Source organism: Oncorhynchus nerka, linkage group LG4 (genome assembly GCF_034236695.1).
Source record: "Oncorhynchus nerka isolate Pitt River linkage group LG4, Oner_Uvic_2.0, whole genome shotgun sequence".
NCBI classification, from domain to species: Eukaryota; Metazoa; Chordata; class Actinopteri; order Salmoniformes; family Salmonidae; genus Oncorhynchus; species Oncorhynchus nerka.
Genome location: NC_088399.1, coordinates 43,393,922 through 43,464,900, shown reverse-complemented (window position 1 = coordinate 43,464,900; position 70,979 = coordinate 43,393,922). Strand labels below are relative to the sequence as shown.

Sequence of the window (70,979 nt, the reverse complement as noted above, 5' to 3'; positions counted from 1 at the left end):
TCATATGTTTGGGGTCACTTAGAAATGTCCTTGTTTTTGAAAGAAAAGCAAATTGACTATATCGTGCAAAGCTGTGTACGAGATCTGTGTACTACTCCCTTCACAGAACAACGTAAACTGGCTCTAACCAGAATAGAAAGAGGAGTGGGAGGCCCCAGTGCACAACTGAACAATAGGACAAGTACATTAGAGTGTCTAGTTTGAGAAACAGATGCCTCACAAGTCCTCACTGACAGCTTCATTAAATAGTACCTGCAAAACACCAGTCTCAACATCAACAGTGAAGAGGCGACTCCGGGATGCTGGCCTTCTAGGCAGAGTTCCTCTGTCCAGTGCCTGGGTTCTTTTGCCCATCTTAACCTTTTCTTTTTATTGGCCAGTCTGAGATATGGCTTTTTCGATGAAACTCTGCCTAGAAGGCCAGCATCCCGGAGTCGCCTCCTCACTGTTGACGTTGAGACTGGTGTTTTGCGGGTACTATTTAATCAAGCTGCCAGTTGAGGACTTATGATATTTGAGGCATCTGTTTCTCAAACTAGACACACTAATGTACTTGTCCTCTTGCTCAGTTGTGGACCAGGGACTCCCACTCCTCTTTCTATTCTGGTTAGGGCCAGTTTGCGCTGTTCTGTGAAGGGAGTAGTACACAGATCTCATACACAGCCTTATTTTCTCAGAACAAGAATAGACTGACGATTTTCAGAAGAAAGGTCTTTGTTTCTGGCCATTTTGAGCCTGTAATCAAACCCAGAAATGCTGATGCTCCAGATACTCAACTAGTCTAAAGAAGGACCGTTTTATTACTTCTTGAATCAGGACAGTTTTCAGCTGTGCTAACATAATTGCAAAAGGGTTTTCTAATGATCAATTAGCCTTTCAAAATGCTAAACTTGGATTAGTTAACACAACGTGCCATTGGAACACAGGAGTGATGGTTGCTGATAATGGGCATCTGTACACCTACGTAGATATTCCATTAAAAATCAGCCAATCCCAGCTACAATAGAAATGTACAACATTAACAATGTCTTCACTATTTCTGATCAATTTGATGCTATTTTAATGGACAAAAAAAAGCTTTTCTTACAAAAACAAGGACATTTCTAAGTGACCCCAAACTTTTGAACGATAGTGTAAGTATTCAGAACCTTTATCCAGTACTTTGTTTAAGCACCTTTGGCAGCGATTACAGCCTTTGTGGTATGATGCTATACGCTTGGCACACCTGTACTTGGGGAGTTTCTCCCATTCTTCTCTGCAGATCCTCTCAAGCTCCGTCAGTTTGGATGGGGAGCGTAGCTGCACAGCTATTTTCAGGTCTCTCCAGACATGTTCGTTCGGGTTCAAGTTTTAGAGAATTGTAATCATTGAATATTGTAAGAGCCTTCATTGTCTGCTTATATGCCTCTATCTATCCTACGGTTCTGACTTGGTGTACAGGGAGAACACTAACAATGGCCAATGTTCTGAATTTTGTTGCTGTACATTTCAAAAGTGGTGGACAACTAGTTATGGCTACCTCCAACCTAGCTCGCTCATTGAGGTCTTAAAATTACGTATTTGCCTCTTTTCCGCTTGTTGTCCCCTTATGCCATAGTTTGTACATCTCAATTGTCAGTAGAAAACACATTTGTTTATGCAAGTCAGCCATGATTCTTTTTGAAAGGCAGTAAATGAGGCTGAATGAACTGTTTTGCTTCCACACAAGGCTCCGCTGATTGCCAGGTGTGGCAGTGGTAAGGTGTTGGGACTGATGTTGGTACTCCGCAGTTGGGGAAAGCTTTATGTAGGCCCTAACAGTTTGTGGGCACCGTTTGTCAGTGGTGGATAAAGTACCCAATTGTCATAGAGTAAAGGTTTTGATACCTTAATAGAAAGTTACAAGTAAAAGTCACCCAGCAAAATACTACTTGAGTAAAAGTCTAAAAGTATTTGATTTTAAATATACTTAAGTATCAAAAGTAAATGCAATTGCTAAAATATACTTAAGTATCAAAAGTAGAAGTTAAATTATAAATCATTTCAAATTCCTTATATTTTCTGTTTGCCCCAAGATTTACATGCTAAAATTGCCAACTCTTATAAGACCCTTTATAAAAGACAGCAAATTGTTCTTAGTGACCAAGAAAGATTTCTTACCCCTCACTCAGTTCATTTTTGTTTTTAGTGTGTTTGATATAGTAGTGAACTCTACAGTAAACAGTCTAATCTGTTAATGTATGGCTTGGTGAATGGTGTCTAAGGGTCTTGCTGAATATAGTTCAGCCGGCAGACCTTTGTACAGGTTGCTATGCGTTGAACAGGCTTCATCGGTCACTTCTATAGACATCTGTTTGAGTATCATAGTTCATAGTGACGAGGTCATGGGATTGATAAGTCAAACAAACCTTTGGTTAGCTCTCCTATCATTTCACTGAATTGCCATCAAAAGGCTTGTTTCATATCACCCACAGTAGTAATACCACCTCTGTGCTGGAGGTTTCAACGAGGAGTTTAAATAAACAAAACATGTAATATTCTTGCAAAACATATTTAATTCTGACATACAAAAATCCATCCTTCATACTTGTTCCTTTAAAAACATATCCAATGACTCTTATTTACATAGAGCAGCATAGTGAACACGGTAAAACATTTTAAATCATCAACAGGAGCAGACAGAAATGTGTATTTCTAAGGTTCCAGTCCCAAGTAAATTCCTGCCATTCCTACCCCTTTTAAAATCGAAGGATTTGAACTCAATACACCCACATACCAGAATGAGCTCAGTACAAACATGGTGCAGATCCTGAAGGGACTTAAAAATACCGGTCTATTCTGAAGTCATATCACTTAACATAAATCAACTTAAAGAACTCAGTACAAGAGATGTGATGTGAAAGTACAGACATTTTGATTCCAAATCTATTTGTTAAAAATCATTGAAAGTTTCATCGTAAACATTGCTCTTCCAATTATTTTGACCTGCATCACACATAACAGTGTACATAGTTTTACCAGTTAGTGTAATGGCTTATCCCAACACATACAGTGGGGTCCAGAATTACTAGATCCCTTGACAAAGAGGGGCAAAATACACTGTATAAAATAAATACTGAGCTATATTGCATTAAATGTATATTTTACACTAATACAATTGCTCAGAGAGAGATATATATATATATATATATAATAGTTGTTAAACAATCTCAAAAAGATAAGGGACAAATGATTGGATCCTCTGTTTTCAATAGTCCAGCATCCCTGTGTTTGTCCATCCCTTTTTAAGGATAACGACACAATTCACAGTAGGGCTGAGGTATTTTCTGCATGCGCATTGTTCTTTCGAAGGTTAAACCCACCATTGGTGTGCGGGCCAAAGACTACTATTTTCATGTCTTATGACAATAGCACTGGTTCCTATCCAAGTGCCATTGCCATTTAGCAAACTTCAGGCGGTGCTATGGTCATACGACATGAAAATAGAGCTCTTTGACCACGCACACCAATGGTGGGTTTAGCCTTCAAAAGAACAACGCATATGCAGAAAATACCTAATCCCTACTGTAAAATATAGTGGTGCATCTTTGATGTTATGGGGCTAAAACATTTTTGAAAAAGGCTCAATTGTCGTTATCCTCGCAAAGGAAGGGTGATGGCATATTGAAAACATGGGATCCCTAAATTTTGACCTCATCTTTGAGATTTTTTTTTATTACTTGTTAAACAAAATCTTTGTCTGAGCAATTGTATTAGTACAAAATATAATTTATACATTTTTTGAGCATAGAATAGAGACCAGTTTGAATTTTTCATTTTTTTACTAATCTTTATCAAGGGATCCAATAATTCCAGAACCCACTGTAGATTAAGTACAAAAGCTAGATATTAATTATGTTCTTCTCTTGGTTCAGTCAACATCTACACTGAGATATGCCTGTTAATTAAACCTGCTTTGCAATCAGTAAATGTCACATCTGAATATTCTAGTTCTGATAATCCACAGAGTATACAACCCCCATCCCAAAACGTATTTCCTTTTCCTATTGCTTTTGTTCCCCCGAGCATGGCGAGACTGGCCTGGCATGAAGAAACAGCCCTTTCTCTGAACAAAAAACATTTTACTCTAAGGATGACGGCTTTTCAGTAGTACGGTCTAATATCCTCATATCCTGCATAACTTGGCCACTCTGGGAACATCCCATGGGAGCATCTAGGACTTCCATAGAAGTCGAATTGAATTCCAAGATCAAACGAGTGTCTCTGCTGGTTATTGCTGAAGCTGCCCTGGCCGTCCATCTTCAGAGCAGACCAGATGATCCTGTAGTTTCGGCCCTGGTTACCGTCCCAGTATGTCTGGCCGTTGACTTTGTAGCAGATGGCAAACTCTATGTGCTTGTGTGGCCTCAGCTCAGCTGGAAGGGAAATCACGAAGGCGAAGGTGTCATAGTTCGAGCCTGTGTAGGTGTCCTTCAAGTACTGGCACTCCAAGTCTGTGTAGCTTTTCCAAGTGTCAAAGGTTACACGCACCTTGACAGACTTCTCAAAGGACAGGTTTTTGACTTTCACGGTTCCAGAAAGTGCCTTCTCATTCAGCATGCAGTGCTCTAGGCAGACAAGCTCAGTCTCCAGACGCTGACGGAACAGCAGGTAATCAGAGGAGGGCTGGGTGAAGCCCATTATCAGTTTGTCCTCCTCATTTGGTAACTTGAGTGAAGAGCTGAACAGCTCTGTGATGTTGAGTGGGATGTTAATAGTGTCAAAATGAGAAAAGAACTTCACCTTGGTGAGGGCCAGGCCCTTGTGGTCGGCGAAGGACACTCGCCTTTTAGGCTTCCCATTCTTCTCATGAAGCAAATCTGGTTCAGTCTGCATAGGAGGGGCAGAGGGTTTGAACCGCATGCAGGGCTTCAGACAGGGTCGTAGTGGTTGTAGTGATTTCGGGGACCTCGTGTAGCAGAAGTCATCGTTTGACAGGTAGAGCGGCATGGCCAATTCAATCGGCATGGTGGACTTGTGAGGAAAGAGGCTGAATAGACTGAGGGGAAAAAAACAAAGATACCAGAACATTGTCATTAGTTCAGTTGCTTCAAACAATGTTTGACAGAATACACATTCTCTTGTGAAATGTATACAGTATCTTTATTGCTGAATTTGCATGTGAAACATTACGCAACCGTAGGCTAAGTGCATGGCCAGAGCAAACATTGCATAAATTTCATCAGCTGATAGATCAACCCCCAAGTTACTCATGTTCAGCCAACCATCACATGCATTTGATTGTCTGCCGTATAATATCACTGTTTAAGTTGTCAAAAGGTCTTCTCTAACCTACTTGCCCAATGTGTATAATCATGGGTATGCCTCAGTATTTGTACAATCCATCATGTAATCATTTGGAAAAGGGAAGGTGATCATGTATAGCCTTTTCCTGAAATGCTGTGGGGTGGGGTGGGGGTTCTTCTGAAATGCTAAATGAGTTTGAGGTCTCCATAATATCCACATTTCTTGTACTTGACCTATTTTATTGGATAGCCTTGTCTTGAGGTGAGGCATAGGCACGCAACTGATATCTGACAGAAATAGAGTTAAGGAAGTATTTAAGTATGATAGTATCCACGAGTTCATCTGACTCTTGGGAAGTAAATAAAGGGCCTCATTGCCAAAGTATCACTTTAAAGCCCATTCTTACTGCACTAAACTTGTCTCACTTTACTAACATGAACTTCAGAACTGAAACACTACAGATCATTACTTACTCAGTGTTACACACATGCTGTCCTTTAATTTCTAATATGCCAAACAAGGGAAATTTAGCAGACAATTTTATCCAGTGCAGTTGTGATTCCCTATATTTGCATACTGGGCCCCCGTGGGAATCGAACCCACAACCCTGGTGTTGCAACGGAGCAACACAGGACCCATAATTGTCTCTCTTTCTGGTTTCAGTTTTTCTGACAGTTCATTGTGAAACAAAAAACACGGTACACTAACTAGCCAATAAACTATACCCAACATTACATGTTAAAGCTTGCGAATAGCCATTGATATGATGGTGCTGCTTAAGGATTTGCCTAATCAGCAAATGTTTTACCATTCATCCACACTACTTGGCGATACTTTATTAAATCTCGATTCAGAAGCCCGCATTGTTTTATAATCTCCTGTTCTAGTTGCAAGTAGAACCCCAATAATGAGGTAATATTCATCAGAAAGATATTAAAAGCATTTTTTGCAGAGAGTGAGGAGACATTTTAGCTAGCAGACATTTCACGTTTCCAAATTCTTTCCATAAACTATCCAGTTTTTTAAAGTGACAATGCCGCGGCCACGCAACCCAAACAAAGATCTACACACATGCAAGACGCATCTCACTTAATACAGAAAGTGGATTTAAGATTTTCCTGGATATTTTCTTTTTTTGGCGTTCCACCTGCAACTGGAAACAGATGTTTATAATACACCGCAGCTTTCTGAATCAAGAACGAAGAAAGTACCGGCAAGTAAAGGTTAGTTGAATGTTGCATGACTGCATTGTCTATGGGCCATATTCAGAGACCACGTATTCTCGACCTCAGAGGCTGAGGTTTGAGTTCCTTGGCTATGAACTAACTCAATGTTATAGACTACCACTGCGAATTGGATTACAATCCTGCAAAAGTGATAATTGTATTTATCTAACGTTAGTCATGAAACAAGCTTACCTTGTGCAACTGGTTTGTAACATTTGCAATGAATTCAGGAAGGATTGACATGAGCCTTGACATAGCCTACGTCTACTAGTCAGAAATCACCATCTCAGCGGTGAAAGCTCCTCTTCCTTGCCGTTTACATGTAGGCTATATTCAATTTTGCTGCAATGCTACTCTACTATTGCTACAAATCAAAAGTAAATAGCAACTTCAAACTGTATCCAGATTCAGTCATTCCACCGTTTCAAACACCAGACTGGGTTCAAGTGAACACGTAGGCCTACCTGTAGCCAATCACAAGTGGGCCGTGGAGGAGCGCTCGGTGAATCGTCAACTTGGTGAAAGAATATCTAGGGATAGTCGAATGACCGCTCTAACGATGGAAATACATGTCCTCAAAGATAGAAGACAGGCAAGATCAGGCGGGACCATTCTAGCAAATGAGAGGGCAGTTTTGCTCGTCAACAACTGGCACAACAACTGGCACAATAGTATTTTTTTTTTTGTAAATTGCCGGAATGCCACGTGTGTCTTATTAACAACCTAACAATTTGTATTTATTATGGATCCCAGCAGGTACTCTTCCTGGGGTCTAGCAAAATGAAGGCAGTTTATACAATTTAAAAAACATTACAATACATTCACAACACACTGTGTGCCCTCAGGCCCCTACTCCACCAGTACCACATTTATACAGTACTAAATCCATGTGTATGTATAGTGCGTATGTTATCGTGCGTGTATGCATGTGTCTGTGCCAATGTTTGTGTTGCTTCGCAGTCCCCGCTGTCCCATATGGTGTTTTTGTCATCTAATTTTACTGCTGTCATGATTTACTTGATGTGGAATAGAGTTCCATGTAGTCATGTAGTCACTCTTGTGGCATGTCTTGTGAGGTATGCACAGAACTTCTATTCGATCAAATAAGCCTCACGTAGCAAATTAGGAATTACATTTTTTGTTGACTAAATTCGACACTCATTGACTATCATACAAAAATCCTCACTTCTTGGTTTTATTATCGTGGACAGATTTTAAGCTGAGCAAACCCTCTCGCTTCTCATCTTACTTTCTGCATAGGTCCTAAAGCTAAATCAAAGCTGGTGGATCAATGAAGATGTCCCACTCAGGCCGTTTACCATTACTTTTTTGTTGTCACAGTTCCAGTCTGCTTAAGCATTTTAAGGCAAGGCTGCCCAATATTGGACTAAAGTAGCCTAACGTTACTCATCTTAGTCCAAGGATTTGACATGTTCTGTTTAAAGGGTGAATTGGCTCTGGAAGCCAAAACAGCCAAATTCACCATCTAAAGGTTTATCGATGTTCAATTGCGGAATGGTACTAGCAACATAAATCCCTCTACTTTCATATCACATCAATCATTTCACAAATGCAAAATACACACTTACTGTACTGTATACAGTTGCAGCCTACAGTATTTTTCAGGGACAACGGGTTTGTGGCGTCGGTCTTCCGTTTACACACAGGTGTTCGGTGACAAAGATGGCTAACTAGTACAGGTAGTCCATGGTCTTCTGTCTGTTTTCCGTAAACAAGCGCTGTAACATGGAAATATGGCCTTGTGGGAACCCTAGCCCTTTTAAAAGGTGTGTATCAACAACCTTCTGTTTTTTGAAAAGTATTTCTCTCTGATATTAAAGATACGGTCCTGATATTTCCAAAACCATACCACAAGCAATGCGTGTTAATATTCAGACCATGCATCACGGCTCTTAACAAATCTCATCCCCTACAGAAGACACTTTTATTCAATGATTTATGTGTAATGTAATGGGATTAAGTGCTAGGGCAGGGATACCTGGATATACAGTGCATTCGGAAAGTATTCAGACCACTTGTCTTTTTCCACATTTTGTTACATTACAGCCCTATTCTAAAATTGATTAAATTAATGTTTTCCCTCACCAATCTACACACAATACCCCCAAATGACAAAGCAAAAACAGGTTCTTAAACATTTTTGCAAATGTGTTTCAAATAATAAACAGAAATACCTTATTTACATAAGTATTCAGATCCTTTGTTATGACACTGGTAAATGTAGCTCAGGTGCATCCTGTTTCCATTGATCATCTTTGAGATGTTTTACAACTTGCTTGGAGTCCACCTGTGGTAAATTCAATTGATTGGACATGATTTGGACAGGCACAAATATAAGGTCCCACAGTTGACAGTGCATGTCAGAGCAGAAATCAAGCCATGAGGTCTAAGGAATTGTTGCAGCCTTGAAGGTACCCAAGAACACAGTGGCCTCCATCATTCTTAAATGGAAGAAGTTTGGAACCACCAAGAGTTCCCTAGAGCTGGCCGCCCGGCCAAACTGGGCAATCGGGGGAGAAAGGCTTTGGACAGGCAAGTGACCAAGAACCCGATGGCCACTCTGACAGAGCTCCAGAGTTCCCCTGTAGAGATGGGAGAACCTTTCAGAAACACGACCATCTCTCCAGCACTCCACCAATCAGGCCTTTATGGCACTCCTCAGTAAAAGGCACATTACAGCCAACTTGGAGTTTTTCAATAGGCACCTAAAGGACTCTCAGTCAATGGGAAACAATATTCTCTGGTCTGATTAAACCAGGATTGAACTCTTGAGCCTGAATGCCAACCGTCATGTCTGGAGGAAACCTGGCACCGTCCCTACGGTGAAGCATGGTAGTAGCAGCATCCTGCTGTGGGGATCTTGTTCAGCGGCAGGGACTGGAAGACTAGTCAGGATTGAGGGGAAGATGAACGTAGCAAAGTACAGAGTGGTGAAAACCTGCTCCAGAGCGCTCAGGACCTCAGACTGGGGCGACGGTTCACCTTCCAACAGGACAACGACCCCAAGCACACAGTCAAGACAACACAGGAGTGGCTTCGGGACAAGTCTCTGAATGTCCTTGAGTGGCCCAGCCAGAGCCCGGACTTGAACCCGATCGAACATCTCTGGAGAGACCTGAAAATAGCTGTGCAGTGATGCTCCCCATCCAACCTGACAGAGCTTGAGAAGATCTGCAGAGCAGAATGGGAGAAACTCCCCGAATACAGGTGTGCCAAACTTGTAGTGTCATACCCAAGAAAACTCAAGGCTGTAATCGCTGCCAAAGGTGCTTCAACAAGGTACTGAGTAAAGGGTCTGAATACTTATGTCAACATAGTATTTCATTTTTTATATACATTTGCAAAAATGTCTAAAAACCTGTTTTTGCTTTGTTATTATGGGATAATGTGTGTAGATTGATGTGGAAAAAGTGATTTAATCCATTTTAGAATAAGACAATAACGTAACAAAATGTGGAAAAATTCAAAGGATCTGAATACTTTTCAAATGCACTATATATATATATATATATATATATATACACACTACCTGTCAAAAGTTTAGGAACACCTACTCATTCAAAGGTTTTTCTTTATTTCTACACTGTAGAATAACAGTGAAGATATCAAAACTATGAAATAACACATATGGAATAATGTAGTAACCAAAAAAGTGTTAAACCATCAATATATACAGTGGGGAGAACAAGTATTTGATAACCTGCAAAATCGGCAGTGTTTCCTACTTACAAAGCATGTAGAGGTCTGTAATTTTTTATCATAGGTACACTTCAACTGTAAGAGACTGAATCTAAAACAAAAATCCAAAAAATCACATTGTATGATTTTTAAATAATTCATTTGCATTTTATTGCATGACATAAGTATTTTATCACCTACCAACCAGTAAGAATTTCGGCTCTCACAGACCTGTTAGCTTTTCTTTAAGAAGCCCTCCTGTTCTCCACTCATTACCTGTATTAACTGCACCTGTTGGAACTCGTTACCTGTATAAAAGACACCTGTCCACACACTCAATCAAACAGACTCCAACCTCTCCACAATGGCCAAGACCAGAGAGCTGTGTAAGGACATCAGGGTTAAAATTGTAGACCTGCACAAGGCTGGGATGGACTACAGGACAATGGGCAATCAGCTTGGTGAGAAGGCAACAACTGTTGGCACAATTATTAGAAAATGGAATAAGTTCAAGATGACCGGTCAATCATCCTCAGTCTGGGGCTCCATGCAAGATCTCACCTTGTGGGGCATCAATGATCACGAGGAAGGTGAGGGATCAGCCCAGAACTACACGACAGGACCTGGTCAATGACCTGAAGAGAGCTGGGACCACAGTCTCAAAGAAAACCATTAGTAACACACTACGCCGTCATGGATTAAAATCCTACAGCGCACGCAAGGTCCCCCTGCTCAAGCCAGCGCATGTCCAGGTCCGTCTGAAGTTTGCCAATGACCATCTGGATGATCCATAGGAGGAATGGGAGAAGGTCATGTGGTCTGATGAGACAAAAATAGAGCTTTTTGGTCTAAACTCCACTCGCTGTGTTTGGAGGACGAAGAAGGATGAGTACAACCCCAAGAACACCAACTGTGAAGCATGGAGGTGGAAACATCATTCTTTGGCGATGCTTTTCTGCAAAGGGGACAGGACAACTGCACCGTATTGGGGGGAGGATGGATGGGGCTATGTATCGCGAGATCTTGGCCAACAACCTCCTTCCCTCAGTAAGAGCATCGAAGATGGGTCGTGGCTGGGTCTTCCAGCATGACAACGACCGGAAAACACACAGCCAGGGCAACTAAGGACTGGCTCCGTAAGAAGCATCTCAAGGTCCTGGAGTGGCCTAGCCAGTCTCCAGACCTGAACCCAATAGAAAATCTTTGGAGGGAGTTGAAAGTCCGTGTTGCCCAGCAACAGCCCCAAAACATCACTGCTCTAGAGGAGATCTGCATGGAGGAATGGGCCAAAATACCAGCAACAGTGTGTGAAAACCTTGTGAAGACTTACAGAAAACGTTTGACCTCTGTCATTGCCAACAAAGGGTATATAACAAAGTATTCAGATAAACTTTTGTTATTGACCAAATACTTATTTTCCACCATAATTTGCAAATAAATTCATTAAAAATCCTACAATGTGATTTTCTGTATTTTCTTTTTCCTCATTTTGTCTGTCATAGTTGAAGTGTACCTATGATGAAAATTACAGGCCTCTCTCATCTTTTTAAGTGGGAGAACTTGCACAATTGGTGGCTGAGTAAATACTTTTTTGCCCCACTGTACATAGACATGGAATCACTGGCCACTTTAATAATGGAACACTAGTCCCTTTAATGTTTTCATACTGCTTTACTCATCTCATATGTATATACTTTATTCTATACTACTGTATTTTAGTCAATGCCACTCCAACATTGCTCGTCCCAATGTTTATATATATTTCCTAATTCTATTATTTTACTTTTAGATTTGTGTGTATTGTTGTGAATTGTTAGCTGGGGGGCAGGGTAGCCTAGTGGTTAGAGCGGTGGACTAGCAACTAGAAGGTTGCCATTTCAAACCCCCGAGCTGACAAGGTACAAATCTGTCGTTTTGCCTCTGAACAGGCAGTTAACCCACTGTTCCTAGGCCGTCATTGAAGAATTTGTTCTTAACTGACTTGCCTAGTTATTAAATAAAGGTAAAATAAAAAAAAATGTTAGATACTACTGCACTGTTGGAGCTAGGAACACATGCATTTCGCTACACCCACAATAACATATGCTAAATATGTGTATGTGACCAATACAATTTGATTTGATAGAATAAAACGTGTAAGATCTCCTAAACCTGTGTTTACCACAGACCTTATTTTTGGCGTTTATCGAAAAACTCTATTCATTTTCCCCATAGGCTTTGCCCATGGTAGAGTTAGTACCTACAAAAAGGCACCATTACTATTGCTCTCTATGTGGGCAGCTGTCACGTTCTGACCTTTATTTCCTTTGTTTTGTCTTTATTTAGTATGGTCAGAGCGTGAGTTGGGGTGGGCAGTCTATGTGTGTTTTTCTATGTTGGGGCTTTGAGTTCAGCCTAGTATGGTTCTCAATCAGAGGCAGGTGTCGTTAGTTGTCTCTGATTGAGAATCACACTTAGGTAGCCTGGGTTTCACTTTTGAGTTGTGGGTGTTGGTTTTTCGTGTGTGTGTTTGTTGCCACACGGTACTGTTTCGTTCATGTTCACGTTTATTGTTTTGTATTTTCATTGTGTTCAGTTTATATCTTAAAATAAACGTTATGGACACTTACCACACTGCGCACTGGTCCTCCGATCCTTCTCGCTTCTCCTCCTCAGAAGAGGAGGAGGAATGCTGTTACAGAAACACCCACCAACAAAGGACCAAGCAGCGTGGTAAAAGGCAGCAGCAGCAGCGGCAAAGAACGCAGGACTCCTGGACATGGGAGGAGATTCTGGACGGCAAAGGACCCTGGGCACATCCAGGAGAATATCGCCGCCCCAAAGCAGAGCTGGAGGCAGCGAAGGCAGAGAGGCGCTGGTATGAGGAGGCAGCACGGCAGCGCAGCTGGAAGCCCGAGAGGCAACCCCAAAAATGTCTTTGGGGGTGGCACACGAGGAGTGTGGCGAAGCCAGGTAGGAGACCTGTGCCAACTTCCTGTGCTTACCAGAGAGAGAGAAGGACCGGGCAGGCACGTGTTATGGTGGAGCGCACAGTATCCCCAGTGCTTGTGCATAGCCCAGTGCGGTACATTCCAGCTCCTCGTATTGGCCGGGCTAGAGTGAGCCAGGTGCCATGAAGCCGGCTCTACGCATCTGGTATCCAGTGAGTCTCCTTGGGCCGGCATACATGGCACCAGCCTTACGCATGGTGTCCCCGGTTCGCCAGCACAGCCCAGTGCGGGCTATTCCACCTCGCCGCACTGGCCTGGCTACTCGGAGCATTCAACCAGGTAAGGTTGGGCAGGCTCGGTGCTCAAGAGCTCCAGTGCGCCTTCACGGTCCGGTCTACCCAGTGCCGCCTCCACGCACCAGCCCTTTGGTGGCAGCCCCCCGCACCAGGCTGTCTTTCCGTCTTCTGCCTACAGGTGTTCCCGCCTGTCCAGCGCCGTGGGGCCTTCCTCCTCTCCAGCGCCGCCACAGTCTCCCGTCTGTCCCGAGCCGCCACAGTCTCTCGTCTGTCCCGAGCCGCCACAGTCTCCCGTCTGTCCCGAGCCGCCAGAGAGGAGGAGGAAGAGGAGGAGGAATGCCGTTACAGCAACCTTCATGGGTCCAATGTTTTAACCCGCATTGAGCCCACATCATGCCAATATTGGTATGTTTAGTGGGAAAAGATGGGCTAATTTCTGGCAAAGTGAGGGCTGCCCTCACCAGATATGGACTGCATTTACATTTTAGACATTTAGCAGGTGCTCTTATCCAGAGTGACTTACAGTTAGTAGATTCATCTTAAGATAGCTAGGTGGGACAAACGCATATCACAGTCATAGTAAGTACATGTTTTCCTCAAGGTAGCTATCAGCAAGGTCAGAGCTAGCAAGGTGGAAAAGTCAAGAGCGAGTGTTAGTTCACAAAATTATGTTTTTATAGGGGGGTGGGTGCTGTGGGATTATTTAAGACTCTTTGAAGAGGTAGGGTTTCAGATGTTTTCAGAAGATGGGCAGGGACTCTGCTGTCCTAGCTTCAGGGGGAAGCTGGTTCCACCATTGTTGTGCTGCCTTCCCGTAGGGGTGGGAGGGCCAAGAGACCAGAGATGGCAGAATGGAGTGCTTGGGTTGGAGTGCAGATTTTGAGCACATCCTGAAGGTAGGGATGAGCAGTTCCTCCTGCTGCGCCGTAGGCAGGTACCATGGTCTTGTAGTGGATGCGAGCTTCGACTGAAAGACAGTGGAGTGTGCGGAGGAGCGGGGTGACATAGTATGTTGTCGAGCATGATCCTGCAGGAGCGAGTCACTGCTTTGATGTTTGCAGAAAACGACAGAGTTGTGGAGTTGTCAACCATGATGGAGAGGTCTTGGAGTGGGCAGGCCTTCCCCGGGAGGAAGAGCAGCTCTATCTAGTTGAGCTTGAGGTGGTGGGCCGACATTCAAGCTGAGATATCTGCCTGGCACGCAGAGATGTGTGTCACCACCTGGGTGTCAGAAGGGGGGAAGGAGAGAAGTAGTTGAGTGTCATCTGCATAACAATGATAGGAGAGACCATGTGAGGATATGATGGAGCAGAGTGACTTGGTGTATAGAGAGAAGAGGAGAGGGCCTAAAACCGAGCACTGGGGGACACCAGTAGTGAGAGTGTATAGTGCAGACAAGATCCTCTCCCTGTCACCTGGTAGGAGCGGCCTGCCAGGTAGGATGCAATCCAAGAGTGTGCAGAGCCAGAGATGCCCAGCCCTGAGAGAGTGGAGATGAGGATCTGATGGTTCACGGTGTAGAAGGCAGCAGATAGATCTAGGAGGATGAGAACAGAGGAGAGAGAGTCAGCTTTGGCAGTGCGGAAAGCCTCCGTGACACAGAGAAAAGCAGTCTTGGTCGAGTGACAGGTCTTGAAGCCTGACAGGTTAGGGTCAAGAAGATCTGAGAGAGCTTTGTCAGCGACAGCACGCTCAAATGTTTTGGAAAGAAAAGAAAGAAGGGATACCTGTCGGTAGTTTTTGACATCAGAGGAGTCGACTGTTGGTTTCTTGATGAGGGGAGCGACACGGGCAATTTTGATGTCAGAGGGGATGTGGTCAAGGATGAGGGATGTGAGGAACGGTAGAAGGTCTCAAGAGATGGTCTGGAGAAGGGGAGGGGGATCACTCAGCCACAGAGCTGGAGGGGAGAGCCATTTGGTTAGAGGTTAAATGGCTAATGTTGGAGGAAAGGGACACAGAAAAAGAAACAAAGTAGTGATCAGAGACCTGAAGGGAGGTTGTAGTGAGGTTCGTAGACTAACAGCCTCTAGTAAAGATGACGTCAAGCGTATTACCTGCCAAACAAATTTGTTTACATCCCTTCTAGTGAGCATTTCTCATTTGCCAAGATAATCCATCCGTCTGACAGGCGTGGCATATTAAGAAGCTTACACAGCTGCACTTTGTGCTGGGGACAATAATAGGCGACTTTAAAATGTGCAGTTTTGTCACACAACACAATGTCACAGATGTCTCAAGTTTTGAGGGAGAATGATATTGACATGCTGACTGCAGGCATGTCCACCAGAGCTATTGCCAGATAATTTAATGTTAATATCTCTACCATAAGCCTCCTCCAACGTCGTTTTAGAGAATTTGGCAGTATGTCCAACCGGCCTCAGAACCGCAGACTAGTATGGCGTTGTGTGGGTGAGCAGTTGCTGATGTCAACGTTGTGAAAAGAGTGCCCCATGGTGGCAGTGGGGTTTTGGTATAGGCAGGCATAATCTACGGAAAACGGGCACGATTGCATTTTATCGATGGCAATTTCAATGCACAGAGATACCGTGACGACATCCTGAGGCCCATTGTTGTGCAATTCATCCGCCGCCATCACCTCATGTTTAAAGCATGATAATGCACGGCCCCATATCGCAAGGATCAGTACTCATGGAAGCTAAAAATGTCTCAGTTCTTCCATGGCCTGTCACTCATTGAGGATGTTTGGGATGCTCTGGATCGATGTGTACGACAATCAACTGCCTGATCAACTCTATGCGAAGGAGATGTGTCACGCAGCATGAGAAAAATAGTGGCCACACTAGATACTGACTGGTTTTCTGATACCCCCCCAAAAGTATGGGGTGTGTATCTGTGCCCAACACATGCATATCTGTATTCCCAGTCGTGAAATCCATAGATTTAAAAAAAAAAATGTTTTTAAATTTTACCTTTATTTAACCAGGCAAGTCAGTTAAGAACACATTCTTATTTTCAATGACGGCCTGGGAACAGTGGGTTAACTGACAGTTCAGGGGCAGAACGACAGATTTGTACCTTGTCAGCTCGGGGGTTTGAACTTGCAACCTTGCGGTTACTAGTCCAACGCTCTAACCACTAGGCTACGCTGCCGATTAAGGCCTAATTTATTTATTTTAATTGACTGATTTCCTTATATGAACTGTAAATCAGTAAAATCTTAGAAATTGTTGCATGTTACATTTTAAATTTTTGTTCAGTATAATAGCAAATTGCTTCTCAAAGGTGAAGAGCACACCTCCCGGTACTAATTGCCTATGAGAGGAGAAACCACCCCCTCTCCAATATAGCCTTTGATTACTGTTGATAATGGGATATGTAGAAGGGTGAGCCGGTCAAGGATCGATTCAGACAAAGTGGTAAATTGTACGACAAGCGACAGTTTATTCAGAGTAAAGATATCTGGTACAGCGTAATTACGGCCCTTCCGTTAGCTCGCACAGAACCAGCAGGAAAGAGACAGGTTAACAGTTTGCACAACCCTAATATACAGAACAGAAAGTAGGTTGATTCTAGAAGATCGGATCTTTGGATTGGTTCAGGCTGGGGTGTAGTGTGTAGTCTTCCGCCATTGGCTCAGTTGTCTGTCCGTCATCGTAGAATCCTCTTCGGGCCTGTTCTTGGTCACACAATGTTCAGCTAAAGAAGGAGATTTGGTGTGTGCGCTGGTTTGTCTGCAAGTCAAGGCTGTGTGTCCTCGGCAGTTAGTGTGTGTAATGTGTGTGTGCTATAACAGCTCAGCTCATGGTTATAGAGTAAATACGGTATAGCTAAACAGCCTTCTATTATCTTCTACATTACCAAAACAACAACAGCGCAAATTGCCCTGCCCCTTACTCCTAGGACGCAGTTCACATGTGCAGGTTTGAAAACGAGCTCTTTCTGGAGGAATTTTCTGGAGAAATCCAATCGGGTTAACTCCATAAATTTTACTCCCTTCTCCTTTAAGAGGAGGCGCACATAATGGTGCCTCCTCATGCCAGCCTGTGCTGCTGACATGGAGGCCCACTCCCTTTAAAACCAAACACCAGTGAAAAGAGGGAAGGGGAAGTGGAAAAGGGGGCGGGGGCAGGAAAAAAAGGGGAGTGGGAAGGGAGAGGGGGTTGGGAGAAAGGGGGAGGGGTGTAGGCAACCGAAGAAGCTAGCAGGCTCAGCTAGGCTATGTTAACAGGGCCTACCAGCACCACAGGACACACAACAAACTATTTAGCGCAGTACCAAACTAATCTTATCGACAATGGGAAGGGACACTAGGAGGGGAATTTCAACTATCCAAAGGGGAAAGACAAAAGCACACCACAAACCAAATAAAGGCTAGGAACGCCACACCAGCAGGTCAGGCTAAGCTAACCAGCTAGCAGGCCTGCCAGCCAAGAGGCCTCACAACAAAAACAAACAAAACACACAAACCAAAAGGAGGGACAAACTAGGGGTTAAAACTAGCGAAACTGAGATGGTTGGGGTAAATGGGAATGAGGGGACAACAAAAATACTGACCAACAAGACCTGCCAAACTTAAGGGACAAGAAAGCTAGCAAGCCTCACCAGCAGGCCAGGTTAGGCTAACCAGCTAGCTAGCAGGCCAGCCAGCAAAAAGGTCCCTCAGTTGACAACACAAAACAACAAGAAACTGAAACAATGGGCAATTTGTGGGATAAACTAAGGGTACAAGATAGGTGGGGTCAAAGGGGGATAACGAAAGACTATCAAACAATGCCTGTCACACCTAAGGGGCCAGGAGGCTAGCAGGCCAATCCAAGTTAAAGTTAGCAGGCCGGCAAGCCAGAAAGCCACCCCAGCTAGAAGACAACACAAAACTGAAGACAGTGGGAGGAGCTAAGGGAAGACTATAGGATACACGGGGGGAGGGGAGATGCAAAACAGGTGAAGTCAAAGGAAAAACAAAAATTGAATTAATAAAGAAAAAGGACAAGAGGGCCTTAACTTAACTCCACCACCAAAACCACCACCTAACCCAGGACCAAAGAAAACAATGGTGAAACAGAACAAGAGTAATACATTTATCAAAAATAACTTGGAACACACTTTCCCGGGCACCCTCCGGCTTATGATCGTCTCTCTGATCAAATGCAGCAACTGTTAAAGAAACTACACTTGATCTTAGCCAAAAGGCTGAGAAGCTAACTTACTTCATACTGGACAATGCAGTCTATCACAGTGCCATCCGTTTTGTCACCAAAGCACCTTATACCACCCACCACTGCGACTTGTATGCTCTAGTCGGCTGGCCCTCGCTACATATTCGTCGCCAGACCCACTGGCTCCAGGTCATCTACAAGTCCATGCTAGGTAAAGCTCCGCCTTATCTCAGTTCACTGGTCACGATGGCAACACCCATCCGTAGCACGCGCTCCAGCAGGTGTATCTCACTGATCATCCCTAAAGCCAACACCTCATTTGGCCGCCTTTCGTTCCAGTACTCTGCTGCCTGTGACTGGAACGAACTGCAAAAATCGCTGAAGTTGGAGACTTTTATCTCCCTCACCAACTTCAAACATCAGCTATCCGAGCAGCTAACCGATCGCTGCAGCTGTACATAGTCTATTGGTAAATAGCCCACCCATTTTCACCTACCTCATTCCCATACTGTTTTTATACTGTTTTTTTATTTATTTTTTTATTTTTATTTACTTTTCTGCTCTTTTGCACACCAATATCTCTACCTGTACATGACCATCTGATCATTTATCACTCCAGTGTTAATCTGCAAAATTGTATTATTTGCCTACCTCCTCATGCCTTTTGCACACATTGTATATAGACTGCCCATTTTTTTTCTACTGTGTTATTGACTTGTTAATTGTTTACTCCATGTGTAACTCTGTGTTGTCTGTTCACACTGCTATGCTTTATCTTGGCCAGGTCGCAGTTGCAAATGAGAACTTGTTCTCAACTAGCCTACCTGGTTAAATAAAGGTGAAATATTTTTTTTTTTTAAAACACAGACTTCATCATTGGCAGTGTACAATATATCTTTTTTTAAACATTACACAACAGAACACTTAAACTGGAATGATACTCTCAGTAACGGTTGCACAAGAGGGAACGTGTGACCATAGAACTACACCCATGTATCCCTGTCCTTTGCTTTCGTCAAGCCCACCAAAGCCAAGGGACATGCTACTGAGGGGCTATTTTAGGCTCACAGTCTGACAAGTTCAGAGTCTACCTCGGCTGACTGCCAGTGCAAATGTTTGGCTTATCACAAACCTGGGCCTCTTTGAACTTCACCAGGCTGCTGATAAATTACTGGATCAATATTGACATGTGGCCCATAAATCTGCCAAACAGCCTATTTCATAATTTTGAGGGACAACCTCACCTGACCGGACCAATGTAAAGCTGAGAGGGAGGTGGCATGTTTGGGAGACAAAGAAACATTTATTTCTGAATAGAGCAATTCGCTATGGAGACATTAAATTATTTGAATCTGCTCTCTTGTGAAATGCGCCTTTGCTCTTGTGAAATGCACCCAGTTTTGCCCAGTGTGGGCAGCCCAAAGGTGATTCATTCTGTAGCTAGAGGATTCCTGATATCTCCAGGAGCCCTCCCCTAAGGCTTCAATTTTAGTTTTACCTGTGCCAGCTTCCTGAGGGAGTTCTGGGGTAAACTTCAGAACACCCTGAACACCCAGGGGTCCCTGATAGTAATGTTTGAGGTGACCAAGCTGATGGATAATAGCATTAAAACCGTTATTATTCGTATGTACAAAGAAATTGTAGAACCGGAGGACGTTGCAATGTGAGGGGGCCCCTGGTCCAGGTGAAGGATCCCAATGGGATCTGGACAGGGGCCTGGAGGGTCACTGTCCAGCAGAGGGAGGATCTCGGGGGCTATGGTGGTTGAAAGCCATCCCATCCACCATAGTCCTCGGAGAGAACAGGGGCCATGTTCACTACCAGGACCAGCCCAAGCTGTGCCGTAAGTGTGATGAACATGGCCACCTAGCAGACGCCTGCGACAAGGTGGACTGCATGAAGTGCCGGGAGGTGGGCCAACGCTACGAGGAATGCACGAACGGAAGGTCATGCAACCTCTGTGGCGAGCGGTCCCACCTCATCTGTGGCTGTGGAAGGTGCGGTGGTGGAAGAAGTGGGAGGAGAGGAAAAAACCCTACCCACCCCAATCCCCCTGACCCAGACTGCTGTGACCCCCTAAAGGAGAAAGGGCCGAGAAAGACGGCTCCGGAGAGTTTGAGCGAGAGCTCCCCAAGTGGGTCAAACAACATGGGGACGGTGTCAGGAGATACAGGAGACGGGGGGAGATTCTGGAGGAACACCTTCCCCACGAAAAAGAAATGCTGAGGAGCTCTCTAACGTCCTCTCCCTGCCATCCCCTTTACCCCGGAGGGAGAGAGAAAGTACCTGGAAAGTAACCCCTTTTAAATGCCTTATTTTCTTTTAGCACTGTTTTTACTCACTCCTTACAACTATTAATGTAAGGAGTGTAAAAACAGACACACAGGCACAGTTGGTTTTATCCTTTTTAGAAAGGTTTAACTCAGATGTGTTTTTATTACAGGAGTGCGGTCTACCCTTTTTGTCCTCTTACAGTAAATGGCAGGATAAGTGGCAGCACGGGCCCTCCATTTGGAGTGGTTCCAATTTTAACAAAAAATGACGGTGTTGCCATTTTAATCAAGACCCCACAGGTGGTGGTGAGGGGGAGCACGATGGTGGTTGGTGGGTGTTCTCTTTTAGCCAATTGCACTTTTATGAAGAGGGATTTTAATGTGCTAAATGTGTATGGTTTTAACGATTAACATGACCGGTGCGCAATTTTAGAGGGCCTGCAGTCCCACATGCTAGGGAGGGATCCTCTAGTTGTGGGTGCAGATTTTAACTGTGTTTTAAGTAGAGCAGATAGGAGAGGGGCGGGAGAGGATTTGAAGGTAGATAGGTCAAGTGTTTTATTGCAAGGGCTGTGCAGGGATTTTAAACTGACTGACTGTTTTAAAACCCTGCATCCAAGAGAGGGCTTCACCTGGACCAGTGGTGACGGCACCAGAGCCTCTCGCATTGACTATCTGTTTACCCGGGACTGTCCCCCAACTGATGCTAGAATAACCCCTGCTTTCTTCTCAGATCACGTAATGCTGACGTGCACCTTTTCACTAACTTCGGGTGTGGGAAGAGGGCCCTGGAAACTGAACTGCTACCCTTTAGAAAATGATAGAGTAGTTAGTCAGTACAGGAAGCAGTTCAGCCAGTGACAGACGCTATAGGACTTCTTTGACACACGAGCACAGTGGTGGAAATGGTGAAGGGTAGGACGAGGACCTTCTTTAGAGAGATAGGAAAGAAGAAAAGTAAGGAACCATGGTGGGACTGCAGAGGCGACTGGAAAGGTATTTTAATCTAGGTCAACAGGGCTTTGATTTTAACCATGAAATTAAAGTAAAAAGGAAATGGCATTTTAGGAGAACAGAAAAGTAAGGGGGTTATTTTCAGAAGTAAGGAAAGGGAATTAGAAGAAGGGAAGTTTTAAAGAAAATAGTAAGGGTAGGACAATGACCGGTTTACAAAACATACATGTTGTTTTAAAAACATATACATAAGGAATAAAATAAGTTGTTGAGGATTTTTGTGGGGAACTGTTTACATTTACATTTAAGTCATTTAGCAGACGCTCTTATCCAGAGCGACTTACAAATTGGTGCGTTCACCTTATGACATCCAGTGGATCAGCCACTTTACAATAGTGCATCTAAATCTTTTAGGGGGGGGGGGGGGTGAGAAGGATTACTTTATCCTATCCTAGGTATTCCTTAAAGAGATGGGGTTTCAGGTGGGGTTTCAGGTGTCTGGAGTAAAAGATGTGTGTGAGGAAACCAGGGGGGATGTTTTAACATATATTTACAGTACCTTACCCAACACAGACGACCTAACAAAAGACCTGACGATGACAGAAATTGACAAAGGACTGAGACATTTTAAGAGGGGTAAGTCACTGGGGGAGGATGGCCTCCCTTTGGAGTTTTACCTGACTTTCTGGGATGTTGTAGCCGACGAACTTCTGACTGTTTTTATGTACTTTGAAAAACATGACAGACTAACGGACAGGTTTAGAGTAGGTATCATGACACCTTTATATAAGAAAAACTACAGGACAGACCTTAGACACAGGAGACAGATTACCCTTTTAAATTTTGATTGTAAACTTTTTACTAAGGATTTAAGACTCAGAATGTCTTCTGTTTTAGGGGAAGTGATCCACCCGGACCAAACCTGTGCCATTCCCGGAAGGAAGATCACAGACAGCCTGGTACTGATCAGAGATGCCATCTGTTATGCGAGAGACAGAAACATGCGGCTTGTAGTCCTAAATTTAGATTTCGAAAAAGCTTTTGATCAGGTCTCGCACCAGTACCTCTTCAAGGTACTGCAAGGTACCGCCAAGTGCATTTTTTACATGGACGACGTCAACATTTTATGCACCAACCTTTTATCTGTCAGGACCCTGAACAGGACTGACTGGTATGGACGAGACAAGACAGAAGCCCAATTCTTCAGACCGTGGGCAGACCCAGATTTGACCAAATGACTGACGTAAGGGTACTGGGGGTAAAGTTTGACAGGAAGGGAGAAGGAAGCGGCAACTGGAGTGGGATCCTGGCGACTGTGCGACAGAGACTGGGTTTTTGGGGACTTCAACAGCTGACTTATGAGGGCAAGGTTTTAATCATTAAAGCTGTGATTTTACCTGTGTTTTTATTCATCAGTTCTGTTTTTATCCCCCCACGAACAACTCTTTTATGTTTGGAGAAGATGCTTTTTTACTTCCTGTGGGGAAGCAAGTGGGAGAGGCTGAGGAGGGAGGTGGTCAAGAGGCCCAGGTCCTAGGGGGGAAAGGCTTGCCTGACCTCTACTTGTTCCTGGTCAGCCACTACACAGCGCTACATCTCACTCTTGCTACCTCCCCAGTCAACAACAAGACCCAGGCCCTCGCGCGGTTCTGGCTGGGATCTTACCTCCGGACTTTGAGGCTGATCCTAGTCGACCTGCAAGACCCGGTCTCTTTCCTGCTCTCCACACACTATGTCCAGCTCTAGAAGTTCTTAAGACATTTTAAACTGGAAAAAGAGGCAGTTACGGTTTTAACTAAACACCATCCACCAAAGGCCTTCACTAAGCTCTGGCCCACCCTCACATGTCTGGTCCTTCCTCAACCTGCTGGTAGCAGAACGAGTAGAGACCGCCCCCCAGGCAGTCGCCATGGTAGCCACGGAAGCCCTGGTGTGGTACAGAAGAAGGGGGGCCTCGACCCCAGACAAAAGGCCCCCCACTACACCCAAGGTCCCGGCGGCCACGGCTTGAAAGCGCTGCGGCGCCTAGGGCGATGCGCCTAGGAGAGGGATCTCCTCTGGGCCCTGAAGGACAGGACGGTTATTGATTCAGAAGAGCAGGAAGAGGACACACCCCATTCCTGTACAAAGGACCGAAGACAGCTTTTAAACAGAGTGACTTTTTAACACATTTTCATGTCTTAAAAATGTTTTACTTTTGTTAAATCATCTGTACACATTTTTAAATGGATTTTACAGATTGGATGTTTACAAGAAAAAGTTATTTTATTCATAGTGGTTTCTACTGTTTTTAAATAAGCAACATGTACTTTTTAACAAATTTAAATGTAATATTCAAATGCTGTTTTTATGCTTTTATGCTGTTTTTATGTGTATAAATGTACAAATATAAATTAGCTGTTTGTAAAGGAAATGTAATAATAAAACTTTTCCAAAATAAAAAAAATGAAGTTAGATGTAGTTGGCAGAGCCAATGCTAAGTAGCGTTAGCGCAATGACTGGAAGTCTATGGGTATCTACTAGCATGCTAGCAGATACTCATAGACCTCCAATCATTGCGTAGATACCCATAGACTTCCAGTTATTGCGCTAACACTAGTTAGCATTGGCTCGTGAAACTACCTCTAACTTCCTTCATACTGGAAACAGAGACATAAAAAATTGTATCCACGAGTTCATCTGACTCTGGGGAAGTCGTTAAGGGGCCTCATTGTCAAAATCCCAAAGTAACCCATTAAATAAATGCATGTGACATGAAAAACTTAAGGTTTAATATATATATACACAACTGTTCAAAAGTTTGGGGTTACTTAGAAATGTCCTTGTTTTTGAAAGAAAAGCACATTTTTGGTCCATTAAAATACTATCACATTTATCAGAACTATAGTAGACATTGATAATGTTGTAGACATTGATAATGTTGTAAATTACTATTGTAGCTGGAAATGGCAGATTTTTTTTATGGAATATCTACATAATAGGCATACAGAAGCCCATTATCAGCAACCATCACTCCTGTGTTCCAATGGCATGTTGTGTTAGCTAATCCAAGTTTATAATTTTAAAAGGCTAATTGATCATTAGAAAAACATTTTTAATTAATGATGTAAGTAGAGCTAAAAACTGTTGTGCTGATTTACAGAAGCAATAAAACTGCCCTTCTTTAGAGTAGTTGAGTATCTGGAGCATCAGCATTTGTGTGTGCGATTACAGGCTCAAAATGGTCAGATACAAACGACTTTCTTCTGAAACTCGTCAGTCTATTCTTGTTTTGAGAAATGAAGGCTATTCCATGCGAGAAATTGCCAAGAAACTGAAGATCTCGTACACCGCTGTGTACTACTTCCTTCACAGAACAGAGCAAACTGGCTCTAACCAGAATAGAAAGAGGAGTGGGAGGCCCCGGTGCACAACTAAGCAAGAGGACAAGTACATTAGAGTGTCTAGTTTGAGAAACAGACGCCTCACAAGTCCTCAACTGGCAGCTTCATTAAATAGTACCCGCAAAACACCAGTCTCAACGTCAACAGTGAAGAGGCGACCCCGGGATGCTGGCCTTCTAGGCAGAGTTGTAAAGACAAAGCCATGTCTCAGACTGGCCAATAAAAATAAAATATTAAGATGGGCAAAAGAACACAGACACTGGACAGAGGAACTCTGCCTAGAAGGCCAGCATCCCGGAGTCGACTCTTCACTGTTGACGTTGAGACTGGTGTTTTGCGGGTACTATTTAATAAAGCTGTCAGTTGAGTTGACTTGTGCGGCATCTCACAACACACCTCCAGTCTGTGTAAGGGCTATTTGACCAAGAAGGTACTTCATCAGATGACCTGGCCACCACAATCAACCAACCTCATCCCAATTGAGATGGTTTGGGATGATTTGGACCGCAGAGTGAACGAGAAGCAGCCAACAAGTGCTCAGCATATGTGGGAACTCTTTCAAGAAAAGTTGGAAAAGCATTCCAGGTGAAGCTGGGAGTGTGCAAAGCTGTCATCAAGGCAAAGGGTGGCTACTTTGAAGAATCTAAAATATTTGTTTAACACGTTTTTGGTTACTACATGATTCCATAAATGTTTTTTCATAGTTTTGATGTCTTCACTATTATTCTACAATGTAGAAAATTGTAAAAATAAAGAAAACCCTTGATGTGTCTAAACTTTTGACGGGTACCGTATATATATACTACATGGTCAGAAGTATTTGGATACCTGCTCGTCAAACATCTCATTCCAAAATCATGTGCATTAATATAGAGTTGGTCCCCTCTTTGCTGCTATAACAGCCTACACTATTTTGGGAATGCTTTCCCCTAGATGTTGGAATATTGCTGAGGGGACTTGCTTCCATTCAGCCACAAGGTCGGGCAGTCGGCCTTCCAATTCAGTCGGCCTGCCAGTCAAGTTCTTCCACACCGATCACGACAAACCATTGCTGTATGGACCTCGGGGGCATTGTCATGAGGAAACAGGAAGCATTAAGATTTCCCTTCACTGGAACTAAGGGGCCTAGCCCGAACCATGAAAAACAGCCCCAGACCATAATTCTTCCTCCACCAAACTTTACAGTTGGCACTATGCATTCGAGCAGGTGGCGTTCTCCTTGAATCTGCCAAACCCAGATTTGTCTGACTGCCAGATAGTGATGCGTGGTTCATCACGCCAGAGAACGTGTTTTCACTGCTCTAGTCCAATGGCGATGAGCTTTACACCACTCCAGCCAACGCTTGGTATTGTGCATAGTTATCTTAGGCTTGTGTGCGGCTGCTCGGCCATGGAAACCCATTTCCCGAGGCTCCTGACGAACAGTTATTGTGCTGATATTGCTTCCAGTGGCAGTTTGTTGCAACTGAGGACAGACGATTTTTACACGCTACGCGCTTCAGCACTCATCAGTTCTGTTCTGTGAGCTTGTGTGGCCTACCACTTCCCAGCTGAGCCGTTGTTGCTCCTAGATGTTTCCACTTCACAATAACAGCACTTACAGTTGATCAGGGTAGCTCTAGCAGGGCAGAAATGTGACGAACAGACTTGTTGGAAAGGTGGCATCCTATGACGGTGTCACGTTGAAAGTCACTGAGCTCTTCATTGCGGGTCATTCTAATGCCAATGTTTTCTATGGAGATTGCATGGCTGTGTGCTCAATTTTATACACCTGCCAGCAACGGGTGTGGCTGAAATAGTCGAATCCACTCATTTGAAGGGGTGTCCACATACTTTTGTATATATATATTCTATACACCCATTGATTCTTGAAGAACATAGTGGAGCTTAGTTCAACTGTCGTAACCCATCAGAACCCAAAATATATGCTTGTTTTACTCCAATGTTTGTAAACAAAGTAAATGTAAACAAACAATATCTTCTCAAAACATGTTTACAACTATGCATTATAGCTCTTTCTATACATTTTAGAATTGAAACATTTCTCGAGCCCCATCCCTCAGCTTTTTTCGCCAAAACAGTGGTGGGGAACACACATTGTTATTGTTTCAACTGCTGATTTTATTTTTTATTTAACCTTTATTTAACTTGGCAAGTCAGTTAAGAACACATTCGTATTTACAATGACGGCCTAGGAACAATGACGGCCTAGGAACAACTGCCTTGTTCAGGGGCAGAACAACAGATTTTTATCTTGTCAGCTCGGGGATTCAATCTAGGAACCTTTCAGTTACTGATCCAACACTCTAATCACTAGGTTACCTGCCACCCGATTGCTGCTTTAAGGAGGCCAAATGACAGTACAAGGACAGACTGGAGCAACGATTCTCCACTAGCGATTGCTCATCTGTCTGGAGAGGGCTTCAAAAGTGCACAAATTACAAACACAAAGCCCCCATATAGCAGGCTACTCCCTACTGCCGAAAAAACTGAACCAGTTCTATTGCAGTTTCGAATCACGAAAGACTCTCAACTCTCAGGTTACTACCCCCCCTCCCCCAATCTACTACCAACTCCACCCTCCCCCATTTCTCTCCAGGCTCCTCTCTACTGTGCCATCCCAGACAATGTATAGAGACAGAAACAGACAGAGGAATTTACACAAAGTTTACATACATTATATACAAAAATGATAAGTGAACATAGAGAGCTGTATAAATTCCTCTCTGTTTCTGTCTCTATATGTTGTATACTGCTAGCAGCACCATATCACCAATAAAAAATCTGGGTATGTGTAAATATATTAACCGAATAAATGTGATTCTGATCTGGAATAAGAACATAGTCATACTGATTGAATTTTAATGTTTCCTTCTTTCCAACTTTTATTTTTGTTTGCGTTGTCATTTTGAAAGACGTGGCTCTCTCTGACTTCATTATTGGTTCCTGTATATGTAGTCCATAGTATTTTAGCTCAAAGGTACTTTGAGACAAAACATGTTAGAAACGCGTACACTTCCCATCATCCTCAGCTGCCATAACGCAGACCAGGAAGAACCAAGGATGTGACGCTAATTCTTACATGGTACACAGTGGTTGTATTTTACATGATCATAGCTGGGATTTTGGCTATAATTCTAACCGTATATTCGAAACAAAAACGAAGGTAAGATACTATTTTAGCGTATGTAGTTAGCTACAAAGACCGTTTGTTCGCGAGTCGAGGTTAGCTAATGCTAGCTATAATTGAGTATTTTTGACAGGTCGTTTGCTATTAATATTTCATCGCGGCCCAAAATGCGATAAATAAATAAGACAATTGAAGCGTTGATGTTAATTTGGTTTGACAAGTTGGATTTTAGATTTTTATTTAACAAGAGTGGAAGCATCTTTGTTTGTTTTGTTATTAAATTGTAATGTGAGCTGACATACCAGCTAAGACGTTGGGCGCGTTCGACAATGCAGCCGACTTTAAGTCAGGTCGAGACTGACTCTGATCTACAACATCACTTTGCATCCTAAATAACTACTCAATATTATTTGTAGATCAGTCAGTCAGTCACAATTTACCCATCATACATCACGGTTTTGATGCTCTCGAACACGGCCAATGTGTAGAATTAGCTAGTTTAGCAAGCAAGGCGGCGCTCTCTGCTCATTTGAGGGATTTTATGTTTCCATGCACGGGCGCTGTTCCAAGCGCTGTTATGGATTACTTTATTAAAACGGATCCGTTTTATTTCCTTCAACATTTTAAGCTAACAAGGGGTAGGCCTATGCCTTTCCATTTTTCTAGCGATTAGGGAGTGAATGATATTTATAATAAGGGTTCCATGGAGAAAATCGGACCTCTTCAGAAATTTAAATGGATGGCCCTCCCTATATTTTACCTAAACCCTCCCTGAATTCTTGAAAGTGACCTTCCCCTATATACCCCAAATAATAATTAAAACAAATTGGATAGCAGAAAACATGTCTCCTTAGAAATGCATCATTAGAAACTGTGACTGTAATCATTACATGGATTTTGATGGTACACAGGGCTGCGGGCCAGAAGGTTGTGGGTTTGCAGACCACAGTATGGGTGGAAACATATCCTTTATAGTAAAAACATTGCATGAATCTATCATCATATTTGCAGGTCTGAGAAAAAATGTCCTATTGCAGATCAGAACAGTGTTGCGGCGTCACTACAGCCTGGGGTTCGATCCCATAGGAGTCCCATAAGGCGGCGCACAATTGGCCCAGCGTCGTCCAGGTTAGGGGAGGGTTTGGCCGTGGAGGACTTTACTTGGTTCACTGAGCTCTAGGGACTACTTGTGGCGGGCCTGGTGCCTGCAGGCTGACTTCGGTCGTCAGTCGAACAATGTTTCCTCCGACACATTGGTGGAGCTGGCTTCCGGGTTAAGCGAGCGGTTATTTAAGAAGTGCGGTTTGGCGGGTCAAGTTTTGGAGGACGCATGATTCTACCTTCGCCTCTCCCGAGCCCGTTGGGGTTGCAGCGATGAGATAAGGTCGTAATCACAAAAAAAGGGATAAAAATGACAAAAATAAAAATCTGAGACATCATTAGGAATCTGAGCCTGGTACTTTCAAAAGTTAGGTCTACCAACGCAGAAAAATGTAAGCTTTAACTGCAGGCTACTCTTCTGTTGCTTCACGAGGTCACAAGTGTTTCGCTAAAAGCTGGCTGGGTTTAAACATCTTCTATTGTACAGAAATTCAATAGCTTAATCAATTGATAGTGACGGAATTAGATTACTTCCCAAGCAAATTTAATTTGTTGTATTTTCTGTTATAGAAGGTTGTAGTTCAGCCTCTCAATGTTAAAGAAATGAAAAAAAGACATCACTTTATGCATCGGAGTCACTTCTTTCCCGGGTATTTTACAGCTTGTTTCTAGCATAAATCATTGCAGACCAAAGCGCTGTTATGGATTACTTTATTAAAACGGATCGTTTTATTTTCTTCAAAATTTTAAGCTAACAAGGGGTAGGCCTATGCCTTTTGCCATTTTCTTTAATTAAAGGTAGTCCTATGGCATACTTTCTCAATTTGAGTCTTGGTTTTAACTTAACAGCCCTGATATGGAGGTAGGGCATTTAAAGAGTGCATGGTGGGTGGAGGAACTGACCGACACATCTATGGATATAGCAGCCTATAGCCTAATATAGTCTGTCAAACAGGTAGGCCTACCTCATAATAGAAAGATATAGGCTCCAACACAAATACCTCTTGTTGTTAGCAAAGTCTAATTAAAATGAAGACGGTTTAAATGAATTATGCCTACTCAAATTAGCCTGCTATTCGTTAGTGATTGATTGTGACGCGCGGCTGCTGCTTCACGTTTCAGCACCACAATGTAAGTTACTCAAATCTGGCTTATTGTGAGGTCAATAACTCTGATAAATACATCATGTGCAAAAAACATTGTTCTTAATAAAATGAATTATAGCAGTAGCAAGCTATGTAAGTTTAGCTCTGATCCTCCACTTCATGTTAGTGCTCTCCTTCTCAAACTGAACATATGCTATACACCGAGTATACTAAACATGAGGAACAACTTCCTAATATTCAGTTGCCCCCCCGCGCCCACCCTCAGAACATCCTCAATTCCTCGGGGCATGCAGTCTACAAGGTGTAGAAAGCATTCCGTAGTAGAGGTCGACCGATTAATCGGAATGGCCGTTTAATTAGGGGCGATTTAAAGTTTTCATAACAATCGGAAATCGGTATTTTTGGGCGCCGATTTGCCAATTTTTAAAAATATTTTTTTTATTGATTTATTATTATTTTTTATACCTTTATTTAACTAGGCAAGTCAGTTAAGAACACATTCTTATTTTCAATGACGGCCTAGGAATGGTGGTTTAACTGCCTTGTTCAGGGGCAGAAAGACAGATTTTCACCTTGTCAGCTCGGGAGATCCAATCTTGCAACCGTACAGTTAACTAGTCCAACGCAATAACGACCTGCCTCTCTAGTTGCACTCCACAAGGAGACTGCCTGCCTGTTACGCAAATGCAGTAAGCCAAGGTAAGTTGCTAGCTAGCATTAAACCTATCTTATAAAAAACAATCAATCATAATCACTAGTTTTAACTACACATGGTTGATGATATTTCTAGATATTATCTAGCGTGTTCTGCGTTGCATATAATCTGACTAAGCATACAAGTATCTGACTGAGCGGTGGTAGGCAGAAGCAGGCGCGTAAACATTCATTCAAACAGCGCTTTCCTGCGTTTTGGCAGCAGCTCCTCCTCGTGCGTCAAGCATTGCGCTGTTTATGACTTCAAGCCTATCAACTCCCGAGATGAGGCTGGTGTAACCGAAGTGAAATGGCTAGCTAGTTAGCGCGCACTAATAGCGTTTCAAACGTCAATCGCTCTGAGCCTTCTAGTAGTTGTTCCCCTTGCTCTGCTTGGGTAACACTGCTTCGATGGTGGCTGTTGTCGTTGTGTTGCTGGTTCGAGCCCAGGGAGGAGCGAGTAGAGGGACGGAAGCTATACTGTTACACTGGCAATACTAAAGGGCCTATAAGAACATCCAGTAGTCAAAGGTTAATGAAATACAAATGGTATAGAGGGAAATAGTCCTATAATTCCTATAATAACTACAACCTAAAACTTCTTACCTGGGAATATTGAAGACTCATGTTAAAAGGAACCACCAGCTTTCATATGTTCTCATGTTCTGAGCAAGGAACTGAAACGTTAGCTTTCTTACATAGCACATATTGTACTTTTACTTTCTTCTCCAACACTTTGTTTTTGCATTATTTAAACCAAATTGAACATGTTTCATTATTTACTTGAGGCTAAATTGATTTTATTGATGTATTTTATATTAAGTTAAAATAAGTGTTCATTCAGTATTGTTGTAATTGTCATTATTACAAATACCTTTAAAAATATATATATATATATATATATTTTAAATCAGCCGATTGAATCGGTATCGGCTCTTTTGGTCATCCAATAATCGGTATCGGCGTTGAAAAATCATAATCGGTCGACCTCTACTCCAGAAGTTGTATTTTCTTCTGTTCAAGCCATTCTGTTGTTGATTTACTTCTGTCTAATGGGTTGTTGTCCTGTTGCATCACCTAACTTCTGTTGAGCTTCAATTAACAGACAGACAGCCTTATATTCTCTTCCAGAATGTCTTGATAAACGTGGGAATTCATTTTTCCGTCTGATAGCAAGCTGTCCAGGCTCTGAGGTAGCAAAGCAGCCCCAAACCATGATGCTCCCTCCACCATATTTTACAGTTGGGATGAGGTTTTGATGTTGGTGTGGTGTGCCTTTTTTTTCTCCACACATATTGTTGTGTGTTCCTTCCAAACAACACAACTTTAGTTTCATCTGTCCACAGAATTTTTGGCAGTAGCGCTGTGGAACATCAGGTGCTCTTTTGCGACAGCAGTGGCTTCTTCCATGGTGTCCTCCCATGAACACAATTCTTGTTTAGTGTTTAACATATTGTAGACTCGTCAAGAGATGTTAGCATATTCCAGAGATTTCTGTAAGTCTTTAGCTGACACTCTAGGATTCTTTTTAACCTCATTGAGCATTCTGCTCTGTGCTCTTACAGTCATCTTTGCAGGACAGTCACTCCTAGGGAGAGTAGCAACAGCACTGAACTTTCTCCATTTATAGACCATTTTTCTTACCGTGGACTGATGAACATCAAGGCTTTTAGAGATACTTTTGTTACCCTTTCCAGCCTTATGCAAGTCGACAAATATTAATCTTAGGTCTTCTGAGATCTTTTTTTGTTTGAGGCATGGTTCACATCAGGCAATGCTTCTTGTGAATAGAAAACTCAAGATTTGAGTTTGTTTTTATAGGGCAAGGCAGCTCTAACCAACATCTCCAATCTCATCTCATTGATTGGAGTCCAGGTTAGCTGACTCAATTCGTTTTTGGAGAAGTCATTAGCCTAGGGGCTCATATACTTTTTCCAACCTACACTGAATGTTTAAATGATGTATTGAATATAGACAAGAAAATTATAATAATTTCTGTGTTAGTTTAAGCACACTGTGTTTGTCCATTGTAGTGACTGAAGATCAGATCAAATTTTATGCAGAAATCCAGGTAATTCCAAAGGGTTCACATACTTTTTCTTGCCACTGTAAACATTATTAAAGTGGCATTATTTAAAGTTATTAGTGATCCATTTATTTAAGTATCCAGTTATTGGGTCTCAATGTAGGCAGCAGCCTCTCTGAGTTAATGATGGCTGTTTAGCAGTCTGATGGCCTTGAGTTAGAAGCTGTTTTTCAATCTCTCAGTCCCAGCTTTGATGTACCTGTACTGACCTCGCCTTCTGGATGGTAGCGGCGTGAACAGGCAGTGGCTTGGGTGGTTGTTGTCCTTGATGATCTTTTGGCCTTCCAATGACATCAGGTGCTGTAGATGTCCTGGAGGGCAGGTAGTTTGCCCCCGGTGATGCGTTGTGCAGACCACACCACCCTCTGGAGAGCCCTGCGGTTGAGGGCGGTGCAGTTGTTGTACCAGGCTGTGATACAGCCCGACAGGTTGCTCTCGATTGTGCGTCCTGTCAGGGTTTTGGGTGACAAGCCAAATTTCTTCAGCCGCCTGAGGTTGAAGAGGCGCTGTTGCGTCTTCTTCATCACACTGTCTGTGTGGGTGGACCATTTCAGTTTGTCTGTGATGTGTACGCCGAGGAACTTTCCACCTTCGTATTCCCACTGCTGTCCCTTCGATGTGGATAGGGGGTGCTCCCTCTGCTGTTTCCTGAAGTCCACGATCATCTCCTTTGTTTTGTTGACGTTGAGTGAGAGTTTGTTTTCCTGACACCACACTCCGAGTGCCCTCACCTCGTTCCTGTAGGCTGTGTCGTTGTTGGTAATCAAGCCCACTACTGTTGTGTTGTCTGCAAACTTGATGATTGAGTTGGAGGTGTGCATGGCCACGCAGTCGTGGGTGAACAGGGACTACAGGAGAGGGCTGAGCACTCACCCATGTGGGGCCCCAGTGTTGAGGGTCAGCGAAGTGGAGATGTTGTTTCCTACCTTCACCACCTGGGGGCGGCCCGTCAAAGTCCAGGACCCAATTGCACAGGGTGGGGTTGAGACCCAGGGCCTCCAGCTTGATGATGAGCTTGGAGGGTACTATGGTGTTGAATGCTGAGCTGTAGTCAATGTTAGCGAGCCGCGACGGTGGCACTGTATTATCCTCAAAGCGGGCAATGAAAGTGTTTAGTTTGTCTGAAAGCATGATGTCGGTGTCCATGAAACAGGCTGTTTTTGTAGTCCGTGATTTCCTGTAGACCCTGCCACATATGTCTCGTGTCTGAGTCGTTGAATTGCGACTCCACCTTGTCTCTGTACTGGCATTTTACTTGTTTGATTGCCTTACGGAGGGAATAACTACACGGTTTATATGCAGCTGTATTTCCAGACCTCTTTCCATGGTTAAATGCGGTGGATTGCGCTTTCAGTTTTGCACGAATGCTGCCACCCATCCACGGTTTCTGGTAAGGGTAGGTTTTAATAGTCACGATGGGTACAACCTCTCCAATGCACTTCTTTATAAACTCACTCAGAGTCAGCGTATAGGTCTATGTTGCTCTCTGAGGATGACCGGAACATATTCCAGTCCGCGTGATCAAAACAATCTTGAAGCGTGGCTTCCGATTGGTCAGAACAGCATTGAATGGTTCTCGCCACTGGTACATCCTGTTTGAGTTTCTGCCTATAAGACGGTACGAGCAAGATGACGTTGTGGTCGGATTTGCCGAAGGAAGGGTGGGGGAGGGCTTTGTATGCATCGCAGAAGTTAGAGTAGCAATGGTCGAGTATTATCCCTGCACGTCGTGCAATTAATATGCTGATAGAATTTAGGTAGCCTTGTTCTCAAATTTGCTTTGTTAAAATCCCCAGCTACGATAAATGCAGCCTCCGGATATATAGTTTCCAGTATACATAGTCAATCAATCAATCAAATGTATGTATCAAGCCCGTCTTACATTAGCTGATGTCACAAAGTGCTGTACAGAAACCCAGCCTAAAACCCCAAACAGCAAGCAATGCAGGTGTAGAAGCACGGTGGCCAGGAAAATCTCCCTAGAAAGGCAGGAACCTAGGAAGAAACCTAGAGAGGAACCAGGCTATGAGGGGTGGCCAGTCCTCTTCTGGCTGTGCCAGGTGGAGATTATACCAGAACATGGCCAAGATGTTCATAAATGTCCAGCAGGGTCAAATAATAATCATCACAGTGGTTGTAGAGGGTGAAACAGGTCAGCACCTCAGGAGTAAATGTCATTTGGCTTTTCATAGCCAATCATTCAGGGTATCTCTACTGCTCCTGCTGTCTCTAGAGAGTTGAAAACAGAAGGCCTGTGACCGGTAGCAAGGTCTGCAGGCAGAACAGTTGAAACTGGAGCAGCAGCACAGCCAGGTGGACTGGGGACAGCAAGGAGTCATCAGGCCAGGTAGTCCTGAGGCATGGTCCTAGGGTTCAGGTCCTCAGAGAGAGAGAGAGAGAGAGAGAGAGGGTCAGACTTCACTCAATCATAGGACCTACTGAAGAGGTGAGTCTTCAATAAAGACTTAAAGGTTGAGACCGAGTCTACGTCTCTCACATGGATAGGCAGACTATTCCATAAAAATGAAGCTCTATAGGAGAAAGCCCTTCCTCCAGCTGTTTGCTTCGAAATTCTAGGGACAGTAAGGAGGCCTGTGTCTTGTTACCGTAGCGTACGTCTAGGTAAGTACGGCAGGACCAAATCGGAAAGACTTGTTGGAGCAAGCACATGTAATGCTTTGTAGGTTAGCAGTAAAACCTTGAATTCAGCCCTTGCCTTAACAGGAAGCCAATGTAGAGAGGCTAGCACTGGAGTAATATGAGTCCAGTGAAGTTCCTTGAGGGCTGTCTTGGTGTTTGCTTGAGGGGGAATGTACACAGCTATGACTATATATAGCCATCATGAGGTTGCTAAAACCCAGCCTATGAATGAAAGTTTACAACGTAGGTGCACACAGGCCGAGAGACAAATTTGAGGCGACAGTGACATTAAATACTGCCTTGCACACTTGCCAGCATCTAGCTGATATAGGGTGTAATCATTAGTCCAACCGTTGCAAACGAGAGTTTCTATTGGACACATTCAGGTATGTTTATCCCCGATTGCTTCCGTTTAATATTTTTTTTGAAAGTGAACTTAGTTCATAGCAACCACATAGTATTCATTTTATGAGCTCTCCTCCTCTCACCTTGTCCCTTCACTTGTGGACTTCAATGCACAACACATCAGCTGTATGTGACCAGGCGAAAAAACCTTTCCAAGCTCTACACACAGCCTACATCGTTGTCACCATATTAGCTAAAGTAACGTCATAGTCAGCATAGCTAATAGAACTAACTTGTTAGTAAACCTGCTGCAATCATGCAGTAACATTAGTGTACAATCAGTAAGCAGTTAGACCTGTGGGCCCCGGTGGCAATAAATTAGTAATACCAAAAGCTTACCTTGACTAGAAGAGTTCCAGTGTTGTGTTGGATAGTCATAGCCAGCTGGCTAATATAGCATTGCTCTGTTTGAGCAGGGTGTTTCAGTAGGCTAAACTAGCTACCTGTATTTGCTAGCTAAGTGAAACTGAAAGTGAAAAAAAAATTACAATCTCTATATTTCTCTCTTGCTTCTCCTTCATTGAGGAATAAATACTATTACTAAGAAAGCTATTGTCTTTCTCACTCTGAGTCAACTACTCACCACATTTTATACACTGTAGTGCTAGCTAGCTGTAGCATATGCTTTCAGTACTGGATTATTTCTCTAAAACTTGATTGGGTGGAAAATATGTCAGTTCCTGCTGCAAGAGCTCTGATAGGATGGAGGAGGTCCTCCGGAAGTTGTCATAATTACTGTGTATGTCTATGGGAGGGGTGAAAACCATGAGCCTCCTATGTTTTCTATTGAGGTCAATGTACCCAGAGTAGGACGGAAGCTAGCTGTCCTCCGGCTACACCATGCTGCTATAGAGTGGTCCCTGGTCAACACCTGCTTACCTGCTCTGGAACCTTCCTTCACAGAAATCATCAACAATCCCTCATCACTGGATGTGTCCCTCCTCAGCTCAAACTCGCCTCAGTCAAATCCGTACTTAAAAAGGCTGGAGCTTTATTTCTTTCTTAAGATCCCCATTTTATTAGGATCTGACCATGACGACATCCAGAACTACAGGCCTATCTCCAACCAGCCCTTCCTGAGTACGCTCATCAACACCATCTGGCCACTCACAACCTACTGGAGCCCTTCCATTCGTCTTTAAGAGCTCACCTCCCCCATCTTCCAAGCAAAACAATTTAATGGCCCCCCTCTTGACAACAGAGAGAAGTTTTAGAGTTAATTTCATGCAATTCTACTCATTTTGCCAGATGGTGGAGAGAAATGTTTGCTAAGAAAATCAATGGGGGCCCCCCGGTCGGTAATTCCAGCATGATTACTACAAGTTGAATTATCTGGCCGCTAGCCTAATTTACCAATCTAAAACATGTTAGCCCACATGGGCTAGTGGGCCAGTGGGCCAGTGACTGACAAGAGAGAAACTCTGTACCCAAGAATCTGCCTGTCCTCACTCCTCATTCTACCCTCCTGCCCCACACACACCTTCACTCCTCCAGGTCTATCTCCCTTCAGCAGCCCCACAGCAGACTAAAAACTATGGGTGACACGGCTGTGGAACAGACTTCTAGTCACTGTCAGGGCTGCAGAGTCTCTGGCCTCATTTAAGGCTCAGCTCAAGACTGAGCTGTTCAGAAAAGCTTTCAAGGACCTCCGTTAATTCTGTTCTACTGTCCACTGGATCTGACAACACCTGTATATAGCGTTGATTGATGTTTGCTTACTATGTTCTGTGTTTTGGATTGTTTTTATTATTAGAATTTTATTTTTGATGAATTCCTTTAGTGCCTTGGGTGTAAGAAAAGCCAGCGTTTTCTCCAAAGGAATGTTAGCGAGGTGCTGGGCCACCTTGTGGACTGGTAACATATGTTATCATGTAAGGCAATTGTTTGCTCTGGATTGCAGGAAATGGTGGTTACAGTCCGCCCCCCCGGCTATACGCAGCAGCACCACCTCATTAAAAGAATCCGGGGAAGAACCCTGAAAGCACATTTTAAATTAATTATTATTATATTAGGTAGTGAATATGGCATTTCTCTTTCACAGCCTCTAGTCTATATAACTTCTAGGGATTGATTCTAAAACTTTCTCTCTTTTCAGTGACTGCCGTTGAGAGAGCGGTAAGAGAGGCAGGATGAGTGGGGCTGCGCTGGGCATTGAGATAGTGGTGGTGTTCTTCCTGGCTCTGTTCCTGCTGCATCGCTATGCAGACTTCCGTAAGCAGCAGAGGATGGTGCTGTTTGGCACCTTGCTGGCCTGGTACCTGTGTTTCCTCATCGTCTTCATTCTTCCTCTGGACATCAGCACAGTTAGTACTATTATTGAACACATTCACCACACACTGAAGCCTCATCTTATCCATTCCCTTTGACAAAAAACCTGGATCAAAATGGTGACCATTAACTTTGGTGTTTGTGTGTTTGCGTACCTCTCTGATGTCTTCCTGTGTGTTTGACCTTTCAGACAATCTACAAGCAGTGTAAGATTGATCATGAGGAACATCCCGCCGTACTCCCTGTGATCCCACTGCTATCCAATCAAACAGCAGGAAACTCAACTATGGCCACTGCCACTAAAAGGTTAGAGTGCCTAGGGTGTCATCAAATGTTCATGTGTAATAGGATTTGGTTCAGCATTCAGAGTAATGACATGATAGGTCAAAGGTCAGGATTTGGTTGAACAAAATGCCAGCGTACCCTGGTTACCAAAGACCAGGGACTAGGGGCCCAGCCAGAAAGCAGTAACCACTGCTGTAATTTAAAACATGACACTGTATTTCAGCTGTCTTCTCAAACCAGAGAGGTTTTGCAGAGGCTCGTCTAAATCAGATTTACAAGAAAGGTTTTGTATATCTGTTGTCACACACACTTATTTGCAACAGCTAGACGTAATCTAATTTCACTTATAAAAGTCCAGCCTCTTCCTACCATGAAATGTTGAGTACATCGGGTCCTTTTTAGTTTTGCTCATCGTTATGTAAAGTGTTTTTTCCCAGTCTGACATGTTACCCTAATAGTTTATACAAGGCAAACATTGGAGTTCCATGGTTTAAATATGAAGATCAATGTTCGTGTACTTTGCTCCAGTTTCAATGTTTTGATTCATCTTAAATAGGTCACCAGCACACGAGCACAGTATACACTGAGTGTACAAAACATTAACTCGGTGTATAACTAACTCAGTGTATAATCAGTATAGCGTAAGCTTTATTTCCCCACGTTTGCTTACATATTAACACTTTGTGTTTTCCTTGACAGTGTTCTAAAGGTGTGTTACAAGCCATGGAGCTACATTCCAGATGGAATCATGCCTGTGTTCTGGAGAGTTGTTTACTGGACCTCTCAGTGTCTCACCTGGTGAGGTTTAGAGCAGAATTTGCATGGTGTTGTATGTACTTGTACTGGAAACACTAGACTGACAAGGACTTGGGACAGGAATTGTCTGCCCGAGTTAATTTAGTTTGACTGACAGTCTTTCTCCACTAAGCCAATCACCCACATCTGTCCTTATAGAGATGTTCTCTTAATTCACATATTCTAGTACACCTGTCTTACTCCAGATGTTTATGTTCTTGTAGGCTGCTGCTGCCCTTCATGCAGTCCTATGCACGCTCAGGGGGCTTTTCCATCACTGGGAAAATAAAGACTGCACTGATAGAGAATGCCATTTATTACGGAACGTACCTGCTCATCTTCGGCTCACTGCTTATCTACGTGGCCGTTCATCCTCAGTGGCACCTCTCCTGGTGAGTGCACAGCAACATGGACAAATTTGTGGTTTGGAAAGTATGCTGTTGACTACTCAAAAAAAAAGTTTAATATTCCGTATTTCACCTCATTTGTATTCTACACAACTCGGTGCAAACATGGAAGGGTAATTAGGAGGAACCATGTTTGTCTTCGTCTCGCGTAAATCTGTTTGGGTCTGTCTCCCTGCTTCTCTCAGGTATGAGCTGCAGACAATAGGCATCACTGCAGCCAACACCTGGGGTCTGTTCCTGCTGGTGCTGTTGCTGGGTTACGGCCTGGTGGAGATTCCGCGCTCCTATTGGAACGCCTCGCGGCGGGGACACCTGCTCATCAAGACCTACTTCAAGGCAGCCAAGCTGATGACGGAGAAGGCTGATGCACAGGAGAACCTAGAGGATGTCATGGAGGTAGGGAATACTTCCTGCTCTCACTATGAAATGGAAAGTTTAGTGTGCTCTGTTTCTTAGAAATTAAATTGTGTTGAACACTAGAAAAGCCTGGCCTCGTTTGACCCCCCCCTACGGGCCAATGACGCTTCTTTTGAACGTCAACATTCTAACAGTCTAATAAATACATCTTATATACAGTGTGCTATCGAAAAAAATATCATTTGGTTGTGTTTATAACATTAGAATACGAAAGAATTTCAAAGAACACTAGCATTTTCAACTGTAGACCATACAAAGGAAAAAAACACAAACGCCACAATTTGTGTTAAAAACCATTTAAATTAACATCACCACAAATATCATTCATTCATTACAAGCTGGTCTTAAGGAACATTTGCAATTTTGAATAAAAGCATTGAAAAAGAACAGAATAGCATTTTGAATTTAAATATATTACTGTGAGTGTTGCGAGTTCACGTGGGGAGCGCATGGAATCTTGGTAATTCTCCCAAAAAGTAATATATATTTTTTTTATATAGAGCTCAAGGGCAATGATGGGTAATTTGGAAACTACAGAATGCTCTTTCTGATACTATATAGACATAATTTGAAAAAGTCACTTTTTGGCGCTCTGTGTCAATTCCAAGCCCCGCTGTGCATCAATCAATCAAATGTATTTATAAAGCCCTTTTTACATCAGCCGATGACACAAAGTGCTGTACAGAAACCCAGCCTAAAACCCCAAACGGCAAGCAAAGAAGATGTAGAAGCACGGTGGCTAGGAAAAACTCCCTAGAAAGGCTGGAACCGAGGAAGAAACCTAGAGAGGAACCAGGCTATGAGGGGTGGCCAGTCCTCTTCTGGCTGTGCCGGGTGGAGATTATAACAGAACATGGCCAAGATGTTCAAACGTTCATAGATGACCAGCAGGGTCAAATAATAATTATCACAGTGGTTGTCGAGGCTGCAACAGGTCAGCACCTCAGGAGTAAATGTCAGTTGGCTTTTCATAGCCAATCATTCAGAGTTCGAGACAGCAGGTGCGGTAGAGAGAGTCGTAAAACAGCAGGTCCGGGACAAGGTAGCACGTCCGGTTCCATATCCGCAGGCAGAACAGTTGAAATATATTGCATCAGATTCTTCATATACAATTTATAATATTCTCACCCATCAGACTATTGTCAATTTAATCTCGTTTTTAGGCTAACTCTCTTATTCTATGTGTGAATTTATTTGTTAGGTGTAGTTTCGATGGGCCATCAGCTACGCAGGCTGACTGCCAGTGAATGACTCGCGGTGTCCTCTTGAAACTGCTTATCTCATTTATGTTTGATTTTATAGACTTATTTAGTAAAGTCAAGGACATGTGGGGACATGGCATGACTTAAAAAATGGCAGAGTAATTAAAAAAAGTAAATTTTGTTTTGAGTCAACATGACGCTCTCGGCTTCCCTAGAGTTAATTGATGTCCGTTTTTTTTTTTTTTGTGGATCTGTTTTAGGAAGTGCGAAAGGTCCAAGAATCCATCAAGTACAACCACCCACTGAGGAAGTACATCGATACTGTTCTTAGAAAGGTAAGATTAAAGGAGCTTCATGAGGAAAGAAACAATTTGCACATTCTTAGTGAAGAATAGATGGAGCCCCAACACAATCTCCGCTCCGTGTGCTTAACGTGAGGATTAAACAAGTGAGGAATGTGACGTGGCCTGAGAAAGACGGGCACCTTTTGTTAATCCTAACACACACGTTTTCTCCCTTAGTGCCCTGTGGACTACCAGGAGAAGATGGGCAGAAACATGGATGACTATGAGGACTTTGATGACAAACAGAACACCTATCCCAGTGAGAAGAGCCTGGTGAAGCTTCACAAACAAGTAAAATGAAGAAATATATTAGAAGGCTTTTCACTTAAGTATTTCATTGTGTTTACTTTATTGTACTGATATATCCAGTAGCTATATTATATTCAATTGTGGTTCAATCAGACTGATGTGGTTATTTTTGTGAATGGTCAGGTAATTTACGCAGTGCAGAGACACAACCGGACCCGTGTCCAGTGGCTGATCCTCCTGCAGCAGGCTATGCACCTGGAGGACGTGGCCAAGAATGAGACCAGCTCAGCCCACCAGTTTGTCCGCAGCTTCCCCTCCACAGAACCAACTAGCTGGCTCAGCCGATACTTTTACACTCCTACCGTAGGTGGGTCACATCAAATTGTATTGGTCACATACACTTGTTTAGCAGATGTTATTGCGGGTGTAGCGAAATGCTTGTGTTTCTCGCTCTAACAGTGCATTAATATCTAACAAGTAATGTCCAACAATTTCAAAACACACTCAAATTTTAAGTAAAGTAATGGATCCAAGAATATACGAATATTTGGACGAGCAATGTCAGAGCAGCACCGACCAAGATACAGCAGAACAGGAACAGGAAAGAACACAGCATACACATATGAGATGAGCAATGCAAAATATGTAAACATCATCAGTGACCAGTGTTCCACTATTAAAGTGGCCAGTCTATGTATATAGGGCAGCAGCCTCCAATGTGCCAGCGATGGCCATTCAACAGTCTGATGGCCCCTGTCCCTCAGTCTCTCGGTTCTAGCTTCAATGCACCTTTACTGCCCCCCCACCCCCGGGGTGAACAGGTAGTGGCCCGGGTGGCTGCCATCCCCGATGATCCCCTTGGCCCTCCTGTGACATCGGTGCTGCAGGTGTCCTGGAGAGCAGACAGCCCGCCCCCGGTGATGCGCTGGGCAGACAACACCCACCCTCTGGAGAGCCCCGCATCCGCGCGGCGACACAGCCCGACAGGGCGCACTCAACTGTGCATCTGCAAAAGCTTGTGAGGGTTTTAGGCGCCAAGCAAAATCTCCTCAGCCTCCTGAGGTTAAAGAGGCTCTGCTGCACCCCCTTAACCACACTGTCTGCACGGGTGGACCGCCTCAGTGTCAGTGATGTTTACGCCGAGGAACTTGAAGCCCTCCGCATTCTCCACTGCGGTCCCACCACTGCCGTGTCGGCCGCAAACTTTATGACCAAGCTGGAGGCGCGTGCGGCCACGCAATCATGGCAGTACAGGAGGGGGCCGAGCACGCATCCCCGCTGGGCCCCAGTGCCGAGGACAAAAGAGGTGGAGGTGCCCTTCACCACCTGGGGCTGGCCCATCAGGAAGGCCAGGACCCAGTTGCACAAGGTGGGGTTCTGACCCAGGGCCTCAAGCTTAATGATGAGCTTGGAGGGTATTATGGTGTTGAATGATGAGCTATAGTCAATGAACAGCATTCTTACATAGGTATTCCTCTTGTCCAGATGGGATTGGGCAGTGCAGTACGATGGCGATTGCATCGTCTGTGGATCTATTGGGGTGGTAAGCAAATTGAAGTGGGTCTAGGGTGGCAGGTAGGTGATATGATCTTTTACTAGTCTCTCAAAGCACTTCATGATGACAGAAGTGAGTGCTACGGCGCCATTTAGTTCACTTACCTTTTGCTTTCTTGGGTACAGGAACAGTGGTGGACATCTTGAAGCATGTGGGGACAGCAGACTGGGATAGGGAGAGATTGAATTTGTCCATACCCTCTGGATCAACTTTACAACTGACTGACTGTTCACTCACCTACAGTATGCTCTTCGCAGTGTCGGGTGCAGGGCTCCCTAATGGGTCTTACCCTGTCTAGTCTTCCATTCCGCTTCTCATTTGGGATGTTTCTGAACATCTTAAGATCCTTGTGTGTTTGTTGTTCTTCTCCAGAGTGGTACTGGGAGTGCCTGCTGAAACATTGGTTCTACCGGCTGCTGGCTGTGGTGTTGTCTCTGTTTTCTGTGGCCGTGGTGTGGTCTGAGTGCACCTTCTTCAGCACCCGACCCGTCCTCTCTCTCTTCGCTGTCTTCATCCAGCTCGCTGAGAGAGACTACAACTACTTGTACATTGAGGTGAGACGCCAACGGAAAGCAGTTACACCAATTAGTACAGTAGTACACCAGTATCTGATAGTATCAACATCCTGTTGTGTATTCATAATTCAGTTGGAGCTTGTCGGTCTTCTCACATGGTTATTGTTTTGTCCACTAGATGGCGTGCTTCATCACGATCTTCTTCCTGTGCACCTGTGTTTACTCCACTGTGTTCCGGATCAGAGTGTTCAACTACTACTACCTGGCCTCCCACCACCAAACTGACGCCTACAGCCTGCAGTTCAGTGGCATGTAAGTGACTGGGCGGTAGAGAGCAGTGAGAGGAGGAATTTGGGTCTGATTGGATAGCTAAGTATCAAAGAGAGAGAACCTCTCTGGAAATCATAGACAGTATAAGGTAGAAATGGAGGAAATTGACATTCAGAAAGTGGTGTGTGTTTTTCTGGTTTTGGTGCATGTGTGCACAGAGCTATACTGTATGTGGACAGCTACACTGAAAATGACCATACTATCCCCTACTTTTCCCCTGGTATATGTGTATGTAACACGATTTCATGTTAAATGTCTAATGTCTTCTTGTTGCTCTTTAGGCTGTTCTGCCGTCTGACCCCTCCTCTGTGTCTGAACTTCCTGGGTCTGATCCACATGGACTCTGCTATCTCCCACCAACAGAAGGAGCAGACGGCCTACACCTCTGTAAGACACAAGCACGTCCTTCTGACAGTGATTGAACATATTCCTTGATCTGTTCTTTTCCTCATGTTGATGATATGTCACTCCTTTGCAGATCATGGGTTCTATGAGGGTCCTATCGTTCATAGCTAATGGCTTCTACATCTATTACCCCATGCTCATATTGCTGCTCTGCATCGCTACCTACTTCAGGTGAGTCCAGTCTGCTGTTTAGATTTTGGAATTCAATTGCATTTGTAGATCAATAATATTAGGATACATGATGATATCAACTTACTGTTCTACAAGGAGTACTCCTCCAATGACCCAGAAGGACTATCAGCGCACATACACACTGTGCAAGAACAAGTATTGATTTATGATAGACCCTCATAGTTTCTGTATGAACCCTTTAGCCTGGGCACCCGCTGTCTGAACCTCCTGGGCTTTCAGCAATTTGTGGGAGACAATGAAATGACCTCTGACCTGATCGATGAGGGCAAGGAGCTCATTCGGCGAGGTTTGGCACCACTTGAATTGAAACCTTTTGACAGGGAGGGGGATGGGCTTTGGTTTTCTGTGTATGTGTGGTTGTCGACAAGAACAACGGTACTTAGTGATTTCTCTGTTTCTGACAGAGAAAAGAAAGCTCCAAAGGATTGAGGATGGAGAGAACCGACGAAGGGCGAGTGCCTAGTTTTAATTTCCCATGGCCCTTTATTGTGTGCGTTGGTAGTTATTTTTTTGCAAAGAAACAGATCCAGATGGTAACGTCAGGCCTGTGTTCTAGGAGTGGAAAGAGCGCTATGGTAACACCCGGGAAGACACCGCCAGGAATAGGATTAGAAATGAAGCAGCAGAAATGACAGACACCAACTACTCCGATACTGTCCCTAACACTAGACGTGAGTGAATGGTCGCCGAGCCTGCTTGCATTACGTTGTGCATGTTTTTCTACAGTTTGGATAGGTTTTACACGTTGCTTTGTTAATCAATCCCTGGTTAATTTCCTATTGTAGAGTCATTGCTTATCATAACGCCACTGAGGATATCAACACCACATCTTCTTTATAAATCCCTTCTAACATGTATCTGAATTGAACTGCGGAAGGCAGTGAAATGTTATTGACTGTTTTATTGACTGGTATCCTCCAACAGAGGCCAAGTACTCTCGGACTGGCAGAGGAACAGAGAGAGACTCTATAGAACTTCTCCAGGATGCAGAGCCTTTGGACTTCAATGCAGAGACCCTTTCAGACGACCCTCTTGAATCAGGTTCCACAAGGTAATACGTCCTCCAGTGCCCACTCTTATATAATTAAGTGTGTTAGTATAATTTTCTGCTCCACTGTGGTCGATACCTGTAAGCAAATAACACAGGCATGTGTGTGTTGTTAAACATATACAATATGCTCACTGTGCCTCTCCATGTTGCAGAAATGTACCAGGCAGGTACCTGTCCATGTCCTCGTCACGGAGCAGAATCTTTGATGACGTTTGAGAGAAGTAGAGAGGAGAAGTCGAAGGAACAGGAAAGCTAGAAACACACATTAATTTTCATCCTCCACTTTTCAGGGAAGACCATACGAAGGAGAGACGCTCTCTCAACCTCTGTGAATGTAGCACATGACCTCTATCTCACACTACACTGTTGGCCTGATGTATCTGCTACCCTTCGTTTCCAATAGCTTGTCGCCTGTCAGAACACTCCAGTGGCTGTTAATATACACTTCCCCATTAGGCAGATAGCTGTCCTCCCAGTGCCAGCCAGTGTGCATCATGTCATGAATGCATGAACCTGTACCCTATTTGGGCTTATCATTGTTAATCCGTTTTGTTATTTCATTTGTTACTTATGTGCATGAATTTCTATTAAAGGTCATCTGTTCATTTGATACCCACTGGGATGTGTCTTCCCTAAAAAATCTGGTTGACGGGTTGAGCGAATTGTTATTTTTTTTTGAGAAGATAAGTAATTAACACTAATGAAGGATATTGTGGAGCGGGGAGACATTATATACACTACCGTTCAAAAGTTTGGGGTCACTTAGAAATGTCCTTGTTTTTGAAAGAAAAACACTTTTTTTTTGTCCATTTAAAATAACATTAAATTGATCAGAAATAGTGTCGACATTGTTAATGTTGTAAATGACTATTAGTAGTTGGAAACGACAGATTTTTATTGGAATATCTCATAGGCGTACAGAGGCCCATTATCAGCAACCATCACTCCTGTGTTCCAATGACACGTTGTGTTAGCTAATCCAAGTTTATCATTTTAAAATGGCTAATTGAACATTAGAAAACCCTTTTGCAATTATGTTAGCACGTGGAATAGCCTTCATTTCTCAGTACAAGAATAGACTGATGAGTTTCAGAAGAAAGAGCTTTGTTTCTGGCCATTTTGAGCCTGTAATTGAACTCACAAATGCTGCTGCTCCAGATACTCAAATTGTCTAAAGAAGGCCAGTTGTATTGCTTCTTTAATCAGGACAACAGTTTTTCAGCTGTGCTAACATACTTTCAAAAGGGTTTTCTAATGTTCAATTAGCCATTTTAAAATGCTAAACTTGGATTAGCTAACACAAGGTGCCATTGGAACACAGGAGTGATGGCTGCTGATAATGGGCCTCTGTACGCCTATGTAGATATTACTTCTTCTTTTTTATCTGCCGTTTCCAGCTACATTAGTCATTTACAACATTGACAATGTCTACACTGTATTTCTGATCAATTTGATGTTATTTTAATGGACAAAAAATGTCCTTGTTTTTTAAAGAAAAGCACATTTCTAAGTAACCCCAAACCTTTGAATGGTAGTGTGTGTGTGTGTGTGTGTATATATATCTTTTTTAATGCGTTTATATTTATCTCCTAAAAGTTCCTAACTACCTACTTATTTAACTGTGCCAGAAAAATAGAAATGGTGGAACAAATGATCAATGTTTCAATGAATTAGTCTTGTGTTGTCACTTGTCAGTCTTGTAGAATTCTATGATTTATGGTTCTGGTTTATGGAAGGATGGACAGTTGCTTGGGACTGTTTCTGAAGCTGCTACCATAGAAACCAAGTGTACAGTAGACAGTCCTCTATTTCTTGTATAATCTATGTGATCCAGCCCATACTGAGCTAACACGCATGGTGTTTATACTGCCCATAGAGCTGAATACTAACTTGAGATGTGTGTTGTTAACTCACATTATTTGTGCAAGGGAATTGATGTCAGATTAGTGCAAATCGGAACTCAAGTTGGAATTCGGCCCATAACGCTGGAGATGTTGTTGCAATTGGAGGTCAACTGATACAGCTGTTATGTATTGTTATGTATACTCTCTTTTCTATTCCTGATGTCAGAATGACCTTAAACATTTTGTGTTTGAGAATTTATTTGTTTAAATTCTGTTGAAAGGCCTGTTTAAAAAAATAATTAGCAATATTGTGTCATTAACCATTGACCGCTGGACATTTAGTAAACTATTTAGAATTGTAGGTGTTAAAGAATCTACTGAAGTCTTTTTGGGGTATCATTGTGCCATTTATTGTTTTATTTGTGTTTATTCGGCTGCATTACGAAAATGGCAAATGCACATTTTCCCAATTATGATTCCATTTTTGGTTTTAATTACTTGGCTCAATCAACAAAAACAAGTGACCTTCAAATGTCTTACTTTTTAAATATTTATTCTTACATTGATCAAGAGGTCTTGCTGGCAGGTACAGCAAAGCAACAGGCCATTTACATCTCTGAAATACTGTACATTCCCAAACATCTTCCAAGGCAGGTTCCCAAAAGAAGGACTGCACAATGTGTCAACATGGAAGAACTACTGTATGAGCTCTAGTTGGATTGAGTAATTCAGATGTAACACACACACCATAGCATGCAGGTTAAATGCATGATATTCATATTTGAAGGAGATGGACAATTATCCTAAAATCATGTTAAATTATAATTGAATGTAATCTGCTGTAAATAATATTTTAGATTTAACCAGAAAAGTCTCTCTCCATGTCTTTGTTAATGATGCACTGTTGTATATTTTGTTTGCTTTTTTGTTTTGTTTTATATTGTTCTTTTAATATAGCAGACAGAAAAGGTCAACACATGTACAACATGCTATTTATTGTAAATGAATTGAACTACATCTGTTTAGATGCCCATTTACCTTAATCTCCTTAAAATCTCTGTAAAAAGTAAGAAATTAATGAAAGTTCCTAATGAATTATACAGTATACTGTAGTGTTAGTGAGATGGGTAACCTCACACTGATGATTTTGGTGAAGACGTTTTTGCTTTGTATCTTGAAATATATTATGTACAGGTATATTTCATTTTCTTTGCACATGTACTCTGATGCTGGAATGTTATAATTTATTAAACCCAGGTGTTGGACCTCTGTGTTTTTTAAAAAATGTAGTATTTAGACTAAAGTGTTGTGGAATGAAATAAAACATCTTAAAATGATGTATTCCTATCGTATCGTATTTTTTTTGGAGAGGACTGGCAATTTACAGACAGGACAAGGGGCACCTATGGTGCACTTGAGTAACCTTTCTTTTCAATAATAAAAAGGTTATTTATGATCTTCGTAAGCAGTGGTGGAAAAAGTACTCAATTGTCATACTTGAGTAAAAGTAAAGATACTTTAATAGAAAATTACTCAAGTAAAAGTGAAACTCACCCATTTTAAAATTCTACTTGAGTAAAAGTAGAGTGTTTTTGAGTCTGCCAGATTAGAAGCAGTAGGGATGACAATGCGTAATATTGAGGATTAATGTACTGTAGGCTACTTAATGTGATGTGGTTGTTCCACCTTGCTATCTTAATGTGAATGTACTAACTGTAAGTCTCTGGATAAGAGCGTCTGCTAAATGACTAAAATGTAAATGTAAAATATTGATAGGTGCGTGAATTTGACCATATTGCTCTCCTGGCTGAGCATTTGAAATGTAACTAAACTCAGCAAAAAAATAAACATCCTCTCACTGTCAACTGTTTATTTTCAGCAAACGTGTGTAAATATTTGTATGAACATAAGATTCAACAACTGAGACATAAACTGAACAAGTTCCACAGATGTGACTAACAGAAATAGAACAATGTGTCCCTGAACAAAGGGGGGGTCAAAATCTAAAAGTAACATTCAGTATCTGGTGTGGCCACCAGCTGCATTAAGTACTGCAGTGCATCTCCTCATGGACTGCACCAGATTTTGCAGTTCTTACTGTGAGATGTTACCCCACTCTTCCACCAAGGCACCTGCAAGTTCCCGGACATTTCTGGGGGGAATGGCCCTAGCCCTCACCCTCCGATCCAACAGGTCCCAGATGTGCTCAATGGGATTGAGATCCGGGCTCTTCGCTGGCCATGGCAGAACACTGCCGTTCCTGTCTTGCAGGAAATCACGCACAGAATGAGCAGTATGGCTGGTGGCATTGTCATGATGGAGGCTCATGTCAGGATGAGCCTGCAGGAAGGGTACCACATGAGGAAGGAGGATGTCTTCCCTGTAACACACAGCATTGAGATTGCCTGCAATGACGACAAGCTCAGTCCGATGATGCTGTTACACACCGCCCCAGTCCATGACGGACCCTACACCTCCAAATCGATCCCACTCCAGAGTACAGGCCTCAGTGTAACACTCATTCCTTTGACGATAAACGCAAATCTGACCATCACCTCTGGTGAGACAAAACCGCGACTCGTCAGTGAAGAGCCCTTTTTGCCAGTCCTGTCTGGTCCAGCGACGGTGGGTTTGTGCCCATAGGCGACGTTGTTGCCGGTGATGTCTGGTGAGGGCCTGCCTTACATCACTGATGGAGGGATTGTGTGTTCCTGGTGTAACTCGGGCAGTTGTTGTTGCCATCCTGTACCTGTCCCACAGGTGTTTTTACACGTGGTCTGCCACTGCGAGGACGATCGGCTGTCCGTCCTGTCTCACTGTAGTGCTGTCTTAGGCATCTCACAGTATGGGCATTATAGTTTATTGCCCTGGCCACATCTGCAGTACTCATGCGTCCTTGCAGCATGCAAGGCACGTTCACGCAGATGGTCAGGGACCCTGGGCATCTTTCTTTTGGTGTTTTTCAGAGTCAGTAGAAAGGCCTCTTTTTAGAGTCCTAAGTTTTCATAACTGTGACCTTAATTGCTAACCGTCTGTAAGCTGTTTGTGTTTTAATGAACGTTCCACAGATGCATGTTCAGTAACTGTTTATGGTTCATTGAACAAGCATGGTAAACAGTGTTTAAACCCTTTTCAATGAAGATCTGTGAAGTTATGTGGATTTTTACTCATTATCTTTGAAAGAAAGGGTCCTGAAAAAGGGACGTTTCTTTTTTTTGCTAAGTTTAGTATGGCCTACCCTTTCGAAAATGTATGGGAGTAAAAAAGTACATATTTTCTTAAGGAAGAAAATATGTACAGATACCCCCAAAAACAATTTAAGTAGTACTTCAAAGTATTTGTTTGTAGATACTTTACACCACTTTCCGTAAACTGACTTGTGCTCAAGGGCCAAAGGGGGCAGTGAAGAGGATAAGGCAAGCCCACATTTCTATGGAAACTCGTAGGGGTGGGGACTGGGAGGGGCCGCTGCTGATGTTGTTTACAGTTGCAGGTTGTAATATTACCTTTCACGGTAAGTTGCTCGCATCTACAGATAAAGTAGCAAACAAACTCCAAATAATTTGTAATTAGGAAGCTAGCATATCTAAATGTATAGACAGACTTTATTGCCAACACGGTCATAATGCAAACGACTTGCTAGGCTAGTTTGACCGTGCAGCTAGCAAGCGCCAGGTGACAACTTGAACCTACCCGTTCGTTTCCCCACTACGCCCTTTTTGTCACATAGCTATCACATAGCTCTAACTTTATGTTTAATTTATCTTTGTCACCAACGTCACTAAAATACCGTCCCACTACGCCCTTTGTCACATAGCTATGGCATAGCTTTACGTTTCATTTATCATTGTCACCATCTCTCAAATACTGTACTAGGCGTCATCGAAAATGGAATGTTTTCTGTATCAAATCGAACTGAATGCTTGGAAATCAGTTATGCAAATGCATTTCCCGGCAGCAGGTATCATGGCGGGGACGTCACGACATGATCGGGAGATGGCAGTGAACGCCAAAAAACAGCTGTCTGTGTGCACAGACCCTGTGGAAAGCTTGAGGTTGCAGTGTCTTGCAAGAGGCTCTTCTGGCATCAAGGGTCTGGGCAGGTGAGAGAAAGGACAGTACACTTTTATGTGATGGGCAGAGTAAATAGTTCTATATCAACTGTTGCCCAGGAGGTCATCAACATCAAATTAATAGTTTTATTTTATTTAACCTTTTATTTAACTAGGCAAGTCAGTTAAGAACAAATTCTTATTTTCAATGACTGCCTAGGAACAGTGGGTTAACTGTAGTGATTAACAGGCCAGCTGTATCAAATATGTCACTAGTCAAGCCTGTAAAGTAGTCTGAATTAGTCTAAGGACCTCTCTTGATTAGTTTATCAAATGCAAGGATTGTTTCAGTAATGTAAACTCCAAGAAATACTGTCTGATTTTCTTCAACAGCCAAGTATTTATCTTTTTTTCTTCTTCAATCGTTTAATTTATCTGTCAGAACGTTCAAGATAATGGATGATGACAATAACCGTACATTAGATATGAAGGAGTTTATCAAGGGCCTTAATGACTATGGTGTCCTCATCGAGAAAGAGGAAGCCGTGGCAATGTTTCAGCGTTTTGACCGGGACAACAGTGGACTCATCGACTTCGATGAATTTCTCCTCACTCTCAGGGTAAATATCAGTGGTAGGGGTGAGCCTCTGAAGTACATGATAACTGTTGAAATGTGATCACACTTACAGTATGCCATTTGTAAACTTTGCGCATTATTTTTGCCTGCAGCCTCCAATGTCCAATGCCAGGAAGGAGGTGATCACGCAGGCCTTTAGGAAGCTGGATAAGACTAATGACGGGGTGATCACTATTGAAGATCTAAGAGGGGTTTACAATGTCAAGTACCACCCCAAATATCAAAACGGGGAATGGACAGAGGAGCAAGTATTCCGCAAATTCCTGGACAGCTTCGACTCTCCTTACGACAAGGATGGACAGGTAATACTGATGACAACGTTGGGTAGAGGTAATAATGGTCTCACCATCATCCACCTCTAATGTAGTGTACACCTATACTGCTCAACTAACAGCCTGTACATTATTCAGTCAGATATGAATGAGATTCTAGATTTTCTTATCTAACCTTTATTTAACTAGAAAGGTCAGTTAAGAACAAATTCTTATTTACAATGACGGCCTACTAAAAGGCAAAAGGCCTCCTGCGGGGACGGGGCCTGCAATTAAAAATGATAATATAGGACAAAACGCACATCACGACAAGAGAGACAACACAACACTACATAAAGAGAGACCTAAGACAACAACATAGCAAGGCAGCAACACATGACAACACAGCATGGTAGCAACTCAACATGACGACAACAACATGGTAGCAGCACAAAATATGGTACAAATATTATTGGGCACAGACAGCAGCACAAAGGGCAAGAAGGTAGAGACAACAATACTTCACGCAAGCAACCACAGCTGTCAGTAAGATGTGTACATGATTGAGTCTTTGAATGAAGAGATTGAGATAAAACTATCCGGTTTGAGTGTTTGTTGCAGCTCGTTCCAGTCGCTAGCTGCAACGAACTGAAAAGAGGAGCAATCCAGGGATGTGTGTGCTTTGGGGACCTTTAGCAGAATGTGACTGGCAGAACGGGTGGAGGATGAGGGCTGCAGTAGATATCTCAGATTTGGGGAGTGAGGCCTAACAGGGTTTTATAAATAAGCATCAACCAGTGGGTCTTGCGACGGGTATACAGAGATGACCAGTTTACAGAGGAGTATAGAGTGCAGCGATGTGTCCTATAAGGAGTATTGGTGGCAAATCTGATGGCCGAATGGTAAAGAACATCTAGCCGCTCGAGAGCACCCTTACCTGCCGATCTATAAATTATGTCTCTGTAATCTAGCATGGATAAGATGGTCATCTGAATCAGGGGTAGTTTGGCAGCTGAGGTGAAGGGATGATTATGAGACACCTTTCTTAGACTCCTGACATTTACTGCTTATCTATGAAACCATCTTAAACGGTTGTTATCATAAAAGCTACAAACTTGTTCTTGTTGATCATCCTTTCTTATTTCTGGAACACATTTGGTCACACGAGGAGTTCATGAATTCCTATGCAGGTGCGAGTGCCCCCATTGATACGTGTATCTACTTTATTATCATGATGAAAAGTGCCTGGAAACTTAGCTAACGGAGGGGGAGGGTGCAATGCAAATGAGGGTAGCAAAAGGGTGACACCCTCAGCTCTCACACAACCTTGTCTTTCCCTTTCACCTCTTTGGTGTTCCAGTCCTCCTTATCAGTGCAATGTGGGTTTTCTGTCTTTATCTGACACTGATGGTATAGGCTGGTTCAGTAAGCTCTGTCTGTCACTTCCTCCCCTTCTACAGGTGACCAAGGAGGAGTTTCTCAACTACTACTGCGGAGTCAGCGCCTCCATCGATAGTGATGTCTATTTCATTCTCATGATGAAAAATGCATGGAAATTATGAGTTTTAAGCTGATACATTTATGATAATGATTTTTAATGGACAGTTCTTCAAGGTGCTTTCTTAAACTAATATTTCGTTATGGAAATCACGTTGACAAACTAATATTTATAATTTTCCAATGATATGCAAATGGTTATGAATGACTTGTTCATATTTTGTGCAATGTTAAATATGTATTTCAGTTAGTCACTCTCTCCACAAGCTAACTAACGACATCTAGCTATACAGTGGGGCAAAAAAGTATTTAGGTAGCCACTAATTGTGCAAGTTCTCCCACTTAAAAAGATGAGACGGGCCTGTAATTTTCATCATAGGTACACTTCAACTATGACAGACAAAATGAGGGAAAAAAATCCAGAAAATCACATTGTAGGATTTTGAATGAATTTATTTGCAAATTATGGTGGAAAATAAGTATTTGGTCACCTACAAACAAGCAAGATTTCTGGCTCTCACAGACCTGTAACTTCTTCTTTAAGAGGCTCATCTGTCCTCCACTCGTTACCTGTATTATTGGCACCTGTTTGAACTTGTTATCAGTACAAAAGACACCTGTCCACAACCTCAAACAGTCACACTCCAAACTCCACTATGGCCAAGACCAAAGAGCTGTCAAAGGACACCAGAAACAAAATTGTAGACCTGCACCAGGCTGGGAAGACTGAACCAGGTGAACCAGGCTGGGAAGACTGAACCAGGCTGGGAAGACTGGGACTGAACCAGGCTGGGAAGACTGGGACTGAACCAGGCTGGGAAGACTGAATCTGCAATAGGTAAGCAGCTTGGTTTGAAGAAATCAACTGTGGGAGCAATTATTAGGAAATGGAAGACTTACAAGACCACTGATAATCTCCCTCGATCTGGGGCTCCACGCAAGATCTCACCCCGTGGGGTCAAAATGATCACAAGAACGATGAGCAAAAATCACAGAACCACACAGGGGGACCTAGTGAATGACCTGCAGAGAGCTGGGACCAAAGTAACAAAGCCTACCATCAGTAACACACTACGCCGCCAGGGACTCATCCTGCAGTGCCAGACGTGTCCAGGTCCGTCTGAAGTTTGCTAGAGAGCATTTGGATGATCCAGAAGAAGATTGGGAGAATGTCATATGGTCAGATGAAACCAAAATATAACTTTATTGGTAAAAACTCAACTCATTGTGTTTGGAGGACAAAGAATGCTGAGTTGCATCCAAAGAACACCATACCTACTGTGAAGCATGGGGGTGGAAACATCATGCTTTGGGGCTGTTTTTCTGCAAAGGGACCAGGATGACTGATCTGTGTGAAGGAAAGAATGAATGGGGCCATGTATCGTGAGATTTTGAGTGAAAACCTCCTTCCATCAGCAAGGGCATTGAAGATGAAACGTGGCTGGGTCTTTCAGCATGACAATGATCCCAAACACGCCGCCCGGGCAACAAAGGAGTGGCTTCGTAAGAAGCAATTCAAGGTCCTGGAGTGGCCTAGCCAGTCTCCAGATCTCAACCCCATAGAAAATCTTTGGAGGGAGTTGAAAGTCCGTGTTGCCCAGCAACAGCCCCAAAACATCACTGCTCTAGAGGAGATCTGCATGGAGGAATGGGCCAAAATACCAGCAACAGTGTGTGAAAAAATTGTGAAGACTTACAGAAAACGTTTGACCTCTGTCATTGATAACAAAGGGTATATAACAAAGTATTGAGATAAACTTTTATTATTGACCAAATACTTATTTTCCACCATAATTTGCAAATAAATTCATAAAAAATCCTACAATGTGATTTTCTGGATTTTTTTTCCTCATTTTGTCTGTCATAGTTGAAGTTTACCTATGATGAAAATTACAGACCTCATCTTTTTTAGTGGGAGAACTTGCACAATTGGTGGCTGACTAAATACTTTTTTGCCCCACTGTATATGTATTATAGGAAACTGTAGTCCACAGTCTGACGCCTCTATCAGACCGACAGCGTCATTACATACCGTTTTGCATCGCTACCCAACTAAACTGAACGCATGTATATACCATACCATGTTATGCATTACACAGAACGCACTGCAACTGCCTCTGCAACGCAATGCTGCAAAGCAAAAGCAGCATTCCTTTGTAAATGAATGTACTTCTGGTGTACCAGATTGTGATCGAGGCGTCAATGTTGGAGTACAACTTTATAAAGACACAGGAAAACCATAGAGATCCCCTTACATTCAGATTGGTTGAGCAGATACAACATGAATGATACATCAAAGTACAGTCATTTCAGGGGATGAGAGCAGAAGAAATTATTCTTTTTATTTATTTATTATGCATACACATTTGATCTGTTTTAATGAAATGTTTTAAACAAAATTCAACAACAGTGATTTTTATACAGGAAATGCTGTCACATTTGTCAGTAAAATATTCAAATTTTAAAAACTGTAATACGCTGAAGACTGTCTAATGCTATGTCTCCCATAACGTGTTCAACAAAATGATCAAGCATTCTGCATTGAAAACGAATGCATGATAGTGCATAGTAATAGTATAATACATTCAAAGTAAAAAACTACGTACTGGTAACTGCAGGAAATACAATCATGTATGTGCAAAAAAGAAGGGAAAAAACGTGACAAACCTTAGACAGATAAATTAATCAAACCTTATTTCCATGTTTATGTATACAAATGTGTAGAAGGGTTCAAACCCTGAGGAATTGAAGGTTTACTTTGCAGCTGTTGTCATGGTAAAGTAACGAGTATCTTTGTCAAGGCCATAAGAAGCAGCAGTGTGTATTATAATAATATTAGGCCAGGATATCACCGTGGCTCCTCACTATACTATCCTCAGTATAATATACAGAAAGGGAAGAAGTGCAAATGCAAAAATAATGTATAAATGAGGGAATGCTTTGTATTTCAAGTTAGTCAAGTCAAGTTTGCAACTTCCAACAGATTAATAACACAAGACCTAATAAATGTAATGAGGATAATAATGAGGATGTCTCCTATCATTTGTAAATAACATGTGCATTGAGTTCTGCTAGTCTCTTGTGATACTGGGAGTCAGTGGATAGTCAGTTTGAGTCACGGTGGATCAAATAGACTTCAAGTGAAAGCAGCCGTTAACAAAGTCGCTCAGAGCTCAGCGTAAGAATGTAATAAGAAGCTATAACCTTGAATAAGCTCTTTCTCTCTACATCTCTCACTGGATCTGATAGAAACTAGACATGGTGACATACACCTCACCTTTGTCTCCTTGCTGGGTAGCGACTAGCCCCTCAGGACCAATGTTACCATCACTGTCGTCTGTCTCCACACTCTCCGTGTCACTCTTCAGGTCCAGGATACCCATGGTGGAGCCACTGCTCCCAGCCCCAAAGTTGGGGTGCTCTCCTGGGGACTCACACCTCAACAGTATGGCCTCCGAACCTCCACTACTGGTGCTATGGCAGGACTTCGTATCCCCATCACACTCCTGAATGAGGTATTGATCTTTGACCTCAGTGAGGTGATGGGCGTTAGAGTCAGGGGTTTGGGCAGTAACGTGCTGCTCCTCGTCCAGCTCCACCAGCTGGATCTTGAGGTCACTGAACACCTCGGGGTTAAAGCTCAGAGGTTGGCCCTGCTGGGTCACAGGAAAGAGACAGGATAAACCAATTTTCCTTCTAACTCATTATGGACATTATTGTTCCCAATCTAGTGCATATCAGAGGACTTACACTACATAACAAAAAGTATATGTGGTCACCTGATTGTTGAACATCTTATTCCAAAATCATGGGCATTAGTATGGAGTTCGTCCCTCCTTTGCGGCTATAACAGCCTCCACTCTTCTGGGAAGGCTTCCCACTAGATGTTGGAACATTGCAGCGGGGTCCTGCTTCCATTCAGCCACAAGAGTATTATTGAGGTCGGGCACTGATGTTTGGCGATTAGGCCTGGCTCGCAGATTTGTCCGTCGGACTGCCAGGTGGTGAAGCATGATTCATCACTCCAGAGAACGTTTCCACTGCTCCAGAGTCCAATGGCGGCAAGTTTTACACCACTCCAGTCGACGCTTGGCATTGCGAGTGGTAATCTTAGGTTTGTGTGCGGCTGATTGGCCATGGAAACCCATTTCATGAAGCTCCTGATGAACAGTTCTTGTGCTTTTGAGTTCTTGTGCTTGTAAGTGCTTTTCTTGAGTTTGCAACCGATGCAGCTTAGCACTCGGCTATCCCATTCTATGAGTTTGTGTGGCCCACTTTGTGTTCATGAACTGACTTGTTGGAATGGTGACATCCCATGACGATGCCACGTTGAAAGTCAGTCACTGAGCTCTTCAGTAAGGCCATACTACTGCCAATGTTTGTCTATGGATATTGCATGGCAGTGTGCTGGATTTTATACACGTGTCAGCCATGGGTGTGGCTGAAATAGCCGAATCCACTAATTTGAATAGGTGTCCACATACTTTTGTATGTAGAGTGCATTTGGAAAGTATTCAGACCCCTTTTTTTCACATTTTGTTACGTTAGAGCCTTATTCGAAAATAGACGTAATGTTTTTTCCCTCATCAATCTACACACAATACCCCATAATGAGAAACAGAAAACAGGTTTTTAGAAAATGTTGCTAATTTATTTATATAACTTATTTACATAAGTATTCATACCCTTTGATATAAGACTTGAAATTGAGCTCATGTGCATCCTGTTTCCATTGATCATCCTTGTTTCCATGACTTGATTGAATTTACCACAGGTGGACTCCAATCGATTGTGCATAATTTGGAAAGGTACACACCTGTCTATAAGGTCCCACAGTTGACAGTGCATGTCTGAGCAAAAACCAAGCCATGAGGTCGAAGGAATTGGCCCTCAAGCTCCAAGACAGGATTGAGGCACAGATCTTGAGAAAGGTAGCAAAAACTTTCTGCAGCATTGAAGTTCCCCAAGAACACAATGGCCTCCATTCTTAAACGGAAGAAGTTTGGAACCACCAAGACTCTTCCTTGAGCTGGCCACACGGCCAAACAGAGCAACGGAGGGAGAAGGGCCTTGGTCAGTGAGGAGACCAAGAACCCGATGGTCACTCTGACAGAGCTCCATCTGTGACAGAGCTCCACCTTCCAGAAGGACAACCATCTCTGCAGCACTCCACCAATCAGGCCTTTATGGTAGAGTGGCCACACTTAAGCCACATGGCAGCCCTCTTAGAGTTTGCCAAAAGGCACCTAAAGGACTCTGACTATGAGAAGCAAGATTCTCTGGTCTGATGGAACCAAGATTGAACTCTTTGGCCTGAATGCCAAGCGTCACGTCTGGAGGAAACCTGGCACCATCCCTACGGGGAAGCGTGGTGGTTGCAGCATCATGCTGTGTGAATGTTTTTCAGCTGCAGGGAAAGATGAAGGGAGCAAACTAAAGGGAGATCCTTGATGAAAACCTGCTCCAGAGCGCTCAGGACCTCAGACTGGGGCGAAGGTTCACCTTCCAACAGGACAACGACCCTATGCACACAGTCAAGACAACGCAGGAATGGCTTCAGGACAACTCTCTGAATATCCTTGAGTGTCCCAGACAGAGCCCGGACGTGAACCCGATCGAACATCTCTGGAGAGACCTGAAAATAGCTTTGCAACGATGCTCCCCGTCTAACCTGACAGAGCTTGAGAGGATCTGCAGAGAAGAATGGGAGAAACTCTCCAAATACAGGTGTGCCAAGCTTGTAGCATCAACACTTGTGGCTGTAATCGCTACCAGAGGTTCTTCAACAAAGTACTGAGTAAAGGGTCTGAATACTTATGTAAATGTAATATTTTAGTATGCTTTGTCATTATGGGGTATTGTGTGTAGATTGATGAGGAAACATATATTTTTTTTATAAGGCTGTAACGTAACAAAATGTGGAAAAAGTCAATGGGTCAGAATACTTTTAGAATGCACTGTATAGTGTACCTTCATTGGCTCGTACGTCTGGACGATCTGGAGAAGTGTGTGTTTGGGATGTGGAATGCTTGGCCATATGAAGGAATGTATTCTGTGAGGAAAGAGAGACATGAGTGGAGGACATGCACACACACACACACATACACATACATACATGCCGGAGGGGATGGCTGCCGTCTTATCGGTTCTTAACCAACCATGCTTTGTTGTTTGTTTTTTCACATGTTCGTAACTTGTTTTGTACATAATGTTGCTGCTACCATCTCTTATGACCGAAAAAGGGCTTCAGGACATCAGAACAGCGATTACTCACCTCGAATTGGACAAAGAGTTTTTCTTTATTGAGCCGGACGGGAAGGATATACTACAAACACTCTAACGGACCCACATCTCCGTCATTCGCTCGAGAAGGTAACAAAGATTTGCGTAAAGAGATCAGGGTGCCTTGTGAGGATCAGGCAACGATCTGCCTTTACCATCCGTCCTGCTAGCTAACGTTCAATCCCTGGAAAATAAATGGGACGAACTGAAAACACGTATTTCCTACCAACAGGACATCAAAAACTGTAATATCTTATGTTTCACCGAGTCGTGGCTGAACGACGACATTTAATAACATACAGCTGGCGGGTTATAAACTCTATCGGCAGGATAGAACAGCAGCCTCTGGTAAGACACGGGGCGGGGGCCTATGCATTTATGTAAACAACAGCTGGTGCATGATATCTAAGGAAGTCTCGAGGTTTTGCTCACCTGAGGCAAAGTATATCATGATTAGTTGTAGACCACACTATCTCCCTAGAGAGTTTTCATCTGTAATTTTCGTAAATGACTACATACCACCACAGACCGATGCTGGCACTAAAACTGCACTCAATGAGCTGTATACCGACATAAACAAACAGGAAAGCGCTCATCCAGAGGCGGCACTCCTACTGGCCGGGGAGTTTAATGCAGGGAAACTTAAATCAGTTTTACCTCATTTTTATCAGCATGTTAAATGTGCAACCAGAGGGGGAAGAAAACAATAGGAAAAAAACACCTTTACTCCACACACCGAGACGCGTAAAAAGCTCTCCCTCGCCCTCCATTTGGAAAATCTGACCATAATTCTATCCTCCTGATTCCTGCTTACAAGCTAAAATTAAAGCAGGAGGCACCAGTGACTCAGTCAATAAAAAGGTGGTCAGATGAAGCAGATGCTAAACTACAGGACTGTTTTACTAGCACAGACTGGAATATGTTCCGGGATTCTTTCGATGGCATTGAGGAGTACACGACATCAGTCACAGGCTTTATCAATAAGTGCATCAATGACATCGTCCCCACAGTGACTGTACGTACATACCCCAACCAGAAGCCATGGATTACAGGCAACATTTGCACTGAGCTAAAGGGTAGAGCTGCTGCTTTCAAGGAGCGGGACTCTAACCCGGAAGCTTATATGAAATCCCGCTATGCCCTCTGACGAACCATCAAACAGGCAAAGCGTCAGTATAGGACTAAGATCGAATTGTACTACACCGGCTCCGACGCTCGTCGGATGTGGCAGGGTTTGCAAACTATTACAGACTACAAAGGGAAGCACAGCCGCAAGCTGCCCAGTGACACGAGCCTACCAGATGACCTAAATAACTTCAATGCACACTTTGAGGCAAGTAACACTGAAACATGCATGAGAGCATCAACTGTTCCAGACGACTGTGTGATCACGCTCTCCGCAGCCGATGTGAGTAAGACCTTTAAACAGGTCAACATTCACAAGGCCGGGCCAGACGGATTACCAGGACGTGTACTCCAAGCATGCGCTGACCAACTGGCAAGTGTCTTCATTGACATTTTCAACCTCTCCCTGTCTGAGTCTGTAATACCAACATGTTTCAAGCAGACCACCATAGTCCCTGTGCCCAACACCACTAAGGTAACCTGCCTAAATGACTACCGACCTGTAGCACTCATGTCTGTAGCCATGAAATGCTTTGAAAGGCTGGTCATGGCTCACATCAACACCATTATCCTAGAAACCCTAGACCCACTCCAATTTGCATACTGCACCAACAGATCCACAGATGATGCAATCTCTATTGCACTTCACGCTGCCCTTTCACACCTGGATAAAAGGAACACCTATGTGAGAATGCTATTCATTGACTACAGTCGATCCTCAAGACCGAGGCCCCTCAGGGGTGCGTGCTCCCCTCCTGTACTTCCATTTCACTCATGACTGCACATCCTGGCACGACTCCAACGCCATCATTAAGTTTGCCGATGACACAACAGTGGTAGGCCTGATCACCGACAACGATGAGACAGCCTATACGGAGAAGGTCAGAGACCTGACCTGACAGGAAAAGGAGGACTGAGCACGCCCCCATTGTCATCGACGGAGCTCTAGTGGAGCAGGTTGAGAGCTTCAAGTTTCTTGGCGTCCACATCACCAACAAACTAACATTGTCCAAGCACACCAAGACAGTCATGAAGAGGGCCCAACAAAACCTATTCCCCCTCAGGAGACTGAAAATATTTGGCATAGGTCCTCAGATCCTCAAAAGGTTTTACTGCTGCACCATCGAGAGCATCCTGACACGTTGCATCAATGCCTGGTATGGCAACTGCTCAGCCTCCGACTGAAAGGCACTACAGAGGGTAGTGCGTACAGCCCAGTACATCACCGGGGCAAAGCTTCCTACCATCCAGGACCTCTATATCAGGCGGTGTCAGAGGAAGGCCCTAAAAATGGTCAAAGACTCCAGCCACCTTAGTCATAGACTGTTCTCTCTGCTACCGCACGACAAGTGGCTAATCAAATGGCTACCCAGACTATTTGCACCCTCCCCCTTTCTGTGCTGCTGCTACTCTCTTTTATTATTTATGTATAGTCACTTTAATAACTCTACCTATATGTACATATTACCTCAATTACCTCGACACCGGTGCCCCTGCACATTGACTCTGTACCGATACCCCCTGTATAAAGCCCTGCTATTGCTATTTACTGCTGCCCTTTAATGATTTGTTATTCTTATCTCTTACTTTTTTGTAGGTATTTTCTTAACTGCATTGTTGGTTAAGGGCTTGTAAGTATTTCACTCTAATGTTGTATTCGGCGCATGTGACAAATCACATTTGATTTGACACACACACGCGCACACACACACAAAATATGATTTGCAGAGGAAAAGGAGACCAATTTAATACTCACTGTATTCTCCAGAAAATACTAACTGCCAAGGTGACCAGAAGCAGAGCAAAAATGGCCACGATGAGTGAGTAGGACAGCATCTGGACATCTGTCTTTGTCTCTGTAGGGGAGGGGAGAGAGAACGAGAGCAGAGACGATGCATGTGACTCCCATTTCCTCTACCCTCTATCACTTCCAACTGCACAGTCTCGATATCATACTATACTTTTAAGACACGTAAGTCTTATTTTAATTTTTTTACCTTCGTCTGTTCTGAAACTGAGAGGGACACTCCATTCACTCCAGCTCCCTTCAAAGTACCCCCCGTTTGGCTTGGCTCGAACCTTGACGTGATACTCTGTGTTCTTATGGAGGTACTCGTCCCCCTCGATGATCAGAGGCTGATAGGTTATGCTATGAAACTATGAACAGGGGACACCGTAACAGAAGAACAAGACAGAAATTGTGTTCATAGAATATACTGTACTATACAGAGTAACTACAGTGTTGCGAAATAATTATTATGTAGGAATTAAAGTGAAATATATATCATATAGTTAAGCGTTTGCATCCAAAAATCCAAGAAAAATAGGCTTTTGGCTACTGTACCAGAGTATTTTTGACACTCCAGATGTGAAATTGGAACAGTTGATTGCGGGCTTTCAGGTAATCGTTTAGGTATGGATTCCCAATGTAAATAAGAGCCCGGTTGGAGCTCCCCAGAAATGTGACATTCACCACCCAAGGACTCATGGGTTTAACTAAATCATAAAGATGAACAAGAAACAGAGGATAAGTGTTAAGGGCAATTGATGAAGGAGACAACTGAGGACTATCAATTGATGGAAGATGTCATGTAAAAACTGTAATTCAAACCATAGTGTCTTCACTGATATTTTCAACCTCTCCCTGACCCAGTCTGTAATACCTACAAGTTTCAAGCAGACCACCATAGTCCCTGTGCCCAAGACCACCAAGGTAAACTGCCTAAATGACTATTGCCCCATAGTGCTCACATCTGTAGCCTTGAAATGAGGGTAGGCAACAACACATCCGCCACGCTGACCCTCAACACGGGGGCCCCTCGTGTGTGCTTAGTCCCCTCCTGTACTCCCTGTTCACCCATGACTGCGGTGATAGGCCTGATAACCGATGACGATGAGACTATAGGGAGGAGGTCAGATACCTGGCAGTGTGGTGCCAGGACAACAACCTCTTCCTCAATGTCAAAGATGCTGATCGCGGATTACAGGAAACAGAGGGCCGAGCACGCCCCCATCCACATCGACAGGGCTGCAGTGGAGCAGGTCGAGAGCTTAAAGTTCCTCGGTGTCCACATCACTAAGAAATGATCATGGTCCACACACATCAACACAGTCATGAAGAGGGCACGACAACGCCTCTTCCCACTCAGGAAGCTGAAAAGATTTGACATGGGCCCTCGGATCCTCAAGAAGATATTATACAGCTGCACCATTGAGAGCATCTTTGACTGGCTGCATCACAGCTTGGCATGGCAACTGCTTGGCATCTGACCGCAAGGCGCTACAGAGGGTAGTACGTACGGCCCAGTACATCCCTGAGGCCGAGCTCTCTGCCATCCAAGACCTCTATAGCAGGTGGTGTCAGAGGTAGGCCTTAAAAATGGTCAGACTCCAGCCATCCAAGTAATAGACTGTTCTCTCTACTACCGCATGGCAAACAGTACCGATGCACCAAGTCTGGAACCAACAGGACCCTGAATAGCTTCTACCTCCAAGCCATAAGACTGCTAAGTAATTAGTTAAAAAGATAACCACTAGGCCTCCCGAGTGGCGCAGCGGTCTAAGGCACTGTATTGCAGTGCTTGAGGCGTCACTACAGACCGAGGGTTCGATCCCTGGCTGTGTCGCAGTCGGGCGCGATCGGTAGACCCATGAGGCGGCGCACAATTGGCGTCTGGGTTAGGGGAGCGTTTGGCCGCCCGGGATGTCCTTGTCCCATCGCTCTATAGCGGCCTGGGCGCATGCACGTTGATGCACGCTCTCGACCTTCATCTCTCCCGAGTCCATACGGGAGTTGCAGCTATAGGACAAGACTGTAACTACCAATTGGATATCCCGATATTGGGGTAAAAAAATTAAAACTAAAGATGACCAATAGCTACCCGGACTATTTGCATTGACACTTTTTTCACTAACTCTTTTGACTCATCACATACGTTGCTGGTACTGTTTATTATCTATGTTGCCTAGTCACTTTATCCCTACCTACAATACCAGTCAAAAGTTTGGACACACCTACTCATTCAATGGTTTTTCTTTATTTATACCAATTTTCTATATTGTAGAATAATAGTGAACACATCAAAACTATGAAATAACAAATAAGAAATCATGTAGTAACCAAAAAAGTGTTAAACAAATCAAAATATATTTTATATTTCAGATTCTTCAATGTAGCCACCCTTTGCCTTGATGACAGCTTTGTACACTCTTGGCATTCTCTCAGCTTCATGAGGAATGCTTTTCCAACAGTCTTGAAGGAGTTACCACATATGCTGAGCACTTGTTGGCTGCTTTTCCTTCACTCTGCGGTCCAACTCATCCCAAACCATCTCAATTGGGTTGAGGTCGGGTGATTGTGGAGGCTAGGTCATCTGATACAGCACCATCACTCTCCTTCTTGGACAAATAGCCCTCCCACAGCCTGGAGGTGTGTTTCGGGTCATTGTCCTGTTGAAAAACAAATGATAGTCCCACTCAGCACAAAACCGATGGGATGGCGTATCGCTGCAGAATGCTGTGGTAACCTTTCTGTGTGCCTTGAATTCTAAATATATCACTGACAGTGTCACCAGCAAAGCACCCCCACACCATCACATCTCCTCCTCCATGCTTCACGGTGGGAACTACACATGCAGAGATTATCCGTTCACCTTCTTTGCATCTCACAAGGATACGGTGGTTGGAACCAAAAATCTCAAATTTGGACTCATCAGACCAAAGGACAGATTTCCAAGGCTTGATTCACGCAGTCTCCTCTGAATAGTTGATGTTGAGATGTGTCTGTTACTTTGTAACTCTGTGAAGCATTTAATTGTGCTGCAATTTCTAAGGCTGGTAACTCTACTGAACTTATCCTCTGCAGCAGAGGTATCTCTGGGTCTTCCTTTTCTGTGGTGGTCCTCATGAGAGCCAGTTTCATCATAGAGCTTGATGGTTTTTGAGACTGCACTTGAAGAAACCTTCAAAGTTGTTGAAATTGTCCTGATTGACTGACCTTCATGTCTAAAAGTAATGATGGACTGTCGATTTCTCTTGGCTTATTTGAGATATTCTTGCCATAATATGGACTTGGTCTTTTAACAAATAGGGCTATCTTCTGTATTCCACCCCTACCTTGTCACAACACAACTGATTGGCTCAAAAGCATTAAGAAGGGAAGAAATTCCACAAATTAACTTTAAACAAGGTGCACCTGTTAATTTGAATGCATGCCAAGAATGATTTTGATGTCTTCACTATTATTCTACAATGTAGAAAATAGTACAAATAAATAAAGAAAAACCCTTGATGGGTACTGTGTATGAACATACAGTATCTGCCTCAATGACCTCATGCCCCTGCACATTGACTCGGTACTAGTACCCGTGAGTATAGCCAAGTTACTGTTACTCATTGTGGATTTATTCCTCTTGTCATTATTTTTCTTTAAAATATATATTTTTAACTCTGCATTTTTGGAAAACTACCCATAAGTAAGTATTTCACTGTTGGTCTACACCTGTTGTTTAACTTACTTATTTTTGCCAAGAGGATTGTTTTCCAAAATGTGCTGCCTCCTTTCAATTGAATGGTGAGATTACACGGTGACAGTGTGTCCAGGTTCGTAAATGTGACATTATTCCCCTTCTCTGTTAGACAGCGTTGCTCACCAATGCGCTTGCTGTAGCTGTAAACATAATATTCATAAAATCAGATTCAGGGAATCATTTCCTAGTCCAGCTGAGGATTTGACACATTTGGATATCTGTATACGCAGTAAGGGTGGAGTTCTTCTACCCATGATTTATGTCCTATGTATTGTACAAGCTCCTAACTAACATAGCTGATGTTCAGTGGTCTTCTAGAAGGTTCATTACCAAAGAGTCATGGCTTTTACGTCCTCTATTTCATCATCCCCGTTGTCATCATCAAGGTAGCAGGTTAGTGTGTTTGGTGACGACAGACTTAGATGAGAAGTGCAGAGTATTCTGGGTTCTGGGAGGGAAAGGAAAGGAAAGGAAATAATTAAAGCAGTTTAGATGAGGTCAACAGCAGCGAATCCAGATACATTTTGGTATGGAGTGAGAAATAACCGTCAATGATGCACCAGCACTGTTATTTTTGGACACAAACGTTGCAGTGAATGTAAATCATTCTTAAAGAGAATTCAAGTAACTCTTCAAGAGAAAAGGCAGCTCACCGTTGTCAGCCCATTCTCTTCCACTTTGAGAGTGCACCAGAACCGGGAGAAGGAGTAGGGCAATCCACAGGCTGTATGCCATTTTGTTTTTTACAAAGGTGTCGCACTAACGTAAGATGTAGTGGCCCCACACACAGCGGTGTTAGACTAGGGCACACACGCACAAGGAACTCAAAGTGATGTCTCAGCTGTCTCAATGAAATGTCAGTATAAATATCACAGAGGAGAGCAGAAAAGAGCGAGAGAGAGAGAGAGAGTGGTAGGAAGAGGGAGTGGCAGAGAGAGGGAGAGAGGGTGGGGGCAGAGAAAGGTTTTTTGGGTCCATATGCCTTACTGGATACGTTTATGCAATTGTCAGGTTATATTCTATATTCTATAATATCCCTGAAAGTAGTATGGATACTCATCCAGTTGTCGGGTTATATTCTTCTGCTATTGACGGGCTAAACCTAACTTCAAGATTTGTATTACCATTGTTTATTCTAAGCACATCACTCTCAGTGATATCACGGGGTCAGTATTTCAAGGTTTATCTAGCCAGGTCAGATTCCTGTATGTGAATTTCAGATAGAAAACGTTCTCACAGAAACAAGTAAGAAAAGGGGAGGTGTTGGGTGCCTATTTGTTCAGTGCTCCAAGCATTACAATAGGTTTGCTGTTATGGAGACCTTGTATATTTACACAGACAGAAGAATATATAATTGTCTTACTTTCAAACACTTGTGTTTTCACATAGTGTAAGGACCTAGTCATTTGAATATTGGAATACTTTTCAGCTGTCTTTACTATCGTGCAACAACCTGTGCATTTACTATCATGCAACAACCTGTGCATTTACTATCATGCAACAACCTGTGCATTTACTATCATGCAACAACCTGTGCATTTACTATCATGCAACAACCTGTGCATTTACTATCGTGCAACAACCTGTGCATTTACTATCATGCAACAACCTGTGCATTTACTAATGTGCAACAACCTGTGCATTTACTATCATGCAACAACCTGTGCATTTACTATCGTGCAACAACCTGTGCATTTACTATCGTGCAACAACCTGTGCATTTACTATCATGCAACAACCTGTGCATTTACTATCATGCAACAACCTGTGCATTTACTATCGTGCAACAACCTGTGCTGCGTGCATTTAACAAGAAGACAGTCTTGCTCTCCATGTACCAACAACCATGAAGAGAAAAACAAACCAGTAACCTACAAACCACTTCCTGTCAAATCAAATTAACTGGTTTGGTTTCAAATGAGGCCAGAACGTACTCAACTTACGTAACACTAACCTTATCACTGAACAAAAGTTTGAGTTTGAATAATTCTTCACAATCGATATATCCTTCATTGCTTGCCAAAATATAACAATATAAAATCAGAAACAGGAGTTTACCATTACAGGATGTTGTGAGGATGACTTGACACACTTGTTTCAACAGTTTCTTGTATTACATTGATAAGGTTCCATTGCATTTGTGGTATGTGTCCTGTAACTTGACAGTAAAGAAAATCCCCTTACTGATATCATTTCCCCACATTTTCCTGTTATGTCTAGAGACCAACCTAACTACCAAGGAAATATTTAAAAAGTAAAAAATATAAATAGTAAAGTACAGACCCCAAAAAACTACTTAAGTAGCACTTCAAGGTATTTTTACTTAAGTACTTTGCACCACTGGACACACGCATACTCACACACGCTAGCACACACATACACTACTGTTCAAAAGTTTGGGGTCACTTATAAATGTCCTTGTTTTTGAAAGAAAAGCACATTTTTCGTCCATTAAAATAACATCAAATTGATCAGAAATACAGCGTAGACATTGTTAATGTTGTAAATGACTATTTTAGCTGGAAACGGCAGATTTTTTAATGGAATATCTACGTAGGCGTACAGAGACCCATTATCAGCAACCATCACTCCTGTGTTCCAATGGCACGTTGTGTTAGCTAATCCAAGTTTAGCATTTTAAAAGTCTAATTGATCATTAGAAACCCCCTTTTGCAATTATGTTAGCACAGCTGAAAACTGTTGTTCTGATTTAAAGAAACAATAAAACTGGCCTTCTTTAGACGAGTTGAGTATCTGGAGCAGCAGCATTTGTAGGTTCGATGACAGACTCAAAATGGCCAGAAAAAAATACCTTTCTTCTGAAACTCGTCAGTCTATTCCATGCGAGAAATTGCCAAGAAACTGAAGATCTCGTACAACGCTGTGTACTACTCACTTCACAGAACAGCGCAAACTGTCTCTAACCAGAATAGAGTAGGAGGCCCCAGTGCACAACTGAGCAAGAGGACAAGTACATTAGAGTGCCTAGTTTGAGAAACAGATGCCTCACAAGTCCTCAACTATCAGCGTCATTAAATAGTACCTCCAAAACACCGGTCTCAACGTCAACAGTGAAGAGGCGACTCCGGGATGCTGGCCTTCTAGGCAGAGTTCCTCTGTCCAGTGTCTGTGTTCTTTTGTCCATCTTAATCTTTTCTTTTTATTGGCCAGTCTGAGATATGGATTTGTCTTTGTAACTCTGCCTAGAAGGCCAGCATCCCGGAGTCGCCTCTTCACTAAGTGACCCCAAACCTTTGAAAGGTAGTGTACATTGTAGTATTGTTGTATGGATACTCATCCAATATTCAGGTTATATTCTTCTGCTATTGATGGGCTAATCCTAACTTCAAGATTTGTATTATCATTGTTTTTTATTTTCTTGTAATGTAGTGAAGTAAAAGTAGTTAAAAATATAAATAATATAGTACCGATACCACAAAA

At 43.1% G+C, this 70,979-nt stretch overlaps 4 protein-coding genes and 2 pseudogenes across 8 annotated transcripts; 4 read left to right on the top strand and 2 right to left on the bottom strand.

Moving 5' to 3' along the window:
- Positions 1–2,514: 2,514 nt before the first annotated feature.
- Positions 2,515–8,185, bottom strand: LOC115125734 (protein phosphatase 1 regulatory subunit 3B-like). Of its 3 annotated transcripts, none has more exons than XM_029655310.2 (2): positions 8,081–8,185; positions 2,515–5,017 (listed from the first exon to the last, which is right to left on the bottom strand). In XM_029655310.2, exon 2 carries the CDS (start codon positions 4,984–4,986, stop codon positions 4,123–4,125), a length of 864 nt encoding a protein of 287 aa, XP_029511170.1. In that variant the 5' UTR covers positions 4,987–5,017; positions 8,081–8,185; the 3' UTR covers positions 2,515–4,122. The 3 variants fall into 3 exon arrangements, with proteins under 3 accessions (XP_029511170.1, XP_029511164.1, XP_029511156.1); XM_029655304.2 differs by lacking the exon at positions 8,081–8,185 and adding an exon at positions 6,956–7,135; XM_029655296.2 differs by lacking the exon at positions 8,081–8,185 and adding an exon at positions 6,684–6,949.
- Positions 8,186–10,554: 2,369 nt separating this feature from the next.
- On the top strand, positions 10,555–22,027 carry LOC135571513 (uncharacterized; annotated as a pseudogene).
- A 155-nt stretch (positions 22,028–22,182) lies between these two features.
- LOC115128935 (uncharacterized) lies at positions 22,183–24,616 on the top strand (annotated as a pseudogene).
- A 3,559-nt stretch (positions 24,617–28,175) lies between these two features.
- LOC115125728 (G-protein coupled receptor-associated protein LMBRD2B-like) lies at positions 28,176–49,503 on the top strand. Its single transcript, XM_029655284.2, has 18 exons — positions 28,176–28,312; positions 38,403–38,610; positions 38,766–38,881; positions 39,560–39,658; positions 39,880–40,047; positions 40,248–40,458; positions 41,942–42,016; positions 42,203–42,316; positions 42,458–42,641; positions 44,202–44,383; positions 44,523–44,656; positions 44,956–45,061; positions 45,153–45,250; positions 45,454–45,557; positions 45,676–45,722; positions 45,828–45,942; positions 46,196–46,322; positions 46,475–49,503. The coding sequence occupies exons 2-18, from the start codon at positions 38,437–38,439 to the stop codon at positions 46,536–46,538; spliced, it is 2,118 nt and encodes a 705-aa protein (XP_029511144.1). The 5' UTR covers positions 28,176–28,312; positions 38,403–38,436; the 3' UTR covers positions 46,539–49,503.
- Positions 49,504–51,606: 2,103 nt separating this feature from the next.
- LOC115128934 (calcyphosin-like protein) lies at positions 51,607–57,630 on the top strand. 2 transcript variants are annotated; one of them, XM_029659071.2, is made up of 5 exons: positions 51,607–51,680; positions 52,128–52,269; positions 52,661–52,838; positions 52,948–53,157; positions 54,567–57,630. In XM_029659071.2, exons 1-5 carry the CDS (start codon positions 51,641–51,643, stop codon positions 54,666–54,668), a joined length of 672 nt encoding a protein of 223 aa, XP_029514931.1. In that variant the 5' UTR covers positions 51,607–51,640; the 3' UTR covers positions 54,669–57,630. The 2 variants fall into 2 exon arrangements, with proteins under 2 accessions (XP_029514931.1, XP_029514930.1); XM_029659070.2 differs by having other exon boundaries at positions 52,125–52,269.
- LOC115125716 (interleukin-7 receptor subunit alpha-like) lies at positions 56,921–68,400 on the bottom strand. Of its 2 annotated transcripts, none has more exons than XM_029655269.2 (8): positions 68,192–68,400; positions 67,869–67,986; positions 67,527–67,678; positions 64,355–64,506; positions 64,008–64,167; positions 63,767–63,866; positions 60,574–60,655; positions 56,921–58,256 (listed from the first exon to the last, which is right to left on the bottom strand). In XM_029655269.2, the coding sequence occupies exons 1-8, from the start codon at positions 68,271–68,273 to the stop codon at positions 57,837–57,839; spliced, it is 1,266 nt and encodes a 421-aa protein (XP_029511129.1). In that variant the 5' UTR covers positions 68,274–68,400; the 3' UTR covers positions 56,921–57,836. The 2 variants fall into 2 exon arrangements, with proteins under 2 accessions (XP_029511129.1, XP_029511121.1); XM_029655261.2 differs by having other exon boundaries at positions 56,921–58,259; positions 68,192–68,399.
- Between the last annotated feature and the right edge of the window lie 2,579 nt (positions 68,401–70,979).

Coding starts and splice junctions, on each gene's coding strand:
- LOC115128934 (XM_029659070.2), top strand. CDS start 51,641: ATGTTGTTTACAGTTGCAGGTTGTAATATTACCTTTCACG. Junction 52,270..52,660: donor GGCATCAAGGGTCTGGGCAG/GTGAGAGAAAGG, acceptor TTTATCTGTCAG/AACGTTCAAGATAATGGATG. Junction 53,158..54,566: donor CTTACGACAAGGATGGACAG/GTAATACTGATG, acceptor CCCCTTCTACAG/GTGACCAAGGAGGAGTTTCT.
- LOC115125734 (XM_029655296.2), bottom strand. CDS start 6,706: ATGTTACAAACCAGTTGCACAAG. Junction 5,018..6,683: donor TTACAAACCAGTTGCACAAG/GTAAGCTTGTTT, acceptor TTTTCCCCTCAG/TCTATTCAGCCTCTTTCCTC.
- LOC115125716 (XM_029655261.2), bottom strand. CDS start 68,273: ATGGCATACAGCCTGTGGATTGCCCTACTCCTTCTCCCGGTTCTGGTG. Junction 63,867..64,007: donor CAGTTTCAGAACAGACGAAG/GTAAAAAAATTA, acceptor CCTCCCCTACAG/AGACAAAGACAGATGTCCAG. Junction 60,656..63,766: donor AGTATTTTCTGGAGAATACA/GTGAGTATTAAA, acceptor CTTTCCTCACAG/AATACATTCCTTCATATGGC.
- LOC115125728 (XM_029655284.2), top strand. CDS start 38,437: ATGAGTGGGGCTGCGCTGGGCATTGAGATAGTGGTGGTGTTCTTCCTG. Junction 38,611..38,765: donor TTCCTCTGGACATCAGCACA/GTTAGTACTATT, acceptor TTGACCTTTCAG/ACAATCTACAAGCAGTGTAA. Junction 45,251..45,453: donor TGCATCGCTACCTACTTCAG/GTGAGTCCAGTC, acceptor TGAACCCTTTAG/CCTGGGCACCCGCTGTCTGA.